Source organism: Myotis yumanensis, unplaced genomic scaffold (genome assembly GCF_028538775.1).
Source record: "Myotis yumanensis isolate MYYU_CA2020_CCGP unplaced genomic scaffold, mMyoYum1.0.hap1 SCAF_15, whole genome shotgun sequence".
Taxonomy (NCBI): Eukaryota; Metazoa; Chordata; class Mammalia; order Chiroptera; family Vespertilionidae; genus Myotis; species Myotis yumanensis.
The window spans coordinates 890388-962476 of record NW_027223766.1 but is presented as its reverse complement, the minus strand read 5'-3'; the positions used below and the strand labels follow the sequence as shown (position 1 = coordinate 962476).

General features: G+C 43.5%; 2 protein-coding genes across 5 annotated transcripts in view; both read right to left on the bottom strand.

Moving 5' to 3' along the window:
• Window positions 1-31649: 31649 nt before the first annotated feature.
• CUNH8orf88 (chromosome unknown C8orf88 homolog) lies at window positions 31650-51501 on the bottom strand. 4 transcript variants are annotated; one of them, XM_070391929.1, is made up of 6 exons: window positions 51401-51501; window positions 49977-50075; window positions 48404-48477; window positions 40297-40372; window positions 38263-38369; window positions 31650-32060 (listed from the first exon to the last, which is right to left on the bottom strand). In XM_070391929.1, exons 2-6 carry the CDS (start codon window positions 50047-50049, stop codon window positions 32019-32021), a joined length of 372 nt encoding a protein of 123 aa, XP_070248030.1. In that variant the 5' UTR covers window positions 50050-50075; window positions 51401-51501; the 3' UTR covers window positions 31650-32018. The 4 variants fall into 4 exon arrangements, with proteins under 4 accessions (XP_070248030.1, XP_070248033.1, XP_070248032.1 ...); XM_070391932.1 differs by lacking the exon at window positions 51401-51501 and adding an exon at window positions 51068-51244; XM_070391931.1 differs by lacking the exon at window positions 51401-51501 and adding an exon at window positions 50840-50863.
• Window positions 51502-58440: 6939 nt separating this feature from the next.
• PIP4P2 (phosphatidylinositol-4,5-bisphosphate 4-phosphatase 2) overlaps window positions 58441-72089 on the bottom strand; it is a 27102-nt gene continuing 13453 nt past the window's right edge. The window contains 3 exon segments of the mRNA XM_070392173.1: window positions 58441-60163; window positions 61061-61151; window positions 66669-66721. Of these exon segments, the coding sequence (XP_070248274.1) occupies window positions 60020-60163; window positions 61061-61151; window positions 66669-66721 (288 nt within the window). The 3' untranslated portion in view covers window positions 58441-60019.

Below are 72089 nucleotides of genomic sequence, written 5' to 3'. Positions count from 1 at the left end.
AGCCACAAGCCAGGCTGATGGCTGCCAGTACAGCAGTGGTGGTGGTAGCCTCTCCCACCAACTCAGCAGCGCTAAGGATGTCCGACTGCACCTTAGGCCTGCTCCCTGCTGGCAAGTGGACATCCCCCGATGGCTTCCGGGCTGCCAGAGGGATGACTGACTGCCAGCTTAGGCCCAATCTCCCAGGGAGTGGGTCTAAGCCAGCAGGTGGACATTTCCCAAGGGGTCCCAGACTGTGAGAGGCCACAGGCCGGGCTGAGGGACCCCCCCTCTGAGTGCACAAATTTTTGTGCACCAGGCCTCTAGTTTTTATTATAATAGCCGTTAAAATATTACTTGTAATTGGGGGAAAGGAGAATGGAAAGAGAAATTTGAAATGAAATTGTCTGGCCTAGTTAAAGCATCAGATAACTGAGAACCAAGCTCATCTCTTCATCTCACCATCCACTCAGTTGCTGACTAAACACATCTGTTGAGTATTGCTGTGTGTCAGGCTCTGGGGTTCCTTGGGGCTCAGCCTTTGAGCAGCACTGACTGAGCTCCAATTCTGAACAAGAGCATGCTGAAAGCTGGAGAAGGACCAGGCACAATGCAGTCCCTCCCCAGAAGGCAGCCCAGCTCAGGGCATGCTGGGAGCACCACCGTGTGGTGAGAGCAGCGAGCGCTTTTCTGAGTCTGAGGAGGAGACTGCTCATAGTTGGATCTTTAGAGATGAGATGTGGACGAATGAAGTGGAGAAGGCACTTCTGTGGGGGGGCGTTGTGGACATGAGCAAAGGCAAGGGACGCACCCGGTGCTGCTCAGTTGATGCCAAGGTCTGCCCGAGGGGAAGCCTGTGTCGGGTACATGGGCGAGGAACCGGCAGGAGAAAGTGGAAAAGGCCATCATGAGACTGAACCCCATCACAGTAACACGGGTCATTTCAGGGTCCTGGGGCAGCGAGGGCTCTCATTAAGAACTGTGCAGGAGGGAACAAGTGTGTGTGTGGTGAGTGGAGGGAGGGGCGGAGAGGCGGGGGGGGTTGGGTTGGGGAGGGGGGCAGGGTCTGCTGGCAGTGAGTGGCACCTGCTCTAGATGGTAGAGCCTCAGTGGCACCTGCTCTAGATGGTAGAGCCTCAGTGCCCTTGCAGACAGGGTATCCATGAAGCCTGGGGTGGTGAGAAAGTGGGTGGGTGTGGGAAGCTGCCTTTTGTCTTCACTAGCAGAGAGGTGTGGACAAGGAACCCGGAAGGCTGGCAACCCTTGAGCTCTGGCAATGGTCAGGGCTGTGCACCCACTGTTAGTACAGACAATGGTAGCTGAAGCAACTTCCCCATTTATTATTATGTAAATCCTTGCTGATGGGCTAGTCTGCCTGTTACTGGAAATTGCCTGCCTAAGGGCCATGGGTGTATCCCAAACCAATAAAAGGTTGGCGAGGCCTGAGCACCCGTGGAAGTCCTTCCCCTTGAGTTGGACTTGCCCACATGGCCCCCCAGTATTTCCAAATTATCTCTTGTCTCTTCTCTTTCATTTGTGTGCAGCTCCTCTTCCATGTTGGAGACCGGGTGTAAGCTGACATGGTCCTTGCACCTGAAGGGGCTAGCAAGGCTGGGACCCTTACCCACACAGTTTTCCCAGACTTGTTTGGATGGTGGTTATCAGTAGAATGAGAGCAACCTTTGTAGAATGAGAACAGCCTTTCATGGCTTACCAAGAAGTCTGTAACTATTTACTGAGATTTGCTGTACCATGAATTTGTCCTTCTGCTCTGTCCTCCCTTAGAGATTAAGAGAAACAAAGAATACATTCCTCTTGACAGACCTCCTATTAAGTGTGTTGAGTATAAAAGGCATTGTGTGGTTAATAAACTTGCTGCAGTTCCTCAATTGAGCTGTAGTCCTCCCGATCCGCTCTCCTGTCTTTCTTTTCTCAATTCCCACCTCCCTAGCTCAGCCTGGTTCAACCTGTCAGGCTGGCCCTGACAAATTGGTGCCCGAAAGCCAGGGACCTGAGGACTTGGGAAGCAGATGGGGAGGAACTCCTCCGGATAAAGAGTGCACTAGTTAAGGTAAGGGAGGAGCAATTTTTTGATAGTCAGGAGTAAAGCATGGGACAGTTAGAATCTAGGGAAAATGCCCTTTAGGGGCAAATGTTAAAGTCTATGCTCAACAGTAAAGGAACTAAGGTTAATGACAAGCAAGTAGAAATTTTTTAAAAATTCATTCCGGAGGTCTGCCTTTGGTTTCCTGAGGAAGGAACCGTTAACTTAGAAACATGGCAGAAAGTTGGAGAACAAATGCGCAATCATTATAAAGCCCTTGGGCCAAGTAAGACCCCGGTTGATGCATTTTCCTTATGGAATTTGATACGGGATTGTTTAGATCCCAGGCATGACCATAATCAACCGTCTCTTAAGCCAGGAAAAAAAGAGAAGCAGTGTGATGGCACAAAACAGGGGTCTAAAAAAGAGAGTATATTAAAAAGGAATAATGTAAATTTTAAAGACAAATTAAATCCTCAAGATGAGGAGGATCTTGAGGAAGCTGCTGCCATTTATCATGATGATGATACAGGTGTTGTTCAGGCAAAAGAGGAGGAAGAATATTTTTCTGCTGGAACTGAAGAGGGTGTGTTAGAACACTTTTTAGAAGCATTTGGCAAGAAAAAGAGAAGCTGTGGGGGCCATTCCCGCCGCTCTCCACCACTTTGTGCAGCACCAGTTCCACTCTCCCCTCTCCAGATGGCTTTGCAGGAGGCACAAAAGTGTGGTGAGGAATTGGGCATTCATGTCTTCCCCATTATGGAACAGGTGAACCCTCACAGGGGACAGTGTGAGCATACTTATGACCCGCCTCCTTTTAAAACCCTGAAGGAGTTAAAAACAGCCTGTGCTCAGTATGGGCCAGCCCAGCCCTGGCAAATAATAGGGGCATTGTTTACCCTCCTGTCCTTGTGCTGTCTCAAGGCCAGCTGGTTGCACAGCACCCAGCCTGCCCTAGGGAGCAAAACGGATACAAGAGTTATTCAGAGCAACACCCGGAAGTGCCGGGTTGGACCTTGGATCCATAGGGCGATATGTATTAACTCCAGAATTGGGACCACAGGCCATCCCAGAGGAGTGTATGGACCTACTCCTAAAGGGATGTTTGGCCTTTTACTAAGTAGAAGCAGCTTAACTATGAAAGGATTACAAATTTTTCCAGGAGTAATTGATGCAGATTATGAGGGGAAATTAAAATTATGGTCTCTGCCCCCAGAGATATCACCATCACCTCAGACATGAAAATTGCTCAATTGATTTTGCTCCCTCTGCCTGCCACAGGCAATCTACTTTCCACAGAGTCTCAGGGAGCCAGGGGTTTTGGCCCCTCGGACAAGGCATATTGGGTACAAGCTATTTCTCATGCAAGGCCTGAGAGAACCTTACTTATATAAGGGGAAAGATTTATAGGGATTTTAGATACAGGAGCAGATATTTCTGTCATAAGCTTAGTTCACTGGTCTAAACAGTGGCCCTATAGAGAAGCTATGACATAACTTCAAGGAATAGGTCAGACCAACTCTCCTTTACAGAGTTCACAAATGTTAAAGTGGCAAGACAATGAAGGTCACTCTGGGTTATTTCAGCCATATGTCTTGCCAGGGATCCCTGTGAATTTATGGGGACGAGACATTCTGTCTGCCCTGGGTGTTGCCCTTGTTACCACCCCAGCTCAGGAAAATTTTTAGGGGGGGGGGGGGTCCATTGTTTCTCCTGTTATCCACACAGCTGACAAGATATCTTGGAAGTCAGATGACCCTGTATGGGTAGAGCAGTGGCCCCTTTCCAAAGAAAAAACACAAGCTGCTCATAAGTTGGTACAGGAACAACTCCAGCTAGGGCATATAGAAGAGACTACCAGTCCTTAGAACACTCCTATTTTTATCATAAAAAGAAATCAGGAAATTGGCTCCTTTTACAGGATTTAAGGGCAATAAACAAGACTATGGAAATTATGGGACCTTTACAGCCTAATCTCCCTTCCTCTGTAGCAATCCCTAATGGGATGAAGCTATTAGTACTAGATTTAAAGGATTGTTCTTTCACTATTCCTCTGGATCCCTCTGATTGCAAATGATTTGCATTCAGTGTCCCATCTACTAATTTTCAGGAACCCATGCTCCGATATCATTGGAAGGTATTGCCTCAGGGAATGGCTAATTGCCCTACCCTGTGTCAAAAGTTTGTTAATCAGGCAATTCGCAGAGTTCGAGAGAAACATCCGCAGGCTTATATCATACACTATATGGATGACATCCTTTTAGCTCACTATACGGAATGTTAATTAGAACAAGTGTATGATGACTTACAACAGGCTCTTCTTAAATCTGGGTTAATTATTGCACCTGAAAAAGTTCAAAGACGAGACCCTTACCTATATCTTGGACATATCATAGAAGGAAGAAAAATTCGTCCTCAAAAGATTCAACTCAGGATAGACAAGCTAGAGACTTTAAATGATTTTCAAAAATTTTTAGGGGATGTCAACTGGATTAGGCCAACTTTAGGCATAACTACTAATGACCTTAAACCTTTATTTGATATTCTTCATGGGGATAGCGACCCGTTCTCCCCTCGCTAGTTTACTCCTGCAGCTCACAAGGCTATCCGCCACATAGAAGCTGCCTTAAAGAAACAATTTGTACAAAAAATTGATTACTCACAGCCATGGCTGTATTTAGTATTGGCTACGCCAGTATATCCCACTGGCCTCTTATGGCAACAGGGACCTTTGGAGTGGATTCATCCGCACTCCTCCCCTAAAAAGGAAGTTTATCCTTACTCAGAAGCAGTAGCAGATCTTATTTTTGCAGGACGTCTCAGATCTCTGGAACTTTTTGGTCAAGAGCCGCATACCATCGTGGTACCCTATAAGGCTCAACAAAGGCAATGGCTATTTCATATGGATGATAAATGGCCTCTTTCCTTCCTGGGCTATCACGGTACAGTAGACTCTCATTACCCATCTAATAAACTCATACAATTTTTTACAGAGCATTCCTTCATTTTCCCCAAGGTAGTAAAGACTCAACCAATTTCTCATGCAGTTCTGGTGTTTACTGATGGTTCTAGTAATGGCACAGCTGCCCTAGTTATCAATAATCAACCCTTTGTTTTTCAGACTAACCTCACTTCAGCACAATGCGTGGAGCTCGAAGCAGTACATCAAGCATTATGCAAACTTTCCACTCAATCTTTTAACCTTTACTCAGATTCTCATTATATTGTAAATATGATTCACTTAGAAACTGCTAATTTACATGACACTGACCGATCCGAAGTAATTATTCTCTTACTACAGGTTCAAGCTTTACTCAGGAAATGTTCTCACCCTTGTTTCTTTGGCCATATAGGAGCTCATACAGATTTACCTGGATCTCCTCTGCGGGAAATACTTATGCTGATCAACTTACTAAAACTGCCTATCTAACATTATCTCCTTTAGATGCTGCCAAAGCCTCACATTCTCTCCATCATCAAAATGCCACTGGCCTACGTCAGCAGTTTCGAATCACAAAAGAACAGGCTCAGCAAATTGTTAAACTCTGTCCTCAATGCCCTCTAACCACATTCATTCCTCCCACAGAAGGAGTCAATCCGAGAGGCTACAAACCAGGCCAACTATGGTAGATGGACGTAACCCATATTCCATCTTTTGGAAAACAAGCTTATGTCCATGTTTCTATTGACACTTTCTCTGGTTTTATTTGGCATCCCCTGGTACAGGAGAAGCCGCTAAACATGTTATTGCTCACTGTTTACAAGCTTTTACTTTCCTAGGCATTCCCCATACCATTAAAACTGACAATGGTCCAGCCTAGACAAGTACGGCATTCCAGAAGTTTTGTGCTACTTTTCAAATCCAGCATAAAACAGGCATCTCATACAATCCTCAAGGGCAGGGAATAGTTGAGCGAGCTCATCAGACTTTAAAAAGGCAAATTGGGGAAGCAAGATGGCGGCGATATAGGCAGACGCGTCCCAGGTCTTGTCCCGGAGCAAACGGAGTAAGCAGCTGAAACTAATAACACCCACCCCGAATTGGCAAATTTACTCAGCTGGTGAGACGGCTTGCAGCCTGGAAGGGCAGACCTCCCCTGGAAAGGTTAAAAACCAGGGATCTGGGCAGGAAAGTTTGCCAGACCTGAGCCCAGAGGGTCGGAGGGAGACCGCATGGCAGACAGCCGCGTCTCTTGGGACAGACACAGACCCTGACCAGGGTAAGGAGTTCCGCGGGTTTGCTGGCGCCAGGAGATTTGAGATTTGGATTTTGTGATTGCGGAGAACTGAGACTAAAGGGGGCATCCTGAGGAACTGATCAGACCGTGCAGTGCCCATAAGAGAGGAGCGTTTCCCAGACCATGCAGTGCTGGTAAGAGGAGCGTTTCCCAGACCGGTAAGAGGAGCGTTTCCGCGGCCGGCCGGCGTTTGTCTGTTTCTTTGTTTTCACTGAACCCTGCTCATAGGACAGTTCGGATACAGACACTCACCTGTGCTGAAGAGAGGGTGAAGGTGCAGACGAGGGGAATCTGGGGAGAGGCTGAGGAAAGAGGGGGAGCCGGAGGAGGTGGCAGCGAATTGAGTGCTGAGACCCCCCTGGGCCCAGGACTGGGGCAGCCATTCCTCCAGAGGGTGGAATTCCTCCCCCCAGCCCCCCAGGCAAGGAGCACAGCCACACCCAGATTCCACCCTGTATGAGATAAAGGACTAAAACAAGCTGATTAGTCCCTGGGAGTTACCAGGGTCTGGCCTATAGAGGGATTTTCAGTCCCACCAACAACACAGAGCAGGGTAAGGATTAAAAAAGGATAGAGAAGCTGTATAGCCTCAGAGGCCAACCCAAAAACACTGCCACCCAGAGGTTGAGCCACAAACTGACTCTTAGGGGAATACAAATTAAGGCAGACTGGATCACAAATACGGCCTGCTTTAAAATCAGGACTGTGATTTACAACACGGAGGAACAGTGTAATGCAGGCAACACTCTCCTAAATACCTGGCAGGACCAAGGCGAACCAGGCTGAAGAGTAGAAGAACCGAAAGACCATCACTACTGCAAATTTTTTCTTTTTCTTTTTCTTTTTAATTTTTTCACCTTTTTACTAAGAAACCAATTTTTTTTTTCTCTTTTTCTTCTTTTTCCATCACCTGATTTTACCCTTTCAATTACCACATTTTTATTTTTAACCAGTATTATTACTCCTACCATTTTACCATTTTTTAAAGTGCCATTTTATTTTCTCTTTATTTTCTTTTGGGATTAGTGTTCTCCATTCTATTTTCATCGTTCCTTTAGCATTAATTTTCCCTATCTCAATTCCACCTCTTTGCTAAAACCCTCTTCCTTACTTTTCCCCTTTTGGTGTCCTGTTTCTCTTACCCTATTCCTGCTCCAGACTTTCCCAATTCCCTCTTTTTACCCCCTGTCTAATTCCACCCTACTTATATATCCTATTTCCAATCTACTGCTCTAAATCCTTATACACCTATTCTTTATCCTTCTTCACTTTCCAACCATTTTTTTTTTCTCTCTTATCTTTCTATTGTTTTCTTGATTGTTGAATATATTGGGCTTTTTTTTTTTTTTTTTTTTTTTTTTTTTTTTTTTAATTTGTTTGTTTGTTTTGTTTTGTGTTTTTTCTTCTTTTTTAGGACTGGTTGTGAGGTTGTTTTTCTTTTTCTTTTTCTTTTTCTTTTTTTTTTCTGCTGGTTTTTCCCTTCCCTCCCCCACCCCACCCCAGCTATTTTTGTGCTTCTGTTTTCCCTTACCCCTCTGGATATTATTGGTGGTTTGTAGTTTGCATTCATCTCCAGGGATCTGTTGCTGGAATTTGTTGAGATTAGTGGCAGTTCTATTGGAGTTTGCTCCTCATACGGGGAGTCTCTTCCCCACTTCTACTTCATTCTCTTTTTTCGCTCTCTTTTTTCCCCCCTCTTTTTTCCCAATTCTATTTTTGCACTCCTTTTTTGTTTGTTTTTTTCTTATTTTTCTTTTCTGTTCTCTCTTTTATCTTCTTCTCTTCTTTCTCCCTTATCCCCTAATTCTCTTAATTCGGGTGGTCACCTTTATTTGGAGTTATTAATATTGTGAATATACTTGTGTTCAGTGCCTGGTACGTTGTGCCTTGCTCTGTTGTATTTTGTGCCTTTAAATCAATGCAGCAGATCCAAGCAACAGCAGCCCCCTGATCACCGCAGCCTCCTGATCACCACAGCCTCCTGATCACCACACCCTCTGTCTGTGGAACAGCAACTGTACGTGAAGCCTCCCCCCACCAGCCAGAAGAGCCAACACAGCTGTGAACAACACCCACCAGAGGAGCTGCTGCCAACTGGAAAGCAGCTGCTACCGCAACCGTCTGAGCAGCAACCACAACCCAAGGAGCCCCTGCCACCCAGGGAGCAGCCACTGAACACCTCAACATCTACATATGTCAGCGAGATCAAACATGGGTAGGCAAAGAAACCCCCAAAGGAAAGAAAAGGAGGACTCGCCAGAAAAGCAGCTAAGTGAGACAGAGATATGCAACATGACGGAAAAAGAATTCAGAATAAGGTTCCTAGAGTACATGCACCACATGTTCAAGAAGCAAGAAGAAACAGATGAAAAACTCAACTACTTATGCAAGAAGCTAGAAGAAACAGATGAAAAAATCAACAACTTAAGTAAGTCCCAAGAAGAAATGAAGAGTGACATAGCTTCAATAAAAAACTCCATTGAAAGTATCAACAGTAGACTGGGAGAAGCGGAGGACCGAATTAGTGAATTAGAAGACAAGGAAGCAAAACACACTCAAACTGTACGGCAAATGGAGAAAAAAATTAAAAGACAGGAGGAGAGCCTAAGGGAGCTTTGGGACAACATGAAACGAAACAACATCCGAATAATAGGGGTGCCAGAACAACAGAAAGATGAACATGGATTAGAAAACCTATTCGAAGAAATAATATCAGAAAACTTCCCTGAGGTGGGGAAGAAAAAAGTCACACAAGCCCAGAGAGTCCCAAACAAGGTGAACCCGAAAAGACCCACACCAAGACACATCATAATTACCATGGCAAATGTTCAGGATAAAGAGAGAATCTTACAGGCTGCAAGAGAGAGACGGAAAGTAACATACAAGGGATCTCCCATTAGATTATCAAATGATTTCTCAACAGAAACACATCAGGCCAGAAAAGAATGGACGGAAATCTACAAAGTGATGCAAAGCAAAGGACTGAATCCAAGAATACTCTATCCAGCAAGGCTATCATTCAAAATTGAAGGGGAAATAAGAAGCTTCACAGACAAAAAAGGGCTAAGGGAGTTTATCACCACCAAGCCAGCCATGCAAGAAATGCTAAAGGGACTGGTGTAAAAAGAAGAAATATCAAGCTCAGAAAGAAAACAGCCACACACACACACACAAAAAGAAATGGCTACAAACAAATACCTTTCAATAATAACTTTAAATGTAAATGGACTAAATGCTCCAACCAAAAGACATCGAGTGGCTGAATGGATAAAAAAACATGACCCATACATCTGCTGTCTACAAGAGACCCACCTCATTAGAAGGGACTCACACAGACTGAAAGTGAAGGGATGGAAAAATATCTTTCACGCAAATGGAAAGGAAAAGAAAGCTGGGGTAGCAATACTTATATCTGACAAAGTACATCTCAAAGTGAAGGCCATAACCAGAGATAAGGAAGGCCACTTCATAATACTAAAGGGATCAATACAACAAGAAGATATAACCCTGGTAAACATATATGCACCCAATGCAGGAGCACCCACATACATAAGAAAACTTCTGGAAGATATCAGGGGAGAGATCGACAACAATACAATCATAGTAGGGGACTTTAATACACCACTGACATCACTGGATAAATCCGCTAGACAAAAACTCAGCAAAGAAACAGCAATCCTAAATGACTCACTAGATCAGATGGACTTAATTGACATCTTCAGAACACTTCACCCCACAGCTGCGGAATATACATTCCTCTCAGGTGCTCATGGGACATATTCAAAAATAGACCACATATTGGGTCACAAGCAAAGTCTCCACAAATTCAAGAAGATTGAAATCATAAAAAGCTTCTTCACAGACCACGATGGCATAATGTTAGAAATAAACTACAATAAAAACAACCCAAAATACTCAAACACTTGGAAGCTGAATAGCATGTTATTAAATATTGATTGGGTTACCGATGACATCAAAGAAGAAATTAAAAACATCCTGGACACTAATGACAATGAAAACACAACAATCCAAAACCTCTGGGACACAATGAAAGCAGTCCTGAGAGGGAAGTTTATAGCTCTACAGGCCTATCTCAAAAAACAAGAAAAAATGGTAGTCAATCATCTAACTCTACAACTCAAAGAATTAGAAAGAGAGCAACAAGAAAACCCCAGAGTGAGCAGAAGGAAGGAGATAATAAAGATTAGAGCAGAAATCAATGAAATAGAGACCAAAAAAACAATACAGAAAATCAATGAAACCAAGAGCTGGTTCTTTGAAAGGATAAACAAGATTGACAAACCCCTAGCCAGGCTCACCAAGAAGCAAAGAGAGAGGTCCCAAATAAACCAAATCAGAAATGATAGAGGCGAAATAACAACAGACCCCACAGAAATACAAATGATTGTTAAACAATACTACGAGCAACTCTACTCCAACAAACTGGACAACCTGGAGGAAATGGACAAATTCCTAGAAAAATACAACATTCCAAAACTCAATCAGGAAGAATCTAAAAACCTCAATAGGCCAATAACTATGGAAGAAATTGAAGCAGTCATCAGAAAGCTTCCAGCAAACAAAAGCCCAGGGCCAGACGGCTTCACAGGGGAGTTCTACCAAACATTCAAGGAAGAACTAAAACCTACCCTCCTCAGACTACTACAAAAAATTCAAGAGGAAGGAACGCTTCCAAGCTCATTCTATGAAGCCAGCATCACCCTAATACCAAAACCAGGTAAAGACATCACAATGAAAGAGAATTACAGGCCAATATCCCTCATGAACATAGATGCCAAAATCCTCAACAAAATCTTAGCAAATCGGATCCAGCAGTACATCAGAAGGATCATACACCATGACCAAGTAGGATTCATCCCAGAGATGCAAGGATGGTACAACATCCGTAAATCAATAAATGTGATACATCACATAAACAAATTGAAAGAAAAAAACCACATGGTCATATCAATTGATGCAGAAAAAGCATTCGACAAAATCCAACACCCATTTTTGATAAAAACTCTCAGAAAGGTGGGAATAGAAGGATCATACCTCAACATAATAAAAGCCATATATGACAGGCCCACTGCCAACATCATACTCAATGGACAAAAACTAACACCATTTCCCCTAAGAACAGGAACAAGACAGGGATGCCCACTCTCACCACTCCTGTTCAACATAGTACTGGAAGTATTAGCCATTGCAATTAGGCAAGAAGAAGGAATAAAAGGCATCCAAATTGGAAAAGAGGAAGTAAAACTGTCCTTATTTGCAGATGACATGATATTATACATACAAAACCCTAGAGACTCCATCAAAAAGCTACTAGACTTAATACATGAATTTGGCAATGTAGCAGGATACAAAATTAACCCCAAGAAATCTGAGGCATTTCTATACACCAACAGTGAACTTTCAGAAAGGGAGATCAGAAAAACAATCCCATTTACCATCGCACCAAAAAAATTAAGATACCTAGGAATAAACTTAACTAAAGAGGTTAAAGACCTCTACTCAGAAAACTACAGGACGTTGAAAAAAGAGATAGAGGAAGACATAAACAGATGGAAGAACATACCATGTTCTTGGATTGGTAGAATCAACATCATTAAAATGTCCATACTACCCAAAGCAATCTATACATTCAACGCACTTCCCATTAAAATACCAATGGCCTTCTTCAAAGATCTAGAACGAACTCTCCAAAAATTCATCTGGAATAAAAAAAGACCCCGAATAGCTGCAACGATCCTGAGAAAGAACAAAGTAGGTGGGATCTCAATGCCAGATATCAAGCTGTATTACAAAGCCACTGTTCTCAAAACTGCCTGGTACTGGCACAAGAACAGACATATAGATCAGTGGAATAGAATAGAGAGTCCAGAAATTAGCCCGAACCAATATGCTCAATTAATTTTTGACAAAGGAGGCATGAACATACAATGGAGCCAAGATAGTCTCTTCAATAAATGGTGTTGGGAAAATTGGACAGACATATGCAAGAAAATGAAACTAGACCACCAACTTACACCATACACAAGAATAAACTCAAAATGGATAAAGGACTTAAATGTACGACAGGAAACCATAAAAATTCTAGAAGAATACAAAGGCAACAAAATCTCAGACATATGCCAAAACAATTTCTTCACTGATACAGCTCCTAGGGCAGTTGAAACTAAAGAGAAAATGAACAAATGGGACTACATCAAAATAAAAAGCTTCTGCACAGCAAAAGAAACCATCAACAAAACAACAAGAAAACCCACCTCGTGGGAAAACATATTTGCCAACGTCATATCGGATAAGGGCTTAATCTCCAAAATTTATAGGGAACTCATACAACTTAACAAAAAGAAGATAAACAATCCAATCAAAAAATGGGCAAAGGATCTAAATAGACACCTTTCAAAAGAGGACATTCAGAAAGCCAAGAGACATATGAAAACATGCTCAAAGTCACTAATCATCCGAGAGATGCAAATCAAAACAACAATGAGGTACCATCTCACACCTGTCAGAATGGCCATCATCAACAAATCAACAAACGACAAGTGCTGGAGAGGATGTGGAGAAAAAGGAACACTTGTGCACTGCTGGTGGGAATGCAGACTGGTGCAGCCACTATGGAAGGCAGTATGGAGGTTCCTCAAAAAATTGGAAATGGAACTCCCATTTGACCCTGTGATCCCACTACTAGGAATATATCCCAAGAAACCAGAAACACCTATCAGAAAGGATATATGCACCCAGATGTTCATAGCAGCACAATTCACCATAGCTAAGATCTGGAAACAGCCTAAGTGCCCATCAGTAGATGAATGGATTAGAAAACTGTGGTACATCTACACGATGGAATACTATGCTGCTGTTAAAAAGAAGGAACTCCTACCATTTGCAACATCATGGATGGAACTGGAGAGCATTATGCTAAGTGAAACAAGCCAGTCAATGAAGGAAAAATACCACATGATCTCACTCATTCATGGATAATAAAGACCATTACAAACTTTTGAACAATAATAGATACAGAGGCAGAGCTGCCTCAAACTGATTGTCAAACTGCAGTGGGAAGGCCAGAGAGAGTTGGGGGGCAGGAGGGAGGGGAGTAAGAGATCAACCTAAGGACTTGTATGCATGCATATAAGCATAACTAATGGACATAAGACACTGGGGGGTAAGGGAGGGTAGTGGTTTGTCAAGGGCGGGGGGGGGAAAAAGGATACTTATGTAATACCCTTTGTAATACTTTAAGAGGAAAATAAAAAAAAAAAAAAAAAAAAAAAAAAAAAGGCAAATTGAAAAAATAAGGAAGGGGGAGTACGTAGATACCCCTGCTAACTTACTTAACAGAGCTCTTTATTCCCTTAATTTTTTAAATGGTGATGTTCGGGGCAAAACCGCTGCGGAGCGACAGTGGTCCTCACTGCCCAGATCCCACCCTTGGGTATAGTGGAAAGACTTACTCACAGGACAATGGCACGGCCCCGACCCTGTTCTGATATGGGCTAGGGGGTCTGTTTGTGTATTTCCTGAAGGGGGCTCTGAGCCCCGTTGGATCCCCAGCCGCTATGTCTGGCCCTTTCAAGGTCAAGATGGAGGATGAAGTGGAACAAGAACTCACTCCACCATTCAAGAGGCTACGAATCGGTCCACTAGTGCTCATGCCGCCACCGCCGCCATGGAGATCATGGACAACTCAGAGGACATCTCCACCAACTTGGGGACAGTTGAAGAAGCTGACAACGGAGGCTGAGGCCATGGTCGTTCCCCAAGGATCACAACGAACTGCTGAGACTTTGTTTCTAGCCATGCTGTCAATTTTGGCTGTTCAGGTCTGTGATGCTCAAATTCCATACTGGGCATACATTCCAGATCCACCCTTTCTCAGGGCCAAGACTTGGGATGACCCCAGCGTTCCTGTTTTTGTTAATGATACAGATATCATGGGCCACCCAAGTGCAGACTATTTTACTTCTTAATGGGTGGGAGATTATAGATATGAGGGAAGTTCAACCAGGGTCCCCATATGTTTTACATCCATTAAATATTGGAAGAACTGTACTGTAGAACCTTCATCAAGGTATACCCATGGCATTAGCAGAGGTGGAGATCCTGAAGAGTATGAGGGGTGGATCCGACGAGAATGGCTCCTTACTATCCTGCCTGACATCACCCGTACTGTCTCTCAGGGTATCCCGCCCAAATTGCCTCCATGTTTGTATAATGAATACAGGCTATTTCTGAAGTATCCACCTTGGCGACGTTGCCGTCATGAGTTGGCTGTGGTACATACTCCCATTAACAATTCCTTTCCGTTACTTGATTGGTCCTATCCCAACCCATTATCTAGCAGTAGTTTTAAGGCTAGAGAGACCCCTGGAGGCTGGGTAGAAGAGATATTCACCACCAAGCAGGGAGGAGTACAGTTAGAAATATTTAAGCTTATGGCCACTTTAGGTAGCATTTCTTTGCATCATGATAACCTTACAGTGATCACAGGTCTTACTGCTTGTGTACCTCCTCCTTACCTTCTCCTTATTGGAATTGTAGATATTGTACTTAAGGACAACTTATATATAATTTCTTGTACTCATTGCAACTTGTCTGTGTGTCTAGATACAACTTTGGTTATGAGGTGGTTGTATTACATCAGCCTTCCTTTGTCATGCTCCCAGTTAATATTACTGGACCTTGGTACAGGGATACAGGCTCCCAGGTATTAAAAGAACTGAATGATTTGCTAAGCCTCCCTAATAGGTTCATCAGAGTGCTTATTGCTGGCCTCTTGGCTCTAATCTCCCTCATTGCCACTGCCACTACTGCAGCCATAGCTTTAACCCAAGAAATATACACAGCTCATTTTGTGGATCGCTTGGTGAAGAACGTTTCAGATGCCTTAGGAGCTCAAGAGCTCATAGATAAGAAAATAGAACAAAGGCTCAGTGCACTAGAAGAAGCTGTGCTCCTTATAGGAGATCAAATGTACAGCTTGAAAGTGCGTTCTACCCTTCGGTGTCATGCTATTGATTAGATTTGTGTCACCCCTAAGATATATAATGGTACTATGTGGCATTGGGATCGAATTCACAACCACCTGTTAGGAGTTTGGGATCAGACTAACTTTACTTTAGATATCAGTAGATTACATGGAGAGATTCAAACTATTAATGATGCAGGGTCTGCTCTGTTGCCTCCTAGCAAAGTAGCACAGAATATTTTTAATGAAATTCAAAGCCTTATGTCCTTTCATGGATTACAGTCTTTTATTTGGTCTCTGTTAATTGTTGTTATTCTTGCTCTCATTATTCTGTTTACTTCCAGTCTGCTTCTGAACCATCAGATCCAGCATCCGATCCCTGCAAACAGGACTACATGAACTTCGCCTAAAAAACAAGGAAGGGGGATCTGTTGGAGACCGGGTGTAAGCTGACAAGGTCCTTGCACCTGAAGGGGCTAGCAAGGCTGGGACCCTTACCCACACAGTTTTCCCAGACTTGTTTGGATGGTGGTTATCAGTAGAATGAGAGCAACCTTTGTAGAATGAGAACAGCCTTTCATGGCTTACCAAGAAATCTGTAACTACTGAGATTTGCTGTACCAAGAATTTGTCCTTCTGCTCTGTCTCTCCCTTAGAGATTAAGAGAAACAAGGAATACATTCCTCTTGACAGACTCCTATTCAGTGTATTGTGTATAAAAGGCATTGCGTGGTTAATAAACTTGCTGCAGTTCCTCAATTGAGCTGTAGTCCTCCCGATCCCGCTCTCCTGTCTTTCTTTTCTCAATTTCCACCTCCCTAGGTCAGCCTGGTTCAACCTGTCAGGCTGGCCCTGACACTTCCAGATTCTGAACCCTACACCATGTGGGACGTTGTGGGGAACAAACATTTAAACAGGTGGGTAAGCATAACAAACCCAGCAAAACCTGGGGAAATGCCCTTATTTAAAAGTTTGGGAGCTTCTCTGCCTCTGTATCTATCTTTTTGTTCATCAAGTTATAATGTTCTTTATTATCCATACATGAGATCACGTGTTTTTCTTTCACTTCCTGGCTTATTTCACTTAGCATGATGCTCTCCAGTTCCATCCATGCTGCATCGAACAGACTGTCAAACTACAGCGGGGAGGCTGGGGAGGGTTGGCGGGGGGCAGGGGAGGTAAGAGATCAACCGAAGGACTTGTATGCATGCATATAAGCATAACCAATGGACACAAAACACTGGGGGGAATAGGGGGGGAAGGTATGTGCCAGGAGGTAGGGGAGGCCGGGGGAAGGTCAATGGGGTAAAAAGGAAACATGGACTACTATTTGTAATACGTTAAACAATAAAATAAAATTAAAAAATAAAAATAAGAAAGTTTGGGAGCAAATGCCTCCTATGTTAGGAGCCTGAGCAGAGGCGGGCGAGTCAAAGGGCCAGAGCATGGAGCACCGCTCGCTCCTGGGCCGCTGGCAGAGCCGGCGGCAGGGATGGGACTGAGAAGGGATTGGTGAAGTATGGTAGCAATCATCTCAGGTAGAAACTATAGTTTACCTTTAACCCTGCTGTTTGGCTTCTGTACTTATTTGCTTTAACAATAGAAAAGTTATTTTGATTTTCTGAATTATATAAATCATCCCATTCGATTAACTATCCAATTGATTGTAATGTGAAATCCCATTTATAGTGGTCATACTGGTCTTAGAAAGCACATTTTCCTTTACCTGGGAAGGACAGCACAGTTATCCCAAGGTCAGAGGGCTCCAGTTAATGTGTCCCTGTTGACTCAATGTTCTGGAGACCCAAAAACTGTAATTTAGATAACATGCTTAAGTCTGACCAGATTCCTCATTCCAGACCCGAGGGCTCTAGATAATGTGTTTCTGTCAATTCAGTGATCCAGAGACCCAAAACTGTAATTTAGATAACATGCTGCTTCTGCTTCTGTAAACTGCTTTTTGCAAACCAGGTTCCTCATTCCAAACCTTGGGATGTAATCAATACCTTTGTTTTTTTTTTTTAATTAAATTTTTATTGTTCAGATTACATTTGTTCCTCTTCCCCCCCTCCCATAACTCCCCTCCTTCCAGTTCCCGCCCCACCCTCCGCCCTTACTCCCCACCCACTGTCCTCATCCATAGGTGCACGATTTTTGTCCAGTCTCTTCCCGAATCTCCCATTCCCCTTTCCCCCCCAAGAATAGTCAGTCCATTCCCTTTCTATGTCCCTGATTCATTATAATCACCAGTTCATTCTGTACATCAGATTATTTATTCACTTGATTCTTAGATTCACTTGTTGATAGATGCATGTTTGTTGTTCACAATTTGTATCTTTACCTTTTTCTTCTTCCTCTTCTTAAAGGATACCTTTCAGTACTTCGTATAATACTGGTTTAGTGGTGATGAACTCCTTTAGCTTTTCCTTATCTGTGAAGCTCTTTATCTGACCTTCAATTCTGAATGATAGCTTTGCTGGATAAAGTAATCTTGGTTGTAGGTTCTTGGTATTCAGCACTTTGAATATTTCTTGCCATTCCCTTCTGGCCTGCAAAGTTTCTGTTGAGAAATCAGCTGACAGTCGTATGGGTATTCCCTTGTAGGTAATTGAGTCTCTTTCTCTTGCTGCTTTTAAGATTCTCTCTTTGTCTTTTGCTCTTTGGCATTTTAATTATGATATGTCTTGGTGTGGTCCTCTTTGGATTCCTTTTGTTTGGGGTTCTCTGTGCTTCTTGGACCTGTAAGTCCATTTCTTTCACCAGGTGGGGGAAGTTTGCTGCAATTATTTCTTCAAATAGGTTTTCAATATCTTGCTGTCTCTCATCTTCTGGCACTCCTATAATTCTGATATTAGTCCGCTTGAAGCTGTCCCAGAGGCTCCTTACACTACCTTCACACTTTCGGATTCTTTTTTTCATTTTGCTTTTCCAGTTGGGTGTTTTTTGCTTCTTTGAATTTCAAATCTTTGGTTTGATTCTTGTGCTCCTCTGGTCTGCTATTGGGTATAATATTCTTTATTTCAGTCCGTGTATGCTTACTTTCTAATTTCTTTATCGTAGCATCGAGGGTCTCATTAGTTTTCGTGAGGCTCTGCTCAAGTTTATTGCAAGCCCTCAAAATTGTGATTTTTAGCTCTATATCCTCCATTTCTGTCATGTTTTTTTGTCTCCGCATCTTTTATGCTTTCTTGGTGCACCCCCTTGTGGTCTTTGTGCACAGTCTTGTTCTAGTTAAGCCTTAATTGTTGTAGTTAATACTGAAAGGGCGAGGGCTAGGCCCTCCAACCTGCCCCAGGGTAAGGGCTACGCCCTCCACCTTGCCCCAGGGTAAGTGCTCCATCTTACCTTGGCCACGTGCTTGGCAAGGAGCTTCATCCCGGAAGTCTAAGCCTCTGCTAGCCACACCCAGGAACAAGACACCGACTCTTGCCTGGCCAATCGGCAGAGCACAGTCCTTTCTCCTCCCCTTACTCCAACTCCCCCTATATAACCCGTCTCCACACAGAGTTATCTCTCTCTCTGCTTCCTGCTGCTGTGTCGGCAAGGTGGGGGAGCCGAGCTAGCTCGAATAAAGACTCTTATGCTTTTGCATCAGAAATGGCTGGCTCCCTGATGTGGTTTTTTGGGGATCCTGAAAACTGGGCATAACAAATACTAGAGGGATTTGACCACCAGGCCGACTCATCCTTTGTTAATATAAGTCTGGTGTTAAGGCCATCTTATCACTATGAGATTTGGGAAAGCAAAATGGCCCCTCATAGTCCCGGATAGCAATAAATGTGACTCTTTAATTCGACTTCTTGAGGCGTCCTTCTGTGATTCGTGGGGTACATTACAACATTGGTAGGAATTTTTAAACTTAGGGTAGATTCTGATGAATTCAGAAATAAATGGGAAGAGAAAAAGTAAGATCAGGATTAAAGGTGGGTGCTGGTCCTGAACTCGCTCTGGACCTAAGGGCAGGTGTGTCCGGCCTAGAGACGCTGAAGAATTACTCCCAATGTGTCTCTGACTTAAACAAGAGGCCCTGGGCACGGCTGTTGTCTATCCTGATTCGTGATTGGTGTAAATTAGGATGCACCACAGCATCAGGACGGTTACAGACAGGGCAGTCCCATAGGTCACCAAGGAGCAGACTTCAGTGAAGCCTTGAATTTATCCAGAAGTTTCAGCTTCCCTATTTACACAGGCATGAAATCTGTTATGAGAAAAACTAGAACACAAATAACTTGTGTAACTATGACTACTGTGCCTTTGTGCACACGATGCAGAGAGCAAGGTCTGCACCTGCTTTCCCTGCACATCCCGCCTGGGCAGTATTCCACAGGGTGTGGCATGAGGAAGGAAAGAATACGTTCTTTGATATCATTATAAGCACATTGGTCTTCAGTCATGAACATTTCCAACAAGATGTGACACTTGTAAAGTGGGTCTCTCATGTCTGTCCTCTACTCTCCAGTCTGGCACCCCCTGGGACAACAATGTGGAAGGCAGAAGCTGTGCTTACTGGAACCTCAAATCTTTCCAGGACAGAAAACACTTGAAAAATAATGAAGTAGACAAGGAGGGCAATGAGTTAGCAGGAAATACCAGAAGAATAGGATAGTTATAGTAACTAGACAGGTTTTCTGGCCCATCACTACTTCATCATCTTGGATGAACTTCTGTCTGTTATGCCCAGATTTCAGGATCCCCAAGAAACCACACCAGGGAGACAGCCGTGTCTGACGCAAAAGCATAAGAGTCTTTATTCAAGCCCGGGCTTGGCTCCCCTACCCTCCTTACTGATGCAGCAGCAAGTGGCAGAGAGAGCTAGCCCTGTGGGAAGAGGGGTTTTATAGGGGGTTGGAGTAAGGGGAGGAGAAAGGGCTGTGGGCCCTGCTGAATGGCCAGGCGCAAGTTGGTGTCTTGTTACACAGGATGTGGTCATATCTATGGTGCACACTTCCCTTGATTGTCATTGGTTAGTTTAAAGAAATCCTGGGTGTGGCTAGCAGAGGCTTGGGCTTCCAGAAAGAAGCCTTGCTGAGCACATGGCTGCCCAAAAATGGAGGATCCAGGGTAAGATGGAGGGTGTAGCCCAGCCGTGGGCAAACTACAGCCCGCAGGCTGGATCCGGCCTGTTTGAAATGAATAAAACTAAAAAAAGACTGTACCCTTTTATGTAATGATATTTACTTTGAATTTATATTAGTTCACACAAACACTCCATCCATGCTTTTGTTCCGGCCCTCCGGTCCAGTTTAAGAACCCATTGTGGCCCTCGAGTCAAAAAGTTTGCCCACCCCTGGCGTAGCCCTTACCCTGGGGCAAGATGGAGGGCGTAGTCCTTGCCCTTTCATTCCCCCCTTTGTCTTGGAACTTCCGCCTCAATCATGAGATGGGCTGCATTTCTATTCCACGGTTGCTAGAGGCCCATACTAGGCCCATAGAACTATCAACTGAACTATCCCTAAATGCTTAACAAATGGTCCGGTGGAAGGGAAAGAAACCATTTTAGCTTTAACAACTTCTATTGAAATGGGATTTTTCTTCTTAAAATTCCTGCATGGCTATCAAAAAAAAAAAAAAAAAACACAACAAATTAAGATTATTTGGCCTGATGTTTGCATAAAAACAACAAGAATGGTAACCGACCACCTTTGCTGGAATCTCATGGTTGAATCTTAATGTGCCCCATAGGGCCAGGAAGCCAAGCCACCCAGCTGCCATCAGGCCTGCCTGCAGTATCTGCTGAGTTAGGTGAATCCCTCACCTGTAGCAACTCCACCTGAGCCCACGCTCTAGGCTTTAAGGCCCATCTCAGTAGCCCTCCTACTCGTTGTGGCCCAGAGTGAGTGGGGGTTCTGTAGGGATGCAGAGGCATCCTTATTGCTCCCCTTCTACTCTGACCAACCGCCAGTGATGGTAGGGCATGGGCCTGACGCTACAGCGCAAGCCATCTTCAGGGCTCCCAAGCAGGATACCAGGCTTTCTTCGTGGCATTCTTACTGGCTTTAAGTGTTTAGAGCTCAGACAGGGCTCTTTAAAACATGATACTCCAGTCAAAGTTTTCTGTTAATAAAACCACTATTAGGAACCAGTCTTATTGAATCTATGCAAAGAAATGTTTTGCCATGACTTATTTAGCATTGCCAATATTTCAGAGGAATTATATAAGGAGAAAAACATACTGATCTGCTCTAAGATTTTCTGACTTTCCGTGCCAATTCCTTTTCATGGATTCTTCAGAGTTATAACAAAATAGTAACTGTTGGCATTAAACCTTCTTTCTATGCATAACCATGCCTCAGACCTTCTATTCCAAACAGGCCTTTTCCAGCTTTCTACAGTTGAGGTTTGTACTACCCCTGACATGGGCATGGTTATGTAGGCCTGCAAGACAGTATACAGGCTGCCAACCATCAACTGTCTCTCAACAGAGACCAAAACCTGATGGGCACCTTTCCCTTCCCAGTTGGGCACCTGCCCTCTTGGCAGCCAGACACCCTCTACTCTTGGGGTTCACCCCACACAGTCCCCTTCCAGGACAGCCAACATACATTCAAACCTGCAAGAGAATCAAAGGTCAATATAACATATCAATACAATGAAACATAATATTGGCATCATGGCCGCTTTAGGCAGCCAAATCCTACTAAAGTCTATTCTTGACCTTCCTATAAATTGTCCTTGTCTCTTTGGAGCCATGTCCATGAAGATGCAGGTATCATCTAAGTCTATTATATGGTATTGTGGGGGCTCCCGGTAGCAGGAGTGATCGCGAGCAATGTTACCAGCATCAGGCAGGTCGAGCACGCCATAGCTTGAGCTTGAGTGGGTGGCGTTGATCTTGATCGACGTTCCAATTGGTGACGAAGTCTTCCCGGGTCACGGATGGGTCCGCTGACCAGATGTGAGTGTGATGGACCCAGGTCATGACGCCGTCTACCTTGAGAGCGGTGGGGGTCGTCAGCACCACAGTGTAGGGACCCTTCCAACGTGGCTCGAGGGTCTCCCGGCAGTGCCTTCTGACGTAGACCCAATCTCCTGGTCTGTGCTGATGAGGAGTTGGGGTTGGGCTGGTCTCGGAGGCGCGGCCAAATGTCCTCGTGTGCCCTCTGGAGCCCTCTTCAAGGAAAGCTTGATTTTCAAATTCAGCAAGAAAGTCAGCTTTAAGGTTAGGAATGATAGGGGGTGGCCTGCCAAACATGATTTCATAGGGAGTAAAGCCCAGGGTGTATGGGGAGTTCCGTACCCGGTAAAGGGCATACGGTAGGAGAGGCACCCAGTCCCCGCCAGTCTCCATGGTTCCTTTCTACCTGCCCTGAACTCTGGGGCCTATAAGCACAATGTAATTTCCAATTTGGCCCAATAGCCCTGGTTACTAACTGCATTACTTGTGAAATAAAGGCTGGTCCGTTGTCGGACCCTATCATAGCCTCCGGTTCTCCCAACCCAACGAGGTTTCGGCCAGTCTCCGAGTCAGATTCCTCCTCTCCTGGAGAACTTCAAAATCCTGATGGCTTCTAGGTCCAGGGAGAGTGCCCCTTTGTTAACCCTGTTTATTAGTTACAGCGCTCTGCTTTCTTGCCTTTCTACCAGTTCCCTTTGTAGCAGAGCTGCAACCAGGCCGCTTTCAAGGGAGTGCACTAGAAGGGATATCAGCCCCTCCTTTGCTAGCAGCAACAGGTATCGAACCCTTTAATACATTTAACCGGATTCATTTCCAGGAATTTTTACAGATTCTAGGGCCCATTGCCTTCCTTTAACCAGCAAGCCAAATGACACTGGCCTGTATTATTTAATTCAGCACAGGCAGGGGGAAATCTCTGCCCTGAGGAACTGTGAGCCCCACCCTTAAATGTCCTAATCAGACTAGAAAAGTCACAAATACCTTTTAAATCTACCCCAGAATTCCAAAATCCCAACCCAGCACAGAATATCATGTAGCAAATCAAAGTTCCCAGCAAACAAACAGACAGAGATGTTTACTAGTTAGGCGGGCCGATTCCACCTCTGATAGAGAGCAAGCGCCCTTAGGAAAAGTACCCAGCGGCCGCTTGGGGCATTTTGCTATTGGTCAGAGCATTCAGCCTTAAATCAAACATTTTTTTTTCACAGACTTCCACACTTACATGAACAAATAATTATACCCAAGTAGACATACAAACATCAAATAAACATCCACACTTACACCCTTCCAGTGAACAAGTACTTTTGCAGTCTTGGGATCTTGAGCAGATAACAGGAACACCACCCAAGTCCCCTGATGGGGGCCTGACAGAAACAGATGTGGGGGCCTCCCTTTCCCACATCCCAGGACAGGATTCTCGACCCATGTCTCATCCAGACAGAAACGGTACTCATACTGAACAAAGAAAACAAGATTAAATAGACATGACAACTAGATACATTCCCCATTAAGAACTTTGAATCACCACAGAAACTCAGGAGATGTTTAGAAGGTTTTTTTTTTCAAAGGAAATAAAACAAAACAGAAACAAACAAAAACACTTTTACACAGGTGCACACCACATTTATTATACCACAAAATACCAACAAGCCAATTTCAGTTGTGTCGAGATACAGAACAAGTCCCTGAACAGAGGCAGTAGAAAACTGCCTAGGAATGCTTCTCTTCTACCTTTTTTAAAAGATAGGCCAGATTTGAACCCTTAGCCAGTCTGAGTTTTGACTTCCCTCCAGAAGGCCCAGAGATGGTGAATACCATCTAGAAGCCATTCCCCCAGATACAGGACAAGTCCTTTAGAGATCCTTGATAATCTACTTCAGTAATCCATCCACACAATCCCCCAAAAGTTAAAGAGGAAGGAAAGAACCATTCAATGTACTTCAAGAGGATTTCGGAGAAACAACAAAATCGACAGACTAAACACATTGGACTCACAAATACATTGGACTCACAAACAAAAACCAAAACCAAAAAGGCTCACAAACAAACAAACAAATCCGAAACCAAAAACCCAGAAAACCAAGGCCAAAAGTACCCTCTGACGTTTCAGTGGTACCAAGGAAGGAGAAGTTAGGCCGCATCCAGCCCTTCTTACAATCCACCACCAGTGACCAGTCCCAGCTAACTGGCCTATCATCCATTCAACATTTCTCTTTCCTCCCATCACACCAAAGCCATGCTTTCCAGTTAGTTAGAACTCTTAGCCTTAATTTTTAGGTGACATGTCAAAATTTTTTTAAGAGACACAGAAATTTCACTAAACAATTTTAAACAACAAAGATACATATTTAAGCGATAAAGACAGATCAATTTACAGAAGCAGAGACTGCATGCAATTCAAACCACAGTTTTGGGTAAACACATTATCTAGAGTCCGTGGGTAACATAGGTTAAACTTAGGCATGTCCTGGGTCTCCAGAACACTGAACTGGAGCCCTCCGACCCTGGGACAGCTGCGCTGTCCCTCCCAGGCAAAGGAAAAATGTGCCCTCTAAGACCAATATGAAACCAGTTTCTACCTGAAATAATCGTACTTTACTTTAGAAATTGGATTACTGCTATTAGTCCCTTTTAAAGACTTTGACATATTAAATAAATCCGCGAGGCAAGCACACTTCCTGCCCCATAAAACTCCGCCTTAAAGCTCCACCCCTGAAATTCCATCCTGCCTCAGCGAGACATTGCTAAATCAGAGGGAGGGGCCTTTGCTGTTTCAAGATGGCGGCCCCCAGGGGAGCGGCAAGTCATGTGGCTGCATTGTAGATAAACAGAAATCTTATTAGCGTTTATACCTTTTAAAATCATTTTAAAGAATATCAATTAAATTTAAACTGGTCCTTGCATCAAAAATCTTCAGTTGAGGTCACAAAATCAATCCTCCCTTCTCATTCAGACCAATAAGCAAAGGCATTTAGTTATTACAATTACATAATTTTTCCCAATTCAATCCGAACCTTAAACTTTTAGTTGGCAAGTTAAATATTCAGCATTTCTCAATGCTCAACCAACAGATTTAATTCTGTTCTCTAGATTTTTCATGAGGCAAATTAGAGTAAACTTTACTTTTTACTTTCAAGCGGCTCTGGAAAACCACATTTGAGCCTTGCAAAACAGGTTCTGGCCTACCTGGTCTTTTCAGATGTAAATTGACCACATTCTTTCTTGGGAAGCTAGCCTTAACACCCTTCATTAGCATTTAAAAACTGTTCTATATTATGGAAATGCCAATCTTTCTGCTAGAATCTAGCTAGCATCTTTTTTTCCCTTTGGGTAAATAATCAGTCTTGGGCTCCATCCTGCACATTTGCAAAGAGACTCCAGCTCAAAACTCTATCCAAAATCGGACTATGTGCGCATTAGTTTTAAGCCAGCTTTTCTCTTTACACGTGCACAGAAATCCCAGACACATTTACTTGGGGAGGGGGTGACCTGTTTTCACAGATCCTCACTCAGACGCCCACCCAACCTAAGTCGTGGAACCACACAAAGGAGGGGAGAGGGCAGGCCCCCTCCCTCCACACTCACACACTTTCACCAGACATTCATTCAGAGTTTAAACAATAACAACTTCCAAACTCCTGAGGGAGCTCTACAGCCTCCCCCAATCTCCTTGAAATGATCAATCACAATATCCAAAGGAGCAGTCTGAATCCGCCCCATAACGTCCGTCCAGTAAGTCCACAGAAAACAGAAAAAAAAACAAAAACACAAACACAGACAAATACAGATTAGACGATGGCCATGCTCCAACTGGCAGGAGCGAACCGCCTCGTCTCAGATTGAGGGGTTTCTACAGACCTTCCAACTCTGTGGAAGCAAAACTACGCCCCTCCAGATGGAGGATCAGGGCGTCCCCCGACTCCTCCCACCTGTGATCTCCCAGTGGGTCCACCTAGACCGTTTTGGGAACTATAGAATTTCAGAAGTGAGCTCACACAGGACAGAACATATAACACACAGAACAGAATACACAACACACACTTATCGCGGTTAGTCAGACTCACCAGATTGGGTGTCCCTTGAGGGTCTTGGGGATCTCGGACGAGCCCCCAAATGTTATGTCCAGATTTCAGGACCCCCAAGAAACCACACCAGGGAGACAGCCGTGTCTGACGCAAAAGCATAAGAGTCTTTATTCAAGCCCGGGCTTGGCTCCCCTACCCTCCTTACTGATGCAGCAGCAAGTGGCAGAGAGAGCTAGCCCTGTGGGGAGAAGGGTTTTATAGGGGGTTGGAGTAAGGGGAGGAGAAAGGGCTGTGAGCCCTGCCGATTGGCCAGGCGCAAGTCGGTGTCTTGTTACACAGGATGTGGTCATATCTATGGTGCACACTTCCCTTGATTGTCATTGGTTAGTTTAAAGAAGTCCTGGGTGTGGCTAGCAGAGGCTTGGGCTTCCAGAAAGAAGCCTTGCCGAGCACATGGCTGCCCAAAAATGGAGGATCCAGGGTAAGATGGAGGGCGTAGCCTTTACCCTGGGGCAAGATGGAGGGCGTAGTCCTCACCCTTTCACTGTCCTCCCCCTCCCTACTATTGTTAGCACATGCATTATCTTGCTCTTCCTCTCAGAGCAGTTCCTAATTTAGAAGAATTGAGTGTGTATAAAACTGGATCATTTCCTGTTCTCAGAGCCCAAATTCAATACAATGCAATGCCTTTTAATTGCTAACCCTATTTTGCATTAATTTTCATATAACATCTAATTTCAACAATGACCACTGGAATTTGACGGGACAGAAAGAAAAGTTAGGCCTGATTTCTAATGCAATTTTTTTTAAACCTATATCTCACAAGATTTTAACATATATCATGGTACCTGACTTTATTATAAAGTAAAAGTCTTATAAAACACACCTCCTGGAACAAAAACCTGGAATTAGCTTATAAATATTATTTGTGGTTTTAGTGGTCAAATGACTTCTAATATTTTTAATAAATAGTGTTGTGCATTGTGTGTGTTATACAGCTCTGAAGGCTAAAAATAAAAATTAAATACATTTTAGCTGTACATGTTTAGACCTAAATTTAAAATATGAAAAAATGCTATTTTTCGTAGTTTTATATATATTTTTAAAATATATATTTTTTTATTGATTTTTTACAGAGAGGAAGGGAGAGGGAAAGTTAGAAACATCGATCAGAGAGAAACATCGATCAGCTGCCTCCTGCACACCCCTTACTGGGGATGTGCCCGCATCCAAGGTACATGCCCTTGACTGGAATCGAACCTGGGACCCTTGAGTCTGCAGGCTGATGCTCTATCCACTGAGCCAAACCGGTCAGGGCAGTAGTTTTATATTTATAATCACAAATTATGATTTCTAATAAGATTTTTTAAGATTTCTTAGTAGTTTATCTAAGATAGAGTTTAAGAAATAAAGCAACTAAACAAGCCAGCATCCAGATATAAAAATACAAACCAGAACATATTGCTATGAACTCTGAAACATAAAAAGCATTCAAATGAAACAGCAGCCCACTAAACATCATTCATCACCCAAGCAAACAGAGAATGGGCATTCAGTCTGTGGAGCAAAATATTCCCTGGCAAAGGAGAAAGGCCTGTGGTTATGGAAAAGAGCTTTGGAAATAAATGAGAATCCTTTTCATTTGTCTGTTTCTTCAAGCATTCCACCAGTGTTACTTCTTTGCTATATGTTTGTCATTGGGATATTTATACTCACTGGGAAAACATTTCCAATTTTACAATGTAGACATATACTAAAAAGCATTATTTAGGACACACCAACTTATATGCAATCTTTGAAAATTGACATATAAAAACATATTGGTATACAAAAGTATATTATATACACCAAAATTGGTATATAAAAATAGATTAAAACAATAACACAATTTTATCTACAGGGCACTTATGATCTCATTGCCAAACTCTATTCAACAAAAACTTTCAGTCAGACTGTGATCAGCTGCCAAAAGATACAGTACGAACAGCAGCTGCATAGAAAGAACTCAATCTTGGCTCAGAAAGTTAGGAATTAGTGACTGAGAAATGTTAGCCGTTATGCAGACTGAAGTTGGGGAAATGGTCTCGAATTATTTGCACCTTGAACTTACCTCACCTGGCAGCGATTTTTATAATTTAAAACCTGTTTTTCTATTTTCAGCATCGTGGTGGGTCCTGAACAGCAGCTAGATGTTTCCACACCTCTTTGTGGTCCAAGTACAAACCACGTGTCAATCAAAATGTGAATTACAACTTCTCTTTAGTTATTCATTTACTCTATTCTTTTTCTATATTTACTCTAAGATGAACACTGTTCTTAAATGTCTTATCTTTGTAACTATCTTTCTTGTAAAATTTAGCTTAATTTTCAAAGTTCAGTTACTCTCTACATTTACTGATTTGCTATACTATATCCCCAAACCCTTTAGTCATAAAATTCTAATATGTGAAAAAAGTGTACACTTAAAGAAACAAAATTGTGAAAAAGAAACTGATAAATATTGAAAATGTGAACTTTTAGAATATTACTTCATAGATTTGTAGATTTGCCATAAACTATAAAGGTTAAACCAGTGTTTTGTGATTTTTAAGTAACTGATTTCTGTGAATGAAGTTTATTCTTCTACTAGAGGCCTGTGGGGATCAGGCCAAATTTGTGCACTGAGCCTCTCACATCCCTTGAGGAGTCCTGAACTTTGAGAGGGCATAGGCCAGGCAGAGGGACCCCACCGGTGCACTAATAAGATCTTTGGTTAATCTCTTCCCACCCTCCCCCCTCCCCCTTTCCCTCTGAGATTCATCAGTCTGTTCCATGTTTCCCTGCCTGTGCATTGAGTGTCTGCTCCCTGGTGGTCAGTGCATGTCATAGCTACCGGTCGAATAATCGCACAGTCGCTTAGGCTTTTAGGTATATAGATAATGCCTACTCTTAGTGCTATTCATTTTTCTCTTATTTTAAAAATTGGTACATTATCCAATATAACTGGTGCCCTTATGTACACAGAGAGAGAGAGAGACAGTGAGAGAAATGGTCATATGGGGTCACGGAAGCAGCCAACTGCACACACAGAAGAGGGGCCACAGGAGAACCAACCAGCCAGCGCCCTGAGCTTGGACTTGTAGTCTCTAGACCTGAAAGAAAATGTTTCTGTTGTTTAATCAGAAAAAAAGTTAACATAACTTTGCACAAAACCACATTGGCTGAAACCTGCAGAATCTTTATGCTTTTTCCCAAGTGAACAGTTCTGTGACAGGTACCATTTATTAATGTGACATCATTATGTAATTTATTAGCATCATAATTCCTTGGATATAAGTCAAACAAATCAAGAAAAATGGAGAGAGAGTTTAACTTTGAGAAAACCTGGTTCATAGCTTATGGCATTATGATCCAGAGGGCTAAATTTCCTAATGAAAAGTAGACATTTCTATTTCAAAATACTTTAAACATTTTTTAATCTAAGTAAACAAAGAAGGAATATAGCACAAGCACCAATTTTAGGGAAATAATAAAATAGGGCAGGTGCTGCACAGATAGTTTCCAGATTCACAACCCAGTCCCACTGCCAACGCCTCAGACGCTCCACTGTCTAAGCTCATAAGTTAAATATTTTTCATAGTAAAATCTCTTTTGATGATAAATGTTGCTAATGAAAATATAATGTGTATAGAAATTTGCTACTATTGTATTCTGTAGTCCAAATTCCTTTGAAACCACAGGTCTTCCAGGAAAAAACTGTGAGGTAAGTTTTTCCTGTGTTTTTTTGTTTGTTTGTTTGTTTGTTTGGTTTTCCTGTTGGAAAATTCAGAAAAAAAAGGAAGCCTGAACACACACACAAAAAATTAAATATAAAACCTAAAATATTTTCTCAAACTGATTCATGGAGTATTAACTTTTATCAATACCTTTGTATACCCACAGTCCTCATTCAATCCAAATAAAAGAATTTTGTCATAGGATCTACCTAGACGTAGGTCATAAATGCTGACATAATGCACACACAACTACATGCATGTGTCTCAGGTCACTTCTAAAGAGGAGAAACACTAAGGAAAACCCCTGGCTCAAAGTTTCCCTTATCTACCTAGCAAAGAACACCCATGGATAATGGACAGCTGCAGTGACTATTCAAACCATACACATGTACAAGATATGCAGATAATAAACATCTTTGCTCTGATTATATACAGTAACAAAAGAGGAAGAGATGGAAACCCAGGGGACTGTTGACCCACAAACTCTTCTTGAAACACAGATTATAAATGGTTTCAAAATATAAACTACAGCCAATAGCAGTGTTATTCTGGCCAGTCCATGTCAGTGTCAGGCTCAGAAGGTGCACTCCACCTTTGGGGATGAGGCAGTTCCCCATGGAGCTTGGCAGCGTGACTGGGAGGTGCTGCCCTTAGCAGCAACGCCAGGCGGAAGGGCCCTGCAGGTTCCAAATTGGAATCATTCCTATTGTCTTGTTAACTAGAATTAAAATACCTTGAGAATAGGCAGAAAATAAAGAGCTCTTACACAGATTATACATCTATTTTTGTGTGAGAGAGCATCTGTGTATTTATTTACACACATCTATATAAGGGAACCTATAATATAAGGGCAAATAGTAGGGGAAATGGCCTGGGGATTACTATCTAATTTAAAGTGACCAATAAATGTATGCTTAATGAAGTTTTCTCTATTTAAAACATAATCTACTTACTTTTCTGGGGAACAAAGCCATGAAAAGTGTGATGGATACTGAGAGACCAAGGAGGGAGACCTACATGGACTTAAAGCTTTAATCTGGTAACAAGCCCAGAGGCCAGTGAACAGAAATGTCCTGTTGTTAGGAGTTAAGGATTCAACCTAAACCTTCCTGCCAAATGACGGCCTTCCACGCCACCCAGCAGCCCGGAAGATGAGAGCTTCTGAGAGAACCGGAGTCGGGGAAGTTTGCACTTACCTTTCTGTCAGTGATACTGTTTGGCACTGTGCTGGAGTGAACCTTTAGGACTAGAAGTCATATCCAGAGTGACAAATTCCAAGAGATGGTATAAAAATTCCAGGAACTAAAAGTTTTTAAGCCCTCAAATTCTTCATCTATACATATTCTTGTTATAAGAAATAAAAGAAATTACAGAACTGAATCTTAATACACCTCAACTGGTTGCAAATGCCAAATTTTTCCTCTTTGGAAATAAGAATGGGTTTTGCAATTACTTTTGTTCATGGGGTCTGATCAGCACGTTTCACCTTCAGTTTTGTTCACTGCTATTGTTTCCAAATTGTCACCCTTTGCTGGTAACGGTGACCCTTAGACAATGTTATTGGAAACATCTATCTGCAAAGACTATCTAAACATGCCCCGGTGTCACTGAGACTGCCCTGCGCAGACTCGTCCTCAGCCGCAGGTTGAAGAGACCCTCTCAGTGCTGGTCTGAAATCAGGAAACAAACAGAAGCCACTTTAGCAACAAGTCTGTGCCATCTACACATCGCAGCAAATTCTTTATATTTGAGAATCTTTACAGCTTACATTTCCATTCCATTATTACAAGTAATGAAAAACAAAAACTGAAAGTAGCATGCAAATTATAAGTACAGTCTTCCCATGTCACTAACCACATTTTTATTTGTGAGTGCTTCTTCCCAATATATTTAGGAAAGTGCTTGAAAAGCTGAAACTGATTAGAAAATTCTTTATAGTTTAAAATATCTCTCTCTCATTTTAGGAGAAACCAAATACCCAACCATCAAAATTAAAAATAAATTGAATTGTCACAGTCCATTACAGTTATTGTTACTAGATCCACTTCATTTGCAGGTGTCCAAAACATAAAACAAATAATTATCTATCTTCAAATTCATCTGTTCTTAAAGTGCTCCTTAAAACTTTGGTTGTTTTCCTATAATATAAAAGAAAAACATAATGAAAACAGTTTTTACTAATTTGTTTATCAAACCAAATACTGTGACTTTATTAAGTGTTTACAGATCTAAATGCATGTTACTATAGAAATTATTAAAGTAACTGGAATTTGTCAAATAACAATTCTTCTGTGTTTAATAGAACATATGTAATTCATTTTTAAATATATTAGATTGTATTCCAAACCTGTTCTGTTTTTGTGGTACTTAATTTTTTAAATGTTATTAATAAATATATCAAAATTAAAGTCAATTCTAATGTATAAGGATTGGTTAAAATACTAAGCATACTCAACTTTTATCTACAAAATAAAATATTAGAGATGGAAAGTCTGCAATTGAAAAAATAACAGTTTTATAAAGCATTTAAGTTTAAGATTCATTTGTACAGACCAAGGATCATATGTTCCTAAAGTCTGTGAACAGGTAGGAAAATTCAAGCATCATTAAGGACACTTATCCTCTTTATTTTTTTTAAATTATTTATTGCTTAAAGTATTACAAAGAGTATTACATATGTCTCCTTTTTTCCCCACCCTTGACAATCCCCTGGCCTCCCTAGTGTCTTCACTTATCCTCTTTAAATATTCCTGTGTACAAGGCATTATGAAAAAAAAAGTTTAAATTCCTGCTTTAAGTTTAAAAATAAGAATCGGTTGGAAGTGTACAAGTTAGGGATTTTAAGTTAAGAAACATTGATGTATATTATGAGCAAGTTAAAATTTTTAAAAATTGTAATTAAGAAAAAAAGGCTATGAAGTATAAAGAGTTAGAAATCTCAAAACCGGAGACCACAGGGGGGTAGTCTGTATCTGTTTGAGTCATTCTCAGCATACCTATATTCTGAGCTCTTCTCAATTGAATCCCAGTTGCTTTTCTTTCTTTTTTCTTTTTATTTTTACCATTATAGTGTTTCTGAAAACTCTAAATAAAGGTGCTTTACTATGGAAGTAAAGACCATAGAAGATGAAAGTCATGTTTACTGAGTGCCTAATGAGAGACAGGCACCATCCCAAGCACTTCCGACATGGTTGGAATTTAATGCTAACAAGTGCAGATTATCATTCTTATCTGTCATTGTAAAACGGAGGCTCAGGAAGGTTAAGTGACTTGTCTAAGTTTGAACAGGACACCAGTACACACAGTAACCCGAGCCTGATGCCAAAACACATGCCCTTCCCATCAATATAGTTTGTGTATTTATTTTGATTGAATCTGTTGAGATGGCAGAGAACATTAAGACTAAGAACATCAGAGACATGCTAAAAAGGAATAAGGGGCATGACTCTTTTTTTACTATAAAAAGACAATGTGTGTGGCTGACTGGTGTGGCTTGGTGGTTGAGCGTCAACCTCTAAACCAGGAGGCCACGATTCAATTCTAGTCAGGGCACATGCCCAGCTTGCATGCTTGCAGTCCCTAGTAGGGGTCATGCAGGAGGCAGCCGATCAATGATTCTCTCTCATCATTGATGTTTCTCTCTCATCATTGATGTTTCTCTCTCTCTCTCCGTCTTCTCTGAAATCAATAAAAAAATATATTTTAAAAACGACAACTAAATGAACAGAACAAAAGGCCCAGAAACAGACCAGACCATATGGTAGCCACAAAGATGGCGGGGGAGGGGGGGGGGGCGCGGGGGGAGGAAAGAACCGAGATTGTGACATAGGTAAATGTGGTAATTGCTGCCTCCCACAACCACATCAAAATTACAACTAAAATACAGAACAGCCCTAGCCAGTTTGGCTCAGTGGATAAAGCGTCAAGGGCACATGCCCAGGTTGTAGGCTCAATCCCCAGTAGAGGGTGTGCAGGAGGCAGCCAATCAATGATTCTCTCTCATCATTGATGTTTCAATCTCTCTCTCCCTCTTTCTTCCTCTCTGAAATCAATACAAAAAAATACTATAAAATACAGAACCACCATCATTCAGAACCACCTAAAATCTGGCTGAATGGAAGTCCTACAACTAGAGAAGTAAAGAAAAAAGCACATCGAGACAAGTAGGAGGAGCGGAGGAGCGGAGGAGCAGAATGGGCTGGTCTGACACCCACATGTGACATGTTTTTAATCAGGAGGAATATCTTCGTTGCAGAAGCTTCCAGTGAGGGACAATGGGACCCAGGCCCACATCACATCTCCTCAGGCCAGGGCTCCAGAGCTGGAAAGAGAAGTCCCAGTAACTTCAGGCTATAAAAACCAGTGGGGATTGTGACTGAGTGACACAGAGGCTGCTGGAGTCCTAGGCAGTTCCTCTTAAATGGCTACCACTAGGACTTACTAGGATTCACTCCCTCTGAGCTCCAGTGCTGGGGCAGTGGCTTGGGGGGATCCAGGAACATATGAAGAGATACTGGACTGTCTGGCATTGGGGCAAGAACTCAGGGGCAGCTTTCTCATAGACAGGGGTTCATTGTTCCTATACTGAGACCTCCCCCTCACAGAGCTGACTGGCAGGGGCCATATCTGAGTCACCACCAACCTGGTTCACACTGTTTGCTCCACCTGGTGATTCCCTGTGACCCCGCCCCACCCAATTTGCAGCCTCACCCAAGCTGTTTGCAGCTGCTTTTCCATATGAATGGCCTTTCCTGGCTCAGGTTTCAGACTTTCCTATAATCTCTTAAACAAGCAACAGCTGGACTCAGCATGTCCCATATCTCTCAATAAGGGGCCCAAGACCTGGCACTAGCAGCAGCCTGCCTTGCTTCACAATTTGGCCTTTCTTGGGTACTTTCAAGCCCAATACAAGTAGCAGCTATCTGCAGATCACTCTGTAGTGCCTGACAGCAGTGGCTGACTTTGCATTATCTGGGAGGCCCCAGAGCCAGTGCACCTGGTGGACAGTGTCAGACCACAAAAGATTACAACTCTATACATCCACAAGTGATGCACTCAAGGGGCAGACTCACTGAAGCAAGTCCTGTTCCATAAGGGTGTCTCCTGCATAGCAGCTCTTCCACTCTAGTTGCAGCTGGTCCTCAAAGTCAAGTGGCTTGGGAATCAATTCCTCCCAGTGAGGAATCAAGTAATCAAGACTCAACTACAACAAGACTGTGCACACAGCCCACACACAGGCACAACTAGAGTGCCCAGCTTAGGTGACTGGGGAGGCTGAGTCATTGGGTCCTACAGGACACCTACTAAACAAGGCCACTCTATGAATTCCAGGAGACATAGCAGCTCTACCTAATACATAGAAACAAACAGGAAAGCAGCCAAAATGTGGAGACAAAGAAACATGTTACAAATTAAAGAACAGAAGAAATCGCCAGGAAAAGAACTAAATGAAATGGAAGCAAGCAAACTACAGAGTTCAAAACAATGGTTATAAGGATGCTCTAGGACAGTGGTTCTCAACCTGTGGGTCGCGACCCCTTTGGCGTTTGAACGACCCTTTCACAGGGTCATCTAAGACAGTCCTGCATATCAGATATTTACATTACAATTCATAACAGTAGCAACATTACAGTTATGAAGTAGCAATGAAAATAATTTTATGGTTGGGTCACAACATGAGGAACTGTATTTAAAGAGCCAGAAGGTTGAGAACCACTGCTCTAGGATATTAATTAGAGTTTCAAGGATCTTTATGAAAGCTTTAAGGAACTTAGTGAGACTTTCAAGGATCTTAGTGAGAATGTCAAAGACATGAAAAAGGATCAGTCAGCAATTAAGCATAAAGAATAATTTATAGGGATTCAACAGTAGAGCATGCCAAGAATCAAATCAATGATTTGGAATATGAGGAAGCAAAAAACAACCAACCAGAAGAGCAATAAGGAAAAATAATCCAAAAATATGAAGATACAGTAGTGTAAGGAGCCTCTGGGACAACTTCAAGCATACCAACATTCACATTATGGGGATTCCAGAAGGAGAAGAAAGGGAGGAAGATATTTAAAAGCTATTTGAAGAAATAATGATAGAAAACTTCCCCTACCAAGTGAAAGAAATAAACTTACAAGTCCAGGAATCACAGAGAGTCCCAAACAAAAGGAACCCAAAGAGGCCCACACCAAGACATATCACAATTAAAATGCAAAGGGTTAAAGACAAAGAGAGAATCTTAAAAGCAGCAAGAGAAAAGCAGTTAGTTACCTATAAGGGAGCACCCATACGACTGTCAGCTGGTTTCTCAACAGGAACTTTTAAGGCCAGAAAGGAGTGGCAAGTAGTAGTCAAAGTGATGAATAGTAAGAACCTAAAACCAAGATTACTCTACCCAGCAAAGCTATCATTTAGAATTAAAGGTCAAATAAAGAGCTTCACAGACAAGAAAAAGCTAAAGGAGTTCATCATCACCAAAGCAGTATTACATGAAATGTTGAAAGGGTATTCTTTAAGAAGAGGAAGAGGAAGAAGAGGGAGAAGGAAGAGGAGGAGGAGGAGGAAGAGGAGGAGGAGGAAGAGGAAGAGGTGGAGGAGGAAGAGAGGAGGAGAGGGAGGGAGGAGGGGGAGGAGGAGGAGACAAAAAAGATAAAAATATGACCAATAAAATGGCAATAAATACATATCTATCAACAATTTAATCTAAAAGTCAAAATAAACAAACAAGGAATCTAACGAACAAAATAAACTAGAACCAGAGTCATAAAAACATGGGACAGACTAATGAATCTCAGAAGGAAGGGGGAAAGAGGGATAGGAAGAGATTGACCAAAGAACTCATGTGCATTACCTATGGACACAGACAATAGGGTGGTGAAGGCCTGGGGCAGAATGGAAACTGAGCTGAGTGGAGGGGGGCAACTGGAGAAAAAAGGGGGCATCCATAATACTCTCAACAATAAAGATTTAAAAAACAACACAATAAAAAACTAAGATGACAGAGGACTTAGCCTCTCATTAAATATTGCTAGGATGACTTAAGATCCATGGAGAGGGAAAAAACAAACACTTTTACCTCACATTATATAGCAAAATCAATTCCAGGTGGATAATAGAACTTAATTAGAAAACAAACCAATAGAAGTTTTATAAGAAAACTAGAAGCCAGGTGCACGGATTTGTGCACCGGTGGGGTCCCTCAGCCTGGCCTGCACCCTCTTGCTATCCAGGACCCCTCGGGGGATGTAGTAGTACGCAATGCGGCAGGTGGCTGGGGAGGAGCCCAAGACGGAGCCAAGTGCCCGCTCATCCTGGCCCCACTGCGCCTGCCACTGCCATCGCTCAGTAGCACTGCCATGGAGGTGGGAGAGAGGCTTGCGCCACTGCAGCTGTGCTCGCCAGCCAGGAGCCCAGCATCTGGCACCCCTCAGTCAGCTGAGCAGTGCTCCCACTATGGGAACGCACTGACCACCAGGGGGCAGCTCCTGCATTGAGCATCTGCCCCCCTGGTGGTCAGTGTGCATCATAGCGATTGGTCAAATGGTCGTTAGGTCGTTTGGTCACTTAGGCTTTTATATATGTAGATATGTCATGCTCTTTTCAATAAACATAACTGTTCCATTCTAATTCTTTTTTTGTTTTGTTTTGTTTTTGTTAATCCTCACCCAAGGATATTTTTCCATTGATTTTTGGAGAGAGTGGAAGGGAGGCTATGGTAGAGAAAGGGAAAGATGGGGAGAGAGACACACACAGAGAGAAACATCTATGTGAGAGAGACACATGTGCCCCATCTGAGGCCAGAGATTGAACTTAGAACCCAGGTATGTGCCCTTGACCAGGAATCAAACCCAAGACCCTTCTGTACATGGGATGATGCTCTAACCACTGACCCACACCAGCCACGGCCCATTCTAATTCTTCACTAGAGTGTTAATTACTTACAGTAATTGGTGATATTATACATTTACATTTATGTAATTTTATGCATTATGTTTCACAATGATAACAAAAATTGAGAGTGAATAAAATGATAGTATTAAAGATAAACATTTTGGAATTAAAATTATACAAAATTAGAAAACTAAGAGGGGAGGGAGAAGGGGAATGATGACAAAAGTGAAGGGCATAAGCAAAAGATAAAAAACCTCATACACAGACAACAGTATGGTGATTATCAGAGGGGCAAGCGGGGATAGATGGTGATGGAAAGAGGCCTGACTTGGGGTGGTGAACACACAATACAATGTACAGATGATACATTACAGAATTGTACTCCTGAAACCTATAAAATTTTATTAACCCAATAAATTAATTAAAAACAAAACTTCTAAAGAAAAGGAAACTACTTACTGGTTTTTGAAGTACAATGGGATGATCAGGAAGAAAGTCTGGTTTTTTCCTGCAGATGGAAACACTGGAGAGCTTCAACAGGAAATCTCTGCTGTATTTAATTCTCTCTGTAGATATTAAAGATTAAATGTTATAACACACAGAACTCTTCCAGATCACTTTTCTGCTCAATGCTTTCTTGATATCCCTTAACTGTCCAAAAAGGAATAATTTCTCTGCCAAAAAACTTGCTTCCAATTTTCCTCTTACAAGAAAAGTAAGCCAAGTAACCAAGGAAAAATGCAGGAAAGAGACGATGCTAAGTGAGCTATTCTAGCAAATGACTGAATCCAAGGAGGGGGTCTTAGAAACCTACAGTTTGTAGCCAAGGTAGATGACCTTCTGGGCAAGCTGGGCCTACCACTTGCAAGTGTGTTCAGAAGTAAAGGGTTCCCACAAAATAACAAGGTAGCCCACTGTATGGGAGAGCATATTTGCCAATGATACATCCAATAAGGGGTTAATCTCCAAAGTTTATAGAGAACTCATACAACTTAACAAAAGGAAGATAAACCAATTACAAAATGGGCAAAGGACCTAAATAGACACTTCTCCAAAGAGGGCATACAGAAGGCTAAGAGGCATATGAAAAAATGCTCAAAGTAACCAATCATCCGAGAGATGCAAATCAAAACAACAATGAGGTATCGCTTCACACCTGTTAGAATGACTACCATCAACAAATCAACAAACGACAAGTGCTGGTGAGGATGTGGAGAAAAGGGAACCCTGGTACACTGGGAATGCAGACTGGTGGAGCCACTGTGGAAAATAGCATGGAGTTTCCTCAAAAACTTAAATATGGAACTGCTATTTGATCTAGTGATCCCACTTCTAGGAATAGATCCCAAGAAATCAGAAACACCAATCAGAAAGGATATATGCCCCCCTATGTTCATAGCAGGACAACTTACAATAGCTAATATTTGGAAACAGCCCAAATGCCCATCAGCAGAGGAGTAGATTAAAACCTGAGGTACATCTACACAATAAAATACTACGCTGCTATAATAAAAAAGAAAGAACTCACACCATTTGCAACAGCATAGGTGGAACAGGAGAGCATTATGCTAAGTGAGATAAGCCAGTCAGAGAAAGACATATATCACATGATCTCACTCATATGTGGTATCTAATGAACAACATAAACTGATGAACAAAAATAGATACAAAAACATAGAAGCACCAAACAGACTATCAAACCTTAGAGGGAAGGCAGGGGAGGGTGGGCAGGTGGGAAGAGATCAACCAATAAATTTACATGCATATATATGCATAACCCAGGAACACAGACAATAGGGTGATGAAGGCCTGGGGTGTGGGGGGGGGGCAGGCTGGGAGAGGTCAATAGGGAAAAAGGGGACATATAACAAAGATGCTAAGTGAGCTGTTCTAGCAAATGACTGAATCCAAGGAGGGGGTCTTAGAAACCTACAGTTTGTAGCCAAGGTAGATGACCTTCTGGGCAAGCTGGGCCTACCACTTGCAATAACAAAGATTAAAAATAAAAAGAAGAAATGGTGGGTGCTGTTGTGGGACTGAACCCTGTACCTGTGGAGTCTGTATGAACTACAGTGTCAGGATTAGATTGGATTATAAAACACCCAGCTGGTATTGCAAACAACTGCTTGCTACATGGAAACACTGCACATCTTGTGTCCGAAGTGAAGTGCCGAGAGTACAGAGAGTACGAGAGTCCAGGAGAAGCACAGGAGGGACATTTGTACCTTGCACATACCCGGGGAGAAATCTTCAGGAATGTCATAGAAGTTCAAAATTGTACATGACACAGAAGATACACAAATAAGCTTCTACCTGCTTAAGCGATTGTTATTATGGTCTCACCGTTAGAGCAGTCAAGCCTACAGCCTGACTAATATGGGCAGAAATCAACCAAAAGAATATAATAAATGTCTATTACAGCAAAGCAAATATTAACTCCACATAAATACTAACACTCTCTTATGAAATCTTGGAATTATAATAAAAAGTTACCTTTTTTAACTGGAGACTGATGTTGCGTTTCCTCGCTGAGGCCCGGAGAAAAGGCCTGCATTCCATTCGTCTTACACTGTTGAAAGAAGAAAATAGACTTTTTAATTAAGGTATAAAAATTTTATGAAGCGCTTTTTTACAATTCAAAAATATTCTCAATTACCAAGTATTAATCAAGGCATATTTTTTGGTTAAAGGATAAGCAATATGATAGTATACCTATTAAAATAAGCAATACAGATATCTTTTAAAATATATTCACATATTTTTGTCATGATTGTAATTATTTTTGAAAAGGACCATAAAACCAAAGATGAATAATATGATCTTAAAGATAAATAATTCCAAGTGGCTCAATTGATTGGAGCGTCGTCATGTACACCAAAATGTTGTGGGTTTGATTCCTAGTCAGAGCACATGCCTACAGAGATCCAACAACAGACTAGAGGATCCCAAGAATCAAGTCAAAGATTTGAAATATGAAGAAGCAAAAAACACCCAACCAGAAAAGCAAAAAGAAAAAAAGAATACAAAAATATGAAGATAGTGCAAGGAACCTCTGGGACAACTTCAAGCGTACCAACATCCAAATTATAGGGGTGCCAGAAGAAGAGAGAGAGCAAGATATTGAAAACCTATTTGAAGAAATAATGACAGAAAACTTCCCCTACCTGGTGAAAGAAATAGACTTACAAGTCCAGGAAGTGCAGAGAACCCCAAACAAAAGGAATCCAAAGAGGACCACACCAAGACACATCATAATTAAAATGCCAAGAGCAAAAGTCAAAGAGAAAATCTTAAAAGCATCAAGAGGAAAAAAGTCAGTTACCTACAAGGGAGTACCCATATGACTGTTAGCTGATTTCTCAACAGAAACTATGCAGGCCAGAAGGGAGTGGCAAGAAATATTCAAAGTGATGAATAGCAAGAATCTACAACCAAGATTACTTTATACAGCAAAGCTATCATTTAGAATTGAAGGTCAGACAAAGAGCTTCTCAGATAAAAGCTAAAGGAGTTCATCACCGCCAAACCAGTATTATATGAAATGCTGAAGGGTATTCTTTAAGAGGAAGAAGAAGAAAAAGGTAAAGATAAAAATTATGAACAACAAAGTGACAACAAATACATATCAACAAGTGAATCTAAAAAATAAAGTGAATAGAAAATATGATGAACAGAATAAACTGATGAATAGAATAGAATCAAGGGCATAGAAAGGGAGTGGACTGACAATTCTCATGGGGGAGTGTGGGTGTGCGGGAAGAGACTGGACAAAAATCGTACACCTGACAGTTTGCAGCCAGGAAAGGCAGAGGACTCCTGGAGAAAGGGGACTGTTGGAGACTGCCGGACCAGGCTCCCCTTACCGGGCAGCCTCCAATGCTGCTGAAATCTCTCCCGGAACGGCCAGCTCAGCCGCGGAGACCGCACCATCTTGAGTGGCTGTTATTAGAAGCATATACATTCAGAGACCCTGCAACCATGGCACCCAGGGACTAGCTACGAACGCAGGAACACCAGATTTCAAGCAGCACGAATACATGGACTCAGACGAGCCCTGCTCCTCCTCATGGAAAGGTCAGATTTCACCTAAAGGTGCGGTTTGTAATTCAGGCTGGAGAGAGGAATGTGCGTGGGGGAAGTCTGCAGCCCACAAAGTCCGAGGCCGTTGGGGCCAGAGTGATCCGCGAGTGTGAAAGGGGTTCCGCAGGGCTTCTGGCAGAAGGGAACTCTAAAAATCAGCCCATAGCTGGACTGGGTGCAAAAAGGCAGCCTCGGATTTTGCCAGTGTGCCGGCTGCTTAGTGCCAGGGGAGAGAGGACGTGCGGAAGAGACTTTGGGAGAACTGCGCACAGAGCTGGACAGTGGAGGGTTGCTAGCTCGCGCACCTACTCAGGCTCTTTTTTTTTTCCTTAAATCTTTGCGTTTGATTATTGAACCCAATACACAGGATTGCCCAATTGGGGTCACTCACAGAGACTGCAGGGGAAAGTTGTTTTTGTGGAACCTGGGAATCAGAGCGGGGAGTAATGATCAAGGAACCAGCTCTGGGGCAGTTGACTCTCCCAAACCAGTATTAAGTGTGATAGGAAAAAAATACCTAAATACTGGCTATAGAGGACTTATAGCCCAGGAGGTCAATCCAGAAACACTGCCACCCAGGGGCTGAACCACAAACTGACTCTTCTGTAAACACAAATAAAGGTAGTCTGGGAAACAAAGAAATACTGCCTGTTTTAAAATCAGGACTATGGTTTACAACATGGAGGAAAAGTGTATCGCAGGGAACTTCAACACTCTCCTGAATACCTGACAGGACTAAGGCGTGCTAAACAGAAGAGTAGAGGAAGTGAAGGACCTTCACTACTGCACATTTTTATTTTTTTCACCTTCTACTTAAGAAACTAAATTTTTCTTTCTTTTATCATCACATGATTTTACCTTTTTAATTATTACATTTTTATTTTTAACACGTATTATTACTACTACCATTTTACCTTTATTTTTAAAGTGCCATTTTATTTCTCTTTATTTTATTTTGGGATGTGTTCTACATTCTATTTTCATCTTTCCTTTAGCTTTTTCATTTTACTCTATCTCAACTTTACCTTTATGCCAAAACTCTCTTCCTCACTTTTCCCCTTTTGTTGTCCTGTTTCTCTTACCCTATTCCTGCTTTAGATTTTCCCTATTCCTTATTTTTACCCCGTTAAAATTTCACCCTACTTATATATCTAATTTCCAATCCTCTGCTCTAAGTCCATATACACCTCTGTCTTGTCTTTCTTCACTATCCAAATTTTTTTCTCTCTCCGTCTTTTTGTTGTTGTTTGCTTGATTGTTGATTATATTGGGTTTTTTATGCTTGTTTGTGTGATTGTTTCGCTTTTTCTTTTAATTTTTTTGTAAGTCCCCCCCCCCCCCCCGGTTATTTTTTGCTTCTATTTTCCCTTGCCTAGCTTGATATTAGTTATTTGTAGTTTGCATTCATTTCCAGGGATCTGTTGCTGGAATTTGTTGGGATTAGTGGCTGTTCTATTGGAGTTTTCTCCCCATATAAATAGTTTCTTCCCCTCTTCTATTTCATTCTCTTTCTTTTCTCTCTTACTTTTTTTTTCCTTTTCCCAATTTCATTTTTGCACTCCTTTTTTTTCTTTTTCTCTTTTTTCCTTTTCTCTTCTTTCTCCATTATCCCCTAATTCTCTTTGCTCTGGTGGTCACCTTTATTGGGGATTATTAGTATCGTGAATACATTTGTGTTCAGTGCCTTGTGTGTTGTGCCTTGTTGTGTTGTATTGTGTGCCTTTAAATCAACGCAGCAGAGAGAAAACTACATAACCAAACACCTGGAGAAGAGACATCATGGGGAGACAAAGAAACAGCCCGCATATGGAAGAAAAACAGGCATCACCAGAAAAGGAAGTAAACGAAATGGAGGCAATGGAGGCAAGCAACCTGTCAGAGAAAAAATTCAGAGAAATGGTCATAAGGTGGATGAAAAGAATGGAAGACAAATTCAACATTATGTGTAAGAACCAAGAGGAAATGAAGAACCAAGAAGAAATGAAAAATGACATCACTGCTATAAAGAACTCAATAGAAAGCATCAACAGTAGACTAGAAGAAGCAGAGGACTGCATCAGTGAGCTAGAAGACAAGGTAGGAAAAAATACCCAAGCAGAGCAGCTTCTAGAAAAAAAATTAAAAATTAAAATTAAAAAGCAGGAGGAGAGCCTAAGAGAACTTTGGGACAACATGAAACGAAACAACATCCTCATAATAGGGGTGCCAGGAGGAGAGGAAACTGAGCAAGGAATAGAAAACCTGTTTGAAGAAACAATGACAGAAAACTTCCCTGATATAGGGAAGAAAAAACTCACACAAATCCAAGAAGCTCACAGAGTCCCAAACAAAATGAACCCCAAAAGACTGATGCCAAGGCACATTATAATTAAATTGGCAAACATCAACGACAAAGCAAGAATCTTAAAAGCAGCCAGAGAGAGACAGAAAGTTACATACAAAGGATCAGATTAGCGACTGATTTCTCAACAGAAACACATCAGGCAAGAAGGGAATGGAATGAAATATACAAACTCATGCAAAGGGAGGGTCTGAATCCAAGAATACTGTACCCAGCAAGGCTATCAATCAAAATTGAGGGTGAAATCAGGAACTTCACAGACACAAAAGGACTACAGGAGTTTATTACCACCAAACCAGCAATGCAAGAAATGCTAAAGGGTCTGCTGCAAAATGAAAAAAAAAAATAGGAAATGAAGAAGGAACACAGGGGTAAAGAATAAAAATGGCGACAAGTATCAATCAATAATAACTTTAAATGTAAATGGATCAAATGCCCCAATCAAAACACATAGGGTAACTGAGTGGATAAGAAAACATGACCCATATATCTGCTGTCTACAGGAAACCCACCTCAGAAAAAAAGACGCACACAGACTGATGGTGAAGGGATGGAAAAAGGTTTTTCAGGCGAATGGAAATGAAAAAAAAGCTGGGGTAGCAATACTTATATCAGACAAATTAGGTCTCAAAGTGAAGGACACAAAAAGAGATAAGGAAGGCCATTTCATAATACTAAAGGGAGCAATCCAACAAGAACAAATAACTCTGGTAAACATATATGCACCCAATATAGGAGCACCCAAATACATAAGAAAACTTCTGGAGGAGATCAAGGGAGAGATTGACAGCAATACAATCATAGTAGGGGACTTTAATACCCCACTATCACCATAGGACAAATCCTCTAAACAAAAAATCAGCAAAGAAACATCAATCCTAAATGACTCACTAGATCAGATGGAATTAATTGACATCTTCAGAACATTTCACCCCAAAACCACAGAATATACGTTCTTCTCAAGTGCACATGGGACATTCTCAAAAATAGACCATATATTGGGTCATAGGCAAAGTCTCTTCAAATTCAAGAAGATAGGAATCATATCAAGCATCTTCTCAGATCACAATGGCATAAAACTGGAAATCAACTGCAATAAAAACAATCCAAAAAAATCAAACACATGGAGACTAAAGAGCATGCTATTAAACAATGACTGGGTTACCAGAGAGTTCAAAGAAGAAATAAAAAACATCATGGCAACAAATGACAATGAAAACACAACAATCCAAAACCTATGGGACACAGCGAAAGCAGTCTTGAGAGGGAAGTTCATAGCTCTACAAGCCTACTGCAAAAAACAAGAAACAATGATAATGAATTACCTAACCCTACAACTCAAAGAGTTAGAAAGAGAGCAACAAGAAAAGCCCAGTGTAAGCAGAAGGAAGGAAATAATAAAGATCAGAGCGGAGATAAATGACATAGAGACCAAAAAAAAAATACAAAAGATCAACAAAACCAAGAGCTGGTTCTTTGAAAGGATAAACAAGATTAATGAACCTCTAGCCAGGCTCACCAAGAAACAATGAGAGAGGACCCAAATAAACAAAATCAGAAATGAAAGAGGAGAAATATAACAACAGACCCCACAGAAATACAGAGGATTGTTAAAAAATACTATGAACAACTCTACTCCAACAAACTAGACAACCTGGAGGAAATGGACACATTCCTAGAAAAATATAACCTTCCAAAACTTAATCAGGAATAATCTAAAAATCTCAATAGGCCAATAACTATGGAAGAAATTGAAGCAGTCATCAAAAAGCTTCCAGCAAACAAAAGCCCAGGGCCAGACGGCTTCACAGGGCAGTTTTACCAAACATTCCAGGAAGAACTAAAACCTATCCTCCTCAGACTATTCCAAAAAATTCAAGAGGAAGGAACACTTCCACGCTCATTCTGTGAAGCCAGCATCACCCTAATACCAAAACCAGATAAAGACAACACAATGAAAGAGAATTACAGGCCAATATCCCTCATGAACATAGATGCCAAAATCCTAGCAAATCAGATCCAGCAGTATATCAGAAAGATCATACACCATCACCATGACCACGTAGGATTTATCCCGGGGATGCAAGGATGGTACAATATCCGCAAATCAATAAACGTAATACACATAAACAAATTGAGAGATAAAAACCACATAGTCATATCAATTGATGCAGAAAAGGCATCTGACAAAATCCAACAGCCATTTTTGATAAAAACTCTCAGCAAAGTGGGACTAGATGGATCATACCTCAGCATAATAAAAGCCATATATGACAAACCCACAGCCAACATCATACTCAATGGACAAAAACTAACACCATTTCCCCTAAGAACAGGAACAAGACAGGGATGTCCACTCTCACCACTCCTGTTCGACATAGTACTGTCCTTATTTGCAAATGACATGATATTTTACATAAAAAACCCTAAAGACTCCCTCAAAAAACTATTAGACTTAATAAATGAATTCGGCAATGTAGCAGGATACAAAATTAACCCCAAGAAATCTATGGCATTTCTATACACCAATAGTGAACTTACAGAAAGAGAGACTAAAAAAGCAATCCCATTTATCATCACACCAAAAAAATTAAGATACCTAGGAATAAACTTAACTAAAGAGGTAAAAGACCTCTACTCAGAAAACTACAGGACGTTGAAAAAAGAGATAGATAAAGGAAGACATAAACAGATGGGAGAACATACCATGTTCATGGATTGGTAGAATCAACATCATTAAAATGTCCATACTACCCAAAGCAATCTATAGATTCAATGCAATCTCCATTAAAATACCAACGACATATTTTATAGACCTAGAACAAACTCTCCAAAAATTTGTATGGAAAAAAAAGGACCCAGATTAGCTGCAGCAATCCTGAGAAAGAAGAACAAAGTAGGTGGGATCTCAATGCCAGATATCAGGCTGTATTACAAAGCCACTGTTCTCAAAACTGCCTGGTACTGGCACAAGAACAGACATATAGATCAATGGAATAGAACAGAGAACCCAGAAATCCACCCGAACCAATAAGCTCAATTAATATTTGAGAAAGGAGGCAAGAACATATAATGGAGTCAAGACAGTCTCTTCAATAAATGGTGCTGGGGAAATTGGACAGATACATGCAAAAAAATGAAACTAGACCACCAACTTACACCATACACAAAAATAAAAATCGTACACCTATGGACAAGGACAGTAGGGGGTAAGGGCAGGGGGTGGGGTTGGAACTGGGTGGAGGGGAGCTATGGGGGGAAAAAGAGGAACAACTGTAATAATCTGAACAATAAAGATTTATTTAAAAAAACAAAATTAAAAAATAAAATAAATGAATTATTTCTGCTCTATCAATCACTGTTAGCAAGTTGTAGCCCATTCCTTAGATATCTGCAAAGTCTAGCATAATAACTCTGCCTAAAGCCAGAGGGTTCCAACCTATAACACAATGAGGAGCAATGGTGGCAAACCTACATTACTGAGACATCAGAATAAGTCATCAGAAAAAATAGAATTTTGACAATGCCAAAGATTTGGTTTTACAAATTCTTAACTGACTGCAAGATTTAATAAACTATAAGAATGGACACCATTTCTGGAAGTATCTAGATAAGAAACAGGTACAATGGCTACTTCTGGTCAGAGGAAATAGGTGAGTGGGGGATGGAGCCTAGAGGGAAACTTTTCACTAAAGGCCATTTGGCCTGTTTTTAATTTTAACCTTGGTGATTATTTCACTTAGCCAAAAAATTAAATTAGAATTTTAACAATATAAATCTAAATGTAAAAAAAAAATTGGTGGGTACAATGCTATTTATATAAAATTATTAAAAAATTCTATTTATTGTAGCAAAAGTACTGATATAAACATGGAAACAATGGCATTGAGGACAGTTATTTTGGAGAAGTGTGGGAAGGAATGGGTTAGAAGAGAAACCTGTGGCAGTTTTATACATCTGCAAGGTTTTTAAAATTTCCTAAAATATAGAAAAGGTTTCGATTTGAAAATGCTGGGCAACAAGTACAGTAAGTGTTTTATCCTTTTTAGAAATGCTTGAAATATATAAAGTTTTAAAAAGTATTTAAACACTTAGCAAAGTAGCTGGCACACAAAGCCATCTGACAATGTTACTTTCCAGCTTGTAACACTTCATGTTACCGTAATTTCTAAGACCTACTCGGCTAACTCCGCTTTGCAAGTACTGAGTGTTGCATGGATATTCATTTTGAAAGTTGAAAGGGAATACTGCTCCTGTTAGGAGAGAAAAAAGAAAACTGTTTTAAATATCTATGTTTTCAATAAATGATATACTATCACCTAAAAGCTTTAATTGTCCAGGATATTCTAAGCACTGTTTTAAAATGTTTTTTGATAGTTCATTTATTCAACACTATACAGTATCAGCCACTGTGTTTGACAAGGTATATAAGTGTGAAGAGTTCAGAGATAAAAGGGGCCACAGTCTATTTTAAAGCACAAGCTCATAAATGATGACAGGAAAGAATAAGTCCTATGAGATGTTACGAGAAAATGCCAAGGGAGAGCTTGGTGGGCTTTGAGACATGAAGGAAGTCTTCACAAAAGAAAGTAATTCAATCTGGGTTTTAAAGAAAAATATTTCTTTGGGGACATGAAATAGACAAGAAATGCAAAAGTATGTTGAGAAAAGCCAAAATAACTTCTGATTTACTAAACTTTACCTAATAGAACCCCACTCTTGCCTGGATCTTAAAAGGATATAATTCAATGAGGAATCAGGGCTCCCTGCCCGCCCCCCACTGACCCCTGCAGTGGCCTTGGAAGGAAGGGTCAGTGACCCTGAATCTGCACAGGTGACAGGGTCACAGAAAGGAGCTGCTGACCATGGCTGTGTTCTTCCCTGCAGGACACCATCTAGAGGTGACCCCACAGCCGCTCCTCGGCACCAGGAGCCGCAGCAGAGCTGAGCCAGGTTCGGAGACTCTCAATGACTCTGTGTCCCCTCAGTCACAGCATCTCCAAAGGGCGTGACCAAGGGCTCTTCCGGTGGGAACCAAGGCTGGGAGAGAAAGAGGGCTTGGAGCCGTCCATCTTCCCCGATTCACCTGTGAACCCTATAAAAGGGCTATGTTTTCCTTTCTCTGAGTAGCCCATTATTTAGTTAAACACGTGGACTAAAGAGAGCAGAGAATACAGAAGCCGTTCTGACAACAAATAATAAAAAGAATAAAATGGCTAATATTTCAATGTAGGACTTGAAAACCAAGTATTTTAAGAATTGTTCGAAAGATTAGTTTTATGAGTAAAAGAAAAATCTTAACTTTAGATGTATTTTGTTTGTGTGATTTCCTGATTACATTATATGTCCCAACTCAAGCACAGTCTTAAGGTGTTTGGTACTAATCTCTCTTTTTTTGCAGTTGGGTATTTTTTTTAAAGGTTAATTCTCTCTCCAGCATGACTGCACTGCAGTGATCATAATCACAGGCACAATTTACACTGAGCCATTTTGCACAGAAGCCAGTTAACCATGAAAAATACACAAAGTTGCTCTCACATCAGGTTTATTATTCCTACTTTTGTTGGTCTGGTAGACTATTAAGAATTCTTTCCTTTGGTAATACTTTTAAATTCTTCTGAGGAGATCATTAGTTTTCAGCATTTCTTTAATATTCACCATAAACAATTACTTTATGTACAATTTAGCCTTTTAAATGCTAATTAGCCACTAACCAATTAATATTTAAAGATGTGTGCCCGACGTGACTCACCAGAGGGAGAAGTCAGATGACGAACAGGTCTTGCTGGTTGAAGCGATTTGCCAATCAATTTTTTTGTTTCCATTCTCACCAAGACCTTGAGGTTCCATACTTTAGAAGGGAAATGCGCATTTTTATCTTTTGGACAAGATAACCCACCTGCTTCATCATCTATGCAAACAGCCGCGCCCTTCCTGTGCAGGCCGCTAGCGTGTGAGCGCGGGGGCGAGGGGCACGAGAGCCCGGGAACCAGGCGGCCCCTCACCCTCCCCGCGCCGCGCCCCCTCACCTTCGGGGGCCCCGCAAGTGTCCTCAGCCCCCTCCCACGAGACTCAGGGCCCACCCCGTGATGGCAACTCCCCGCCCGCACCCGCCTCTCGCAAACTCGTGCATTTGCCTCGCGTCCCACGGGCACGTCCCCGGATCCCGCCTCACAGCCCAGCCCGACTCCCGCCCGACGCCCCTCCCGGGGGAGGGCGACCCTCCGCGGCGCTGAGTCCCGCGGCCGCCACGCCCGTCCGCCCCCCGCCAGACCCCTCCCGTCGCTACGAGTCCGCAACCGCTTCTCCGGGGCTCACCTTCCCCGGAGGAGCGCGTCCCGCGAGATGGGAGCAGCGGGCGCGGCGGGAAGCCCAGGCTCCCACCTCCACTCCCCACGGGGCCCCCCCGGACCCCCGCCCCCCCAGCGCCAGGCCACAGGCGGCCAGCGGCTCGGCGACCGCCACCCGAGGGCGCGCGACCCCGCGGGGCCCGTCCCCCGAGGAGGAGTCACTAGGGCGGAGGGGATCGGGGGAGGAACCGACACTCCACCGCCCGAAGCACCGAGCCCAGCGGCCCCCGGGCCGCCGCCCACCCGCTCCCTCTCCGCCGCAAACCCGCTTCCAGCGCGTCTCCCGCCCCGCGCCCTCGCGCCCGCGGCTGCCCGACGTGGAGCGCCCCGCGCGGGCGGCACGGAGGCTCGGCCCCGAGCGCCTCGGACACGCGGACACAGACGGAGCGGGTGCCCGGACTCCGCCGCCACTGGGCGCACGTCCTCGCGTCTTCACGACCGTCTCGCTCTCCTCTGGCTCCTCCTTCCCGCAGGGCCGTCCTTTCTCACGGACCGGGATCAGGTCGGTGCCGGTCGGCCTGTCGTCTAGTCCGTCGGTAACGAAACTGCAGCCGCGGGAACCGCCGTGGCCCCAGATCCGTCAGGACGTGGCCCGGCGCGGGCGACCGAGTGGCTCCGACCCCGCCTCCCGGGGCCGGGCCGGGCCGGGCCGGGGCGCGGGCGCCTCCGCGGCTTGGGCCCCGTTAGGGCGGTTCTCACGGGCTCGCCGGGCCCTCCTCCTTCCAACCCGCTCCTCCCTCCGCTCGCGTCCCGCCACCCAAAGGCCGCCCACCGGCTCCGCCCTCTCGGCGCCTCCGCCCCAGCGCGGCCGGCTTCCCACACCCACCGCCTCAACGTCCGGACTCGGCAGCGGGTCGCCAGCTCAGCCCCGACGCGGCGGCCGACGGCACCGCTGCCCGTTGGGGAACGGCCTCCGCAGCGCGTCGGGTGTCGGGACCGGGCGAGGGCGGCTGGGGGGGGACACAGGGGCGGGGCCGCGGGCAGCTGGGGTGGGAGGGCTCGAGGGCGGTTCGGGGGACACAGGGGCGGGGCCGAGGGCGGCCTGAGGGGCGCGGAGGCGGGGTTGTGGGCGGGGCAAAGGGCGGCTGGGGGGCGGGGCGGCTGTGAGGGGCGCGGAGGCGGGGTTGTGGGCGGGGCAAAGGGCGGCTGGGGGTCGGGGCGGCTGTGAGGGGCGCGGAGGCGGGGTTGTGGGCGGGGCCAAGGCGCGGGGACACGTGGGGGCGGGGCCACGGCGACCTAGAGAGCTTGAGTGCGGGCTAGGAGGCGTGAGGGGTCCGGCGGCTGGGAGGGGTGCTGAGCGGCGTCCGAAGTGCTGAGAGGCTCGCAGAGCGTGGGGCGAGTCAGCAGGAACAGCCCTGGGACCCCAGGCGCTGCCCACAGCCGCCCCCGCCCCGTCCTGAGCCCTGAGCGGTACCAGCGAGGAGAACGGCGTCCCGCCCAGGGGTCCAGCGTGCTGCTCTCACTTTCTCATCAGCTTCGGGGCGGGCCCGCAGGAGACGATTCTTTGTCAGGCAGCTAGCGGTCCTAGGCAAAACAAAATTATTCGAGGCAACTCCGTCCAAATCGAACCCTTAATTGTCAATCTTTGCAGGTTGATGCCCGCCCTGGGACAGACGAGGGCCGCAGGACAGGCCCTCCAGAACTCTGCCAGGCGGTTTGCTGTAGGAAGAGGGGTGAAGTGAGCAGGCGTGTGGGTGGGCATGGGACAGGAGTGGTGCATGAATCGCATTTTGAACCTTTTACAGGTTGGTTTTTGGTTTTGTGTTTAATATTGGAAAGATCACCCTGACAGCAGTAGGAAGGGTGGATTTTTGGAGAGGGCATGGTAATATTAAACCTGGCACAGAGAGGCTTCCTTGGAGGTGTTTGCAATAATTGCAGGAAGGAACAGGTCAGGGAAAGTTGGAAGGTGAAATCAGTGGAGTCTAGTGACAGTGGATGAAATGTGTGAATGAGAGAGAATGGAGGGTGACTCCTGGGTTTCTCATATAGGAGAACAAGTGAGTAATTAGCTGGTGGTAACATAGCCACAGGGGATGCAAGAGGAAGAACAGGTTTGGGGAAGGAAATGAGTTCAGTTTGGGACTTGTAATTATCTACACTAATAAAAGAGAAACATGGTAATTGGCGTACGACCGCTACCCTTCCCATTGGCTAATCAGTGTATCCTTATGCAAATTAACTGTCAGCCAAGATGGCGGCCGGCAGCCATGCACTGAAGCGAGCAGGGAGGTTTGCTTCCTCCAGGAACTGCAGACTCCAACGTTCCCCGCCTCACTTTCCAGCCTCTCAACTGCAACTCTAAGCAACTATTACTATGTTGCAAATAAGAAGCTAAACAAAACGGCTTTCAGTCAGCCCCGGACCGCAACATTGTATCCATGTTTTCAGCAGCGAGGCCTCAGAGCTAAAGCTGGCCCAGAATAAAAAAAATAAAAAAAGAAAACAAGGAGCGGTTGGGAGCTTTTAGTCAACTGCCAGCGGGAAAACAGCCCTCAGCCCCTCAGCCAGCCTGGCCAGGCACCCCAGTGGGGACCCCCACCCTGATCCAGGACACCCTTCAGGGCAAACCAGCCGGCCCCCACCTGTGCACCAGGCCTCTATTCTATAAAGTAAAAGGGTAATATGTCTCCCAGCACCGGGATCAGCGTGACAGGGGGCAACGCCCAAACCTCCTGATCAGCCCTGCTCTGTGCCTGATAGGGGGGAGCTCCCCAATCCCCCGATCGCCCTGCAGCTCTGTGTGTGACAGGGTGCAGCACACCAACCCCCTGAACGGCCCTGCTCTGTGTGTGACAGGGTGAGGCGCCCCAACCCCCCGCCCCCACGGCCCTGCTCTGTGTGTGACAGGGTAGAGCCATAACCACTCCATCGGCCCTGCCCCGAGTGTGACAGTGGTGGCGCCCCAACCCCCTGATCGGCCCTGTTCTGTGGGTAATAGAGGGTGGCGCCCCAATCCCCCTCCACGGGCCTTGCTCTGTGTGTGACAGGGTAGAGCCATAACCTCCCCATTGGCCCTGCCCTGAGTGTGACAGGGTGCAGCGCCCCAACCCCCTGATCCACCCTGCTCTGTGTGTGACAGGGGGCGGTGCCCCAACTCCCCTATCGGCTCTATTCTGTGAGTGACAGCGGGGAGCTCCTCAACCCCCTGATGGGCCCTGCTCTGTGCGTGACAGGGGGTGGCGCCGCAACTTCCCTATCGACCTTGCCTTGAGTGTGACAGGGGGCGGTGCCCCAACCCCCCAATTGGCCCTACCCTGAGCGTGACTGAGGGTGGCATTGCAACCTCCAGATCTGCCCTGCTCTGTGCATAATGGGGTGGCGCCCCAACTCCCCAATCGGCCCTGCTCTGAGCCTGACCAGGGGCTGCACCTAGGGATTGGGCCTGCCCTCTGCCACCCGGGAGCAGGCCTAAGGCAGCAGGTCGTTATCTCCCGAGGGGTCCCAGACTGTGAGAGGGCACAGGCTGGGCTGGGGGACCCCCTTCCCCCCGAGTGCACAAATTTTTGTGCACCGGGCCTCTAGTCTACACTAATAAAAGAGAAACATGGTAATTGGCGTACGACCGCTACCCTTCCCATTGGCTAATCAGCGTATCCTTATGCAAATTAACTGTCAGCCAAGATGGCGGCCGGCAGCCAGGCAGCTGGAAGCTAACAGGAGGCTTGCTTGCTGTGGACTCCAACGTTCCCCGCCGGCCTCTGAGCTTCAGTTGGAAACATAGTAACATTTACAGAAGATAAACAAAACTCCAGAAACCTCCTGTCAGTCAGCTGGGATCTCAGAGCTGGAGTCGCAACATTGTTTCGAATACAGAAAACAAAGGCCAGAAACCTGCTTTCAGCCGAGCCTCAGAGAGAAAGCCGGCTCTCAGCTCCAGTGACAGCCATAGAAGGCAAATAAATGCCAGAATAAAAAAAAAAGAAAAAAAGGAGAGGTTTGGAGCTTCAGTCGCCCGCCAGCCTGAAAATGGCCCTCAGCCCCTCACCCAGACTGGCCAGGCACCCCAGTGGGGACCCCCACCCTGAAGCAACAAGATGGCGGCTAATTTGCATACTGAAGGCAGGCGGCAGCAGGCAAGGCTGTCTGCGGTCTGGGACCCGGATCTGTGACCCTGCCGGGCGGGATCAGCGGAGCCGAGAGGCCTCCCGGCACCGGGATCAGCGTGACAAGGGGCAACGCCCAAACCCCCTGATTGCCCTGCGGCTGTGTGTGTGACAGGGGGCAGCGCCCCAACCCCCTGATCAGCCCTGCCGCTCTGTGGGTGATAGAGGGCGGCGCCCCAACCCCCTGATCAGCCCTGCGGCTCTGTGGGTGATAGAGGGCGGCGCCCCAACCCCCTGATCAGCCCTGCGGCTCTGTGGGTGATAGAGGGCGGCACCCCAACCCCCTGATCAGCCCTGCGGCTCTGTGTGTGACAGTGGCGGCGCCCCAACCCCCCCACGGGCCCTGCTCTATGTGAGACGGGGTAAAGCCATACCTCCCCATCGGCCCTGCCCTGAGTGTGACAGGGTGTGGCGCCTCAACTACGCCCCCCCCCACGGGCCCGGCTCTGTATGTGACAGGGGGTGGTGCCCCAGCTCCCCTATTGGCCCTACTCTGTGCGTGACAGGGAGGAGCTCCTCAACCCCCTGATTGGCCCTGCTCTGTGTGTGACAGGGGGCAGCTCCCCAACCCTCTGATCAGCCCTGCTCTGTGCATGACAGGGGGGAGCTCCCCAAACCCCTGATGGGCCCTGCTCTGTGTGTGACAGAGTACGGAGCTCCAACCCCCCTGATGGTCCCTGCTCTGTGTGTGACAGGGGGCAGCGCCCCAACCCCCTGATCGGCCCTGCTCTGTGCATGACAGGGGGAGCTCCCCAAACCCCTGATGGGCACTGCTCTGTGTGTGACAGAGTACGGAGCCCCAACCCCCCTGATGGTCCCTGCTCTGTGCATGGCAGGGGGCAGCGCCCCAACCCCCTGATCGGCCCTGCTCTGTGCGTGGCAGGGGGTGGCGCCGCAACTTCCCTATCGACCTTGCCTTGAGTGTGACGGGGGCGGTGCCCCAACCCCCCAATCGGCCCTACCCTGAGCGTGACTAGGGGTGGCATCACAACCTCCCCATCCGCCCTGCTCTGTGCATGACAGGGGGCGGCGCCCCAACTCCCCAATCGGCCCTGCTCTGAGCCCGACCAGGGGCTGCACCTAGGGATTAGACCTGCCCTCTGCCACCCAGAAGCAGGCCTAAGCCAGCAGGTTGTTATCTCCCGAGGGGTCCCAGACTGAGAGAGGGCACAGGATGGGCTGAGGGACCCCCTATCCCCCCCGAGTGCACAAATTTTTGTGCACCGGGCCTCTAGTGTACACTAATAAAAGAGAAGCATGCAAATTAGCATCACTCCGCTACGCCCACCAGCCAATCAGAGCAACTATGAAAATTAACCCAACAAAGATGGCAGTTAATTTGCATACACAGGTACAGAGTGAAGACTGAAGACTTCTTCGCTGCGGCCAGACCAAAGGCCTGGGTCCCGGGTGCTGGAGGAAAACCGGTGCCAACAGCCAGGGGAAGGAAGGCCTATTGCGCGAATCTTCATGCAATGGGCTTCTAGTGTAATAATAAAAGGGTAATATGCTAATTATACCAGACGTCTTCCAGACATCATTCCGGATGTCCTTTCTGATGAAGCTGGGGCCGGAGGGAAGCTAAAAATCAGTAAAAAACATATTGAGGTGTCTAAACAGCTATTTTATATATAAGTGCAGAAAATGTATACCCAAGCAAGAATAACAAATACATACACATATATGTCATAGGCATATTATCAATAAATTGAAACATTGGGGAAGGATCGTTGATTAAGAAAACTTACATGTTCTCCTGGGAGAAGATGCCACCTAGGCTTTCATAGCCAGAGCCAAGCAGTCCATGCTGGCTGAGAGCTTTGAAGGACAGGCCCATGGTGTTGCCTGACAGGAATGGCCTCCGCAGCATGTCTGGGGGGTTTGTGAGGGGTTCAGGCAGCTGGTGACTTGAGTTGAAGACAGTGCACACTTACTATTCTAAAAATCCTAGGGTCTTGAAGAATTGTGCTACATGTCCTCTGCCTTTGCTGTATACATGGAACATCAAGCCTGGGTGACAGCACACCTGTTGTAAGTAACATGGTTGCTGAAAATTTACATCCACGGCCCTGGCTGGTGTGGCTCAGTGGATAGAGCATCGGCCAGCAGACTGAACGGTCCCAGGTTTGATTCCAGCCAAGGGCCACCTGCCTGAGTTGCAGGCTTGATCCCCTGTAGGGGGCGTGCAGGAGGCAGCTGATCAGTGATTCTCTATCATCATTGATGTTTCCATTTCTCTCTCCCTCTTCCTTCCTCTCTGAAATCAATAAAAATATATTTAAAAAAGAAAGAAAATGTATGTCCACAGCTGAGACCTACTGTTCAGAATAAAAGATTCCTTTCAAAATATTCCTGCTCACTAACAAGGCACATGGTCACCCAAGAGCTCTGATGGAGATGAACAAGGAGATCGATGTGGTTTTCATGACTGTGAACACAACATCAATTCTGCAGCCCATGGATCAAGGAGCACTTTCAACTTTCAAGTCTTATTATTTACAAAATACATTTGGTAAGGCTACAGCTGCCATAGATAGTGGTTCCTCTGATGGATCTGGGCAAAGTAAACTGAATACCTTCTGGAAAGGATTCACCATTCCAGATATCATTAAGAACATTCACAATTCATGGGAATAGGTCAAAATATCAACATTAATATCAACATTAACAAAGTTTGGAAGAAGTTGATTTCAACCCTCATGGATGCCTTTGAGGGGGTCAAGACTTCAGTGGGGGGAGTAACTGCAGATACGGAGACATCAAGAGAACTGGCATTAGAGCCTGAATATGGGACTGAATGGCAGCAATCTCATGATAAAAGTTTAATGGATGAGAAATTACATCTGAAGAATAAGCAACAGCAGTGGTTTCTTGGGGAGGAATCCATTCCTGGTGAAGATGCTGTGAAAATTGCTGAAGTGGCAACAAAGGATGTAGAATATTCCAAAACTTAGTTGATGAAGCAGCAACAGAGTTTGAGAGGATGGACTCCAATTTTGAAAGAAGTTCTGTGGGTAAAATGCTGTCAAACAGCCTCACATGCTGCAGAGAAGTTGCTCATGAAAGGGAGAGTCAGTTGCTGCAGCAGACTTTAGTACTGTTGTATTGTGAGAAATTGCCAACCTTCAGCAGCCACCAACCCTGGTCAGTCAGCAGCCACCACGTCAAGGCAAGGACCCTCCATCAGCAGAAAGATCAGGACTCGCTGCAGGCTATGGTCAGCATTTTTTAGCAACAAAGAATTTTTAAATTAAGGTATGTTTATTATACATGTTTATTAGACATAATGTATTGTGCATTTAATATCTATAATAGATCATAAACTTTTATATGCCCTGGGAAAACAAAAAAATTGAGTTACTTGCTTTAATGAGATATTCACTTTATTGCAGTGGTCCAGAACCAAGCAAAAAAGTGAAACACAGAATTTATTCTTGTATTATTTTTTATTAATCAGTCTATTATTTTCCATACAAACAACTATAAACCTACCTTTGCCCCACCCTATAATCAAATGAGATTTCAAATGAATAGGAAAATAATGGATTATTTAATATATAATTCTATTACAATTAGTTGACCAATAAGATAAGAAATAATTTAGATTCTTATTTCATACCTTACATCAAGTATATTATAAATAGATATGAAATCTACATTTTTAAAATGAAACCATGAAAATACTAGAAAAAATAAGTTAATATTATATATAAAGAAATATATGTTCTTAAACATGAAAACTTCAGAATAAGATCTCAAGGCAATTTTGGAAATTACATCTTATTTTTTTAAAAAATGGAATATAACAAGGTAGTTTTTAAACAATAATCTTTATTACTGTACTTTCATAGGTACATGTAATCCTGAGCTACCACATTTATGTAGTTACTAGAGGCCCAGCGCGATCCCAGACCCGCTGTGCCAGCAGGACCCAAGACCCGCCATGCCGCGAGACCGAGACCCGCAGCGCTGGGAGACCCATCAATGCACCTCCTGGTGACTGGTCATTTGGTCATTATGGCATTACAGCGTTACGGCCACTGGCCATTTATAATACAGATCATTTACTCTTTCAAGTTTACATGTATTTTCTTCCAAATTGTTTGATGAGCACATTTTTGTCCTAATCGGGAACATAAATAAATTAACATGTTGTTCTTTTCCCTGGAAGAGCCAATTAATTCACTCAGATCATCTAATTCTAATTCTGCTTTAAGGGCTTTAGAACATTGTTTTTCAACTAAGCAATTTCTTTTTCATCCTAGTGAATTCTTTGAAAACTGTTGTTTTTTGCTGTAATCTATTTTCATGAATAAATTTTTGATTACTTGAACAGCTATATTTGAGAAAAATGGTAAGAGTAACTGCTTCTAATCTCAACATATTAGCTAGTATAAAATGCACAGGCTCCCTTCACACAGAAGGTCCTATTGATGGTCCCGATAGGAAACATTTACCATGTTTAATGAAGAAGAGGTCAAGCAAATGTACATATATCTTTGTTTAAGTGGTTAAGTATTATAAAACATGTTATTTAAAATGCTTTCTTCAGGCATTATAAAGAAATACATACAGAAATACATTTATGATTTTATGACATTAAAGTCATAAATCTAGACCAGAACTTATATAATTGGCAAATAAAACAACAGACAAAAATAAAAGACAAAAGTCCTGTGATCTCTGAGGAAAAAAATGCATTTATCCAACATCATCTTTAACTGTGGACAAATAAATATTTTCATTATTGTATTTTAAATTACTACCAAAATAGTGTATCTTTCTACAAACAACAAAAAACAAGCAAACAGTATTTATAAATGGTTTTTATCTGACAAGAACATCAAGTATTTGAAGGTACACTCAAATTCTTTTCCTGAATAACTCACTATGATCTTAAAGCAGTTCAAGCAAAATGCATATTGCTTAGATTTTAAAGCAGGCAATTTTGATATGTTAATTAAAATGTAAGTATACATAGAAACATTTATAAATACTTCTTGGGACTACTCACAGATCAGCAAGTAATGGAATAACTATTTAAAAATGAAAGGTGATCTAATGCTTAGTGGCAAATCCAAAAACATGTTTAAGAGATGTAAAAGGACACGAAGACACTGCTTTATTATTCAGAGCTTGAAAACCTAGCAGCAGAACAAACTATCATTTGCATATAATGTAGTGAAATGAGTATTTGTTCATAAAAGACTCCCAAAGTCTTGAAACTTTATACATAAACCAGAATGGAATCCATGAGGATAAATGATTTAAAGATGTACAGAGCAGCTTATCAAAAACTGCTAGATACTCTCACCTGATTCACTTGCTCATAAGCAAGCTTATGCAAAACTGTGTTCTGGATAGCTCACTCTTATGGCTCCCCAATAACATGCTCGGATAAGGCAGATCAAGCCTAAGAGATAAGCAATTGCCCACAAAACATAGGTTGCATGAAATCGTCTTGCAAAATCTTGGGTGCCAACCTAAAATAGAAAGCAATATAAATGCAAAAGGTTGGAAACTTAAAAAAAATGATCTACTTAGATAACTTGTGTTGGGAGATTAAAAATGGTGGCAGAGTAAGTGGCTGCTACACAGACACGCTCCCAGGACCAAACTGGAATTACCACTAAAATACAAAGAAACCATCCTGAATAATCAACTGGAGAACTTGTGTTGGTTCACATATGATTTTTCTGAACAATATTCTTGGGGCCACAAAATCCCTATAAAATGAGTTTGTATACTTTTGATTATCACTAACAGGTTAAAATTATTAAGATGCTGCTGTTATAACTTAAATTTTATGAAGTAAGCAAAAAAAAAAAACAAACAAAAAACAAAAACCCCAACTAAAACATGTTATTTCTAAAAGGAACTTAATCTGTATAATTTCACCTGGCGAGTGATATGTGGACAGGTGCAACAAAGGAGCCTGGAAAGTAAATGGCAGCAAAACAGATCAGCCCTTCCTCTCCCCATGATACCCCCATGCCAACTGCTTAGCTTCAGCATCCTCTGAAAACAAGCCACTCACATGACAACAACCTCTGCTTCACTTGAACAAGGAGAAGACAGGTTTTGCAGACCTCCATAGCTGACTGAGTATTGCTTTGGCTTTGGCCATGGCCAGGTTGGTTCTGGCATTAAGTGAAAACAAATGGGCTTCCCTTAAATGGATAGTAAAGTCCCAGTGCCAAGGACCTTCAGCGGGGTCCCAAGATACCATTTCCCTTGGATGGGTGAGCTGTACTAAAACAGGTCCATGGACTGAACTTCCCCAATTGCCCATAGGCCTTCAGAAGGTTCTGGCCCCGGTATGCCAGGGAGGCAGGCTCTTCATTTAATTGTGATAAAGTTGAGAGGAAAGTAATACTCACAGTTAATCCAACTCCAATGAAAAAGCACATCATTCCAATGGTAATGTATGCACAGCAGCGTCTTCGTGGAAGAGCACAACCCACTGAGGAGCTGCAAATCATGAGAATAAGAGAATGTTAAGTATTTAATAATCACTCTTTATCCCATCCTTGTGAGTACTCATCTGTGGCTTCAGTAACATACACACTTCTATTTATTTCTTTAACTTGGGAGATAGGACATACAGAAAAATGTCATTTTTAGTGACTAACATGAATCACAATCATAATTAGTGAGTATGTGATATATTATTGTGGCTTTAAACAAAGTTTAAGCCTTGGTCATTGAAAATATCCACACAAAAAAAGAGTGTGGTCAATAATGATCTTCCAATTAAAAAATCTATTTTATTTTTTTAAAAAATATATTTTTATAGATTTCAGAGATGAAGGGAGAAGGAGAGAGAGAGAAACATCTACACTAATAAAAGAGAAATATGTAAATGAATTGTCACTTTGCGATGTCTACCAGCCAATCAGAAGTGAATATGCAAATTAGCAAGACAAAGATGGTGGTGGCCATGGAGCCAACTGGAGCAGGCAGGAGGCTTGGGTCACCCCTGGCGTTGGAGGAAGCCAAGCTTCCCACCCGCCCAGGCCGGCCACTAAAGGAGGGGCCTGCAACCAGCCCTCAGCCCCTCACCCAGTCTGGCCATGCCGCCATGGGATGAGGGTCCCCACTGGGGGTCGTGGCCAGCCTGGGTGAGGGGCTGAGGGCTGTTTACAGGCTGGCCAGGCACCCCAGTGGGGACCCCCAACCTAAAGGGGGTATGAACAGCTGCAAACAGCCATCAGCCCCTCACCTAGGCTGGCCAGGCACCCAAGCGGGACCCCCACCCTGATCCGGGACACCCTTCAGGGCAAACCAGCTGGCCCCCACCCATGCACCAGGCCTCTATCCTATATAATAAAAGGGTAATATGCAAACTGACCCTAACAGCAGAAAGACTGGGAATGACTGGTCACTATGACACACACTGACCACCAGGGGGCAGACGCTCAATGCAGGAGATGTCCCCTGGTGGTCAGTGCGCTCCCACAGGGGGAGCTCTGCTCAGCCACAAGCCAGGCTGACAGCTGCCAGTACAGTGGTGGTGGTAGGAGCCTCTCCGGCCTCCTCAGCAGCACTAAGGATGTCAGACTGCAGCTTAGGCCTGCTCCCTGCTGGCAAGTGGACATCCCCCGAGGGCTCTTGGGCTGCCAGAGGGATGTCTGATTGCCAGCTTAGGCCCAATCCCCCAGGGAGCGGGCCTAAGCCAGCAGATGGTCATCCCCCGAGGGGTCCCAGTCTGTGGAGGGCACAGGCCAGGCTGAGGGACCCCCCCCCCCCCAATGAGTGCACAAATTTTTGTGCACCGGGCCTCTAGTATTTAATAATTGTTATCACAGATTAAATCACCATTTCTGCTAGTCTGAGGCCTATTATGACACATGCATGGAAATGGAACCCAGCCTGTATTTCAGAATGCGAGGGCTCCCCGGGCTGGGACCAGGCTGCCCGCAGCAACTGCACGAGGGGCACCAGCAACAGGAGAAGGATGTGGGCACTGGAGTCGGGCACTACCCCCTCCCCTCCACATCCTCTGACAGGTTCATAGTAATAAGTAACTTCTCCACCTTAGGAACAACTTTAGAGTACTTGCTATTTGTGTTTAAGGAAATAAAATTTTCACTCAAAATCTTATGTCAACACATGATTCATCATTTGTTATGAAGAAAAAATTCAAAGAGAAAGAAATCAGCTGCGACTGAGAGTGCTGCAGGGCTGGGGGGAGGGGGGAGCAGGAGAAGGGTGCGCATGTGACCCAGTTCTGCCAGCGTTTGTTCCTCGTGGTGCCACGTCAGTGGACTTATCCCATGTGAATTTCTATGTAAGTTGTTCTTAAGTAACTGATACAAGTTCTTCATGTTAATACACTGTCTTGTGATGTTCTAATTAATCACAGAGTACTAGGCATTCAATACGTCTTTATCACTTGCAAAATACTGCTGCTCTCCTAACTTACTTAAGCAAGCGGAAGCAGCCAGCTGATTCTGGAGCCTCCTAGAGTTCCTCCCCTGCAACATGAGGATGATAACTCCTGGTCATGGGACAGACCACAGCTGGTCCTCTCAAGGGCCACCCAGTCCAGAGCACAGGGGCTGCCACTCACAGGCAGTCTCGGGTTCTCTTTATTTCCTATAGAAATTTTTAATTCAGTTTCTTATGCTCGGTGAAATACCTGCAATTTAATTTTCTTCATTTTTGTAAAAATACTGCTACTGCACAGGCATAGTCACATACTTATGTGTGTGTCTGGAAGTGTCCCTCGAGTGTGTATATATATATATATATATATATATATATATATATATATTTTAGTGCAATTATTGGGAGTTATTCACTTTGCTTCTTTGTGTACAGACTTCTACTGGATGCAAAGAAGTTATGAATTCAGATGATTAATTTCACACAGATAAAAAGGAAAATATTAGTTTCTTTGAAGCTAGAAATATGCTGTAAAGAGTTATTAGGGCTATATTTAGTTGGGATCACTTTTAGCAGAGATAAAGGGAAATATTTTGTTATATATACTCTACTTCTCAGACAGTTTTTAATTAATTTTTCCTAGAAATCATTCTTAGGATTTCAGTATTAAAACAGATAAGGTATTTATATCATACTATCGCACAGATTAAACTATGAACTCCTATTTTTAATTTTCAACACTGAATTGTCAAAATATTCTAGTTTAATTTCCTTAGCTTAAGTTATAATTCACATACACATATGTGGAGAATAATAATTTTTAAATCAAAATTTTATTACCAGCACAGACTCTGTGCAGTATGTTGTTAATGCAGCAGTCCAGAGGCTGCAATCTTCGAAAGGTCTGGAGAGATCTCACATTCCCTAACTAACTAGGTGGCTTACCGGCTTACTATCCCTAACTGTGCAGTCAATGTGGTAGCGCTGAGCACCTGCTTTCCTGCTGGGATTCTAGAGCTTACATTTGTGCTGTTCAGCAGGTGTCTGTGGGACCTGCTCCAACAAGAACCTCAGCCCAGAGTCTGCACTAAGCCTCTCTGGGAGGCAGCACAGATGTGCGGCTAGAGGAAGGGAGGGTCCTGTGCACCTCCCCTGGGCAGGAGCTCCTGGAAACTTGCTTCTCTTTCCTCCAGACCAGTGGTTCTCAACCTTCTGGCCCTTTAAATACAGTTCCTCATGTTGTGACCCAACCATAAAATTATTTTCGTTGCTACATCATAACTGTAATGTTGCTACTGTTATGAATCGTAATGTAAATATCTGATATGCAGGATGGTCTTAGGCGACCCTTGTGAAAGGGTCGTTCAACCGTCAAAGGAGTCGCGACCCACAGGTTGAGAACCGCTGCTCCAGACTTTGGCCCATGCACCTTTTTCTGTGCTAGTTTGTTTTGTATACTCTCACACTAATAAATCATAGCTGTGAGTATAAACATATAATAGTAATTCCTATTAGTCCCCTGAGAAAATCATGGAATCTTGGGGTGATTTGGGGACTCCCAATACAGGTGCCAGAAAATCTATACTAATAAAAGAGTAATATGCTAATTAGACTGGGAGACCTTCCAGACGTCCTTCCAGACAAAACCGGGGGCTTGGCCAGCCGGCAAACCACCCCCAAACAACCCTTAGCCCCTCACTCAGTCTGGCCACGCCCCCCAGTGGGGACCCCAACCCCAAAGGGTGTGTGGCCGGCCTGCAAACAGCCCTCAGCCCCTCACCCAGGCCATCCACGCCCCACAGTGAGGACCCTCATCCTGATGGGGGCATGGCCAGCCTGCAAATGGCCCTCAGCCTCTCGCTCAGGCTGGCTCCACCCCCAGCAGAGACCCCCCCCTACCCTGATGGGGGTGTGGCCGACCTGCAAACTTCCCCAGCCCTTAGCCCAAGCTGGCACTGCCCCCCAAGGGGACCCCCACCCTGATCCGGGACCTCCTTCAGGGCAGACGAGCCAGCTCCCACCCATGCACCTCTGTCTAGAGTCTAGACTCTAGACTAATAAAAGGGTAATATGCTAATTAGACCAGACATCCTTCCGGACAAAGCTATGGTGGCAGGGCCAAGGCAGAAGCAGTTCGGGGTGATCAGGCTGGCAGGGGAGAGCAGTTAGGGATTGGGCCTAAACTGGCAGTCTGACATCCCCTGAGGGGTCCCGTATTAGAGAGGGTGCAGGCCAGGCTAAGGAACACCCCCCTCCCATGCATAAATTTCATGCACCAGGCCTCTAGTATCTTTAATAAAAATATCTGCTAGCCCTGGCCGGTGTGGCTCAGTGGTTGGAGTGTTGGCCTGCTTACCAGAGGGTCTCAGGTTTGATTCCTGGTCAAAGGCATGTGCCTGGGTTTCAGGTCTGATCCCCTCCACCCCCACCCCCCACCCACCAGGTTGGAGCACCTGTAGAAGGCAACCAATTGGTGTCTCTCACATTGATGTTTCTCTCTCCCTCTCTCTCTCTACCCCTCCTTCTCTCTCTTACCCTCCACTAACCCCTTCCCTTCCACTCTCACTGAAATCTGTGGAAAAAATATCCTCACTCCTTGGGTGAGGATTAAAAATACTATTAATAATAAATATATATCTTCACCCTGCGGGCATGGCTCAGTGGTTTGAGTGTTGACCTATGAACCAGGAGGTCACGTTTGAGTCCCAGTCAGAGCACATGCCTGCATGCCTGGGTTGTGGGCTTAACCCCCAGTAGGGGGCGTGCAGGAGGCAGCCTATATCTCTCATCATTGACGTTTCTATCACTTTCTCCCTCTCCCTCTCCTTTCCTCTCTGAAATCAATAAAAGTATATTAATATATATATATATATATATATATATATATACACACACACACACACTTATGTATGTATATGTGTGTGTGTGTGTGTGTATATATATATATATATATATATATATATATATCTTCTATTTTTCCCTGCTGATATAATGCCTTTAGGCAGGAGATTAGAATAGCTAGCAAGCACCTTTTCTCCTAAAAACAGCCCATTTAAATATAAATTTTAGATTATTTGTAATAGATTATAACCTCTTAGGACATATGCAAATGCTCACCAAGTTATGGATAATTTTAGAAACTTATTTCCTTTCAGAGAGTGATATTAAGCCTAATCATTTAAATTTTAAAATGAAATATTAAAGGGCTTAAAGATTTCCTTTTTGTATTGAAAAGTATAAATATATTATGCATTCATTCATTTCATGGCATGTCTTTTTTTTTTAATATATTTTATTGATTTTTCACAGAGAGGAAGGGAGAGAGATAGAGAGAGTTAGAAACATCGATGAGAGAGAAACATCGATCAGCTGCCTCCTGCACATCCCCCACCGGGGATGTGCCCGCAACCCAGATACATGCCCTTGACCGGAATCGAACCCGGGACCTCTCAGTCCTCAGGCTGACGCTCTATCCACTGAGCCAAACCGGTTTCGGCACATGGCATGTCTTAAGATCAAAATCTAATTAAGCGAGAATTCTGAAATCTTTAACTTGTTCACAAGTACTTCCCAGAGCATGTCCAATGGCGGGGAACTTACATTTTTTTGCAGTGTGGGCATTTCGCCAGAGTGTTGAACCTCAATTCCATCCACTGTAAAATAAATAAAGAGAAGGCTTGAAAAGAAAAACAACTGAAGACGATCCAATCTGATAGGGTGTGTTTTTTTTTTTTAGCTCAAATGTCACCCAGGATCACAGCCAAGGCAACTGCCTTCCCCACCCTCTCCCTCTGCCTGAAGGAAGCTCGGGATTCCCATCTGAAACAGTTCCCATGATTTTCCCAAGGCTCTGACGCAAGTGGGGTTGCTCTAAAAGGAAGTTGAATGCACTGCTGTGATTATGGTCATTTCTTTTAGATTTATGTCTCATTCACTCCAAAAGAATACAAACATTTCATGTACCTTCAAAGTTTTCTTTCCTTTAAATCTTGAGGACTTGCCTTTTAAATACATATAGATTCATTACTGAAATGCAGCTATTTATTCTATTAATGTGGGAAACTCACAAAATAAATAAACTAAACTAAATATTTTCAATGCTGTGAAATTTGTAACTTGTCTCAATTGTTTTCAGGCTTTGTAGTGTCTAGGGCAGTGGTCGGCAAACTCATCAGTCAACAGAGCCAAATATCAACAGCACGACGATTGAAATTTCTTTTGAGAGCCAAATTTTTTAAACTTAAACTATATAGGTAGGTACATTGTTATTAACTTAGTTAGGGTACTCCTAAGGCTTAGGAAGAGCCACACTCAAGGGGCCAAAGAGCTGCATGTGGCTCTCAAGCCGCAGTTTGCCGACCATGGGTCTAGGGGAAAACAAGGTAGCGAATAAGCAAATGAATTACCCTGATAGTTAAAGCTGGAAGGGCAAAGAATGTAGTACAAAGGATATGACTGCTCACGATCAGCATAATAATAATAATAATAATAATAATAATGCAAAGTCCTCCAATCAGAATTAAAAACTTTGCAGCCTGTTCATTCTTCATACACGGAGCATCTCTCATTCATCTGAAATTGAAGCAACAGCCCTCCTATCAGTACAGCCTGTATTCCCCAGTCACCAAACACTGTGTTCTTCAGGAATGTTGAAATCATCTTCAAATACAATAAATTAACCCAAAACACCCTTTCCTGATAAAAAATCAAAGTTTATGAGGAGAAACCAAGATGGCGGCATAGGTAAACACCAGAGTTTGCTGCCTCGAACAACCACTTCAAAAATACAACTAAAAGACGGAACGGACATCATCCAGAACCACAGGAAGGCTGGCTGAGTGGAAGTTCTACAACTAGGAGGAAAGAGAAAAGCAGACCGAGGCTCAGAGGAGGCGCAGTGCTGAAGTAAAATACTAAGGTGCAGAGTGCATTCGGAGTGGGCTGGCAGCTGAGGGCGTGGTTGTCGTTTTCAATCGGGAGGGAGTCTCAGGCTCTGAGCTCCAGTTCCGGGCAAGTCTCTAGGGACCCAGACTCATACAGGAGAAGCGGGACTGTCTGGCATTGGTCAGAACCCTAGGGCAGCTTTCTCTCCGTGGGGCTTGCAGCGATTACTGGGACACTGAGAAGTAGAGCCTCTGAGGGCAAGACTGAGAGCAGCCATAATTGCTAACCCCGCCCTGTTGATCCCGTGGGACCCGCCCCACCCAAGCCCTGCAGGGAGACTTTTGCTGGATAGCCTCAGGCAAAGGCTAGATTAGCACCTCCCTAGAGATCCAGGAGCCAGGAAGCCCAGAGGTCAGAGTGGGACCATCCAGTTTGCAGCTCCGTGGAACCATAAAAGACACACTCAGGGGGCAGACTCAGTGAGCACCAAAGCCCCATCGAAGCAAGTCTAGCCCCAGAGGGGTGTCTCCAGCACAGAAGTTCTCCCACCGCAGACACAGCTGATTCTCACAGCCAATTGGCCTGGAGGTCAATTCCTCACAGTGATAACTACAACAATCAAGGCTTAACTACAACAAGACTGTGCACAAAGCCCACATGGGGGTGCACCAAGAGTGTCTACCTCAGGTAATTGGGACATTTAGCACAGAAAGGCACTCAATCGACACAGCGAAGCATAAAAAATGCCGAGACAAAGAAACAGGACACAAATAACAGAATTGGAGGAAAGCAAACTGTTGGATATAGAGTTCAAAACCACACTTTTAAGGTCTTTAAAGAACTGTCTAGAAGCCGCCGATAAATTTAATAAGGCCCTCGAAAAGACTGGTGAGACCGCCGATAAATGTAGTGAGATCTTCAAGAAGACTGGTGAGACCGCCGATAAATGTAGTGAGATACTCAAGAAATCTAATGAGACCCTCGATGTTGTGATAAAGAACCAACTAGAAATTAAGCACACACTAACTGAAATAAAGAATATTATACAGACTCCCAACAACAGATCAGAGGGTCGTAAGAATCAAGTCAAAGATTTGAAATACGGCCAAAACCGGTTTAGCTCAGTGGATAGAGCGTTGGCCTGTGGACTGAAGGGTCCCAGGTTCGATTCCGGTCAAGGGCATGTACCTTGGTTGCGGGCACATCCCCAGTGGGAGATGTGCAGGAGGCAGCTGATCGATGTTTCTCTCTCATCAATGTTTCTAACTCTCTATCTCTCTCCCTTCCTCTCTGTAAAAAATCAATAAAATATATTTTTTAAAAAAAGAAAGATTTGAAATACGAAGAAGCAAAAAACACCCAACCAGAAAAGCAAAATGAAAAAAGAATCCAAAAATACGAAAATAGTGTAAGGAGCCTCTGGGACAGCTTCAAGCATACCAACATCCGAATTATAGGGGTGCCAGAAGATGAGAGAGAGCAAGATATTGAAAACCTATTTGAAGAAATAATGACAGAAAACTTCCCCTGCCTGGTGAAAGGAATAGACCTCCAAGTCCAAGAAGCGCAGAGAACCCCAAACAAAAGGAATCCAAAGAGGACCACACCAAGACACATCATAATCAAAATGTCAAGAGCAAAAGACAAAGAGAGAATCCTAAAAGCAGCAAGAGAAAGAAAATCAGTTACCTACAAGGGAGTACCCATACAACTGTCAGCTGATTTCTCAACAGAAACTTTGCAGGCCAGAAGGGAGTGGCAAGAAATATTCAAAGTGATGAATACCAAGAACCTACAACCAAGACTACTTTATCCAGCAAAGCTATCATTCAGAAGTGAAGGCCAGATAAAGAGCTTCACAGATAAGAAAAAGCTAAAGGAGTTCATCACCACCAAACCAGTATTATATGAAATGCTGAAAGGTATCCTTTAAGAAGAGGAAGAAGAAGAAAAAGGTAAAGATACAAATTATGAACAACAAATACACATCTATCAAGTGAATCTAAAAATCAAGTGAATAAATAATCTGATGAACAGTATGAACTGGTGATTGTAATAGAATCAGGGACATAGAAAGGGAATGGACTGACTATTCTTGGGGGGGGTAAAGGGGTGTGGGGGTGAGTGAAGAGATTAGACAATAATCCTGCACCTATGGATGAGGACAGTGGGTGGGGAGTAAGGGCGGAGGGTGGGGTGGGAACTGGGTGGAGGAGAGTTATGGTGGGAAAAAAGAGTAACTAATGTAATAATCTGAACAATAAAGATTTAATTTAAAAAAATCAAAGTTTATAATCATAATGACCGTGCAGATATGCTAATATGGTCCACTTGCCTGCAATGAATATTAAGTATGAAAGAGAAGCTTTACAAGTTAGTCTTTGACTTTCATATTACTTAGCGATTTCCATCTCGAAGGAAAATATCTCATGCTTACACTTTTTTAAAATAATAAAAATCATGTCACAAACATATCTAGGTAACTTCTCAATTTGGATTATTCTCTAGAATTCACTACTAGATGATTTAAAAAAAATAAATATAAACATTTTAATATTTCATGTTTTATTTTTATTTTTATTTTTATTTTTTTTAAATATATTTTATTGATTTTTTACAGAGAGGAAGGGAGAGAGATAGAGAGTTAGAAACATCGATGAGAGAGAAACATCGATCAGCTGCCTCCTGCACATCTCCTACTGGGGATGTTCCCGCAACCCAGGTACATGCCCTTGACCGGAATCGAAACTGGGACCTTTCAGTCCGCAGGCCGATGCTCTATCCACTGAGCCAAACCGGTTTCAGCAATATTTCATGTTTTAATTGTCTTTCTCCTCCTATTCAATTAGAAAAGCCCATGAGGGCAGGGAGTGTGCCTTCCAGTCTCCCCAGCACTTAGTCTGTGCCGAAAACTCATTCAACATAGATTTTTGAACAAATAAAATGAACTTACTTAAAATGTGGCTACCATGACAAGGATTTGTAATACAAAACAGAACTGGGCAAAATTCAAGGTGATTATAGAGAGGAGCTCACTGAAGTGAAAAATAAACCTTTTTTGAAGATTTTAAAATGGTATTTCAAAATATGATTTATTTACATATAAGAAAGAAGAAGGTAGCCCTGGCTTAGTTGGTTGGAGCACTGTCCTGTAGATCAGAAGGCTGTGGGTTCAATTCCTCGTACAGGAAGTAACTGATGGGTGTTTCTCTCTCTTTCTTTCCCTCTCCCTTCCTCTTTCTCTAAAAAAAAAAAAACCAATAAAAACATATCCTTGGGTGAGGATTAAAAAAAGACAAAAAAGATAAATATATTTAATGTAGTCAAAGTACTAAATGTATCCATACCTACAGAGTATATCATTCTATTATAAATCAATAGGTAATGATTTTTAAAAGAAATTTGTTAACTACTCTCACCAAGTATATCCTCTAACTTACCTAGTATATCCTCTAATTTATGCACTTTGTCACTGATTTAATCAATAGAATATAAAAGCAAGAAAGAAGATTTATCCTACTAAGTCAGAAAAGCATAACAATTCTGGCTAAATGTAATAAATTGGATAAATGCATGCATTTCCATTTCCTTGCCCAAACCTGACTAAAATGACAGTGAATGAATTTAAAACTGTATAAGACCACAAAAACAAAGAGAATCAGAAGGGAACTGGGACACTGGAAACTAATGTAGACTTGGCAACTGACTCAGTCAGTGACGGTGCGGCCGTCTGCAAGGGCCTGTGTGTGAAGCAAGCGGCCCACAGGGACAGAGCAGTGGTGAGGGGCTGCCAGGGCTTCCCCTGGGTGGTGAGGGTGGCGGTAAAGTAGGAATACGGGTTACAAACTTCCCTTCACACCACAAAGTCAGGAGCCTCTCCTTCCCCAACACATTTGAGAGAAGAGAATTCATTCTGAAAAGAGGTTTGTGAGTTGAGGAACACCAGGCTGATCAGGAGAAGAATAAGACAGCACTCTAGAAGCAGGCACAGGTTCCATTCTGCCTTCTGAGTAGTGGGTGAGACCTTTACCCACTACCTTTCTCAGATCCTAGAAAGCATCCTCACAAGAGATCTGGGACTGTTCCCGTAGAAACTTACCATAAAAAAAACACCTCATTGACACTCATAGTTGACAA

Bases quoted from the DNA above. Each gene is read 5' to 3' on its own strand.
- CUNH8orf88 (XM_070391929.1), bottom strand. From the start codon at position 50,049: ATGGAAACAAAAAAATTGATTGGCAAATCGCTTCAACCAGCAAGACCT. The intron at 48,478-49,976 runs GTGAGTCACGTC...CTCTCCTAACAG, and splicing joins TCATCTGACTTCTCCCTCTG to GAGCAGTATTCCCTTTCAAC. The intron at 38,370-40,296 runs GTAACTTTTTAT...TAATATCTACAG, and splicing joins TCAGTCTCCAGTTAAAAAAG to AGAGAATTAAATACAGCAGA.